General features: G+C 37.7%; 1 pseudogene; it reads right to left on the minus strand.

Annotated features, from left to right (window-relative positions):
* Positions 1-24,018: 24,018 nt before the first annotated feature.
* LOC103348852 (inositol polyphosphate 5-phosphatase OCRL pseudogene) lies at positions 24,019-26,041 on the minus strand (annotated as a pseudogene).
* Between the last annotated feature and the right edge of the window lie 46,048 nt (positions 26,042-72,089).

Below are 72,089 nucleotides of genomic sequence, written 5' to 3' on the forward strand. Positions count from 1 at the left end.
GTGACATTTTTATTTCATTCCTTGTTATTGAAAATGTCTATAATTGGTGGTATAGTCAGAAATACACAACTCAGCGTGGTAGATAATAATTACCTAGTCTATCAACTAATTATTTTGGGAAGTACATGTAATGTTTTGAGAAGAAAATAATGTGTCAATTTATAGTATCAATAAAGGTGCAGAATATTGCTTTTTAAAAGCTCCCCAAACACACAAATGTCTTTTAACAGTAAAATGCAATTAAGAAAAAATTTTATCATTATATCGGAACACTAAAATTTTATAGATGAAAATTGTCACAGCACTCTTTAGGATACCTTGGAAGAATTAATGCCAGAATGATCAATTTACCTTACTGTATAATTACTAAGAGGAAATCAAAACCAGAAAATGCACATGTTTTTTATATTAAGATGATGTTTTTGTTCATTCAATTAAAGTAGCAGCGATTTAACTGACTTACCATAAAACTTACATCTTATTTAAATTATGATTTGTATGTAAATTATAAAAACTTTCTGCAAATACATAAGTCTATATAACTATGACATATAATTAGCATTAGACTTTTTAATGTTTCACAAAATAGTAAATAGGATCCTATCAGTTAACCAAGCATATTCACTTTGCAGCTTGTATTAAGATATCCAGTGCTTAATACCAAAAACTGGAGAGGGGTATTCATACTTCCCTAGTCATTTTTACTTTGTGCCTTAATATTCGTTCCCAGTGAAATGAAGTGATTCTTTATGAATCTCTTCTCCCACTGCCTCTGATCATGAAGTGTTCCCAAAAAGTGCCTTTCGAGTGGGATGGGCCTAGAATATCCTGAATGGGAATACACATGCAATTTCTGTCTTATAAAACTGCACTACATAGTTAAATGAAAGAAAATTATTCTTCGGACTTGAGAAAAAAAGATATTTATTTGGTTTTGTTACCATCAGCAATGTGTTGATTATAATTTAAAAATTTTAAAAAATTGACTAAAAGTTAGTTGATGTCTCCCTAAAGTTGTGAAAGATGAATTCTGATATAATGTTTAAATACTCATTAGAGTCAAAAATATAAAATCATCTTCTATTTAACTAAAGTTAGTAGATAGATTTTGTTTAATATATGATCCAATCTTTTGTCACTGACAAGGGTAAGGATGCAATCATACAAGGGTGTTTCTAAAATTTCATGCACATGGAGTTAAAAGGTAAGTTTATTTTAGTGAATAAAAGTGTTTCATATCCATGCATAATTTTACAATAATACACATGTTCCATGAACTTTTTGAAGATGCTTCATGTTTGTTATTTTTCCAATAGTCTTCACAAGATACCTCATTCTGCAAACAACATAGCTAATACAAAAATACTTGAAAATAAAAAATCTTAGGTTATGATACTTCAATTAAATATAAAATCAATGCCCCAAAGGTGTGACAAGAAGTGTTAGCTTTCAAAATTGTTACTCTTATGAAAAACATGTCTCGTTTCTATTGCTTTCACCAACATAAGTTATTTACATTCTACAAATCCTGATATAATTTTGAATGGACCTGAAAGACCCTTAATGTTTCTGCTTATGACTTCGTTTATGTATACAGCAAAGAAGAAAGTCAGGATTATTGAATTCATTCCTTTTGGGTTTTTGCATTTGATCTTGAACATATTGGCCAAAAGTTATTTCCTAAATTACTGCACTTTTAGTCTTTCAAAGATTTCTGATATTCTTTTAGAATAGTATGCATCCAGTTACATCAGAGTGAATACATACTTAACTTTTTCCATATCAGTTAAGATTTTTCATGCTGTTTCTTTTCCATTTTATTTATCCTTAATCTCTGACTTAGGACTATTTATTTGAAAAATTAGTAATATGTCGTGGTACAGGCCTTTTTTAATGGCATTTGTTTGTAACTAACATGATTAAAGCTGTGATACATGCCTTCCCAGGGTCAGAAGAAGAAAAAGGAAAGAAACTGTCCTGGGAATGAAATGTAGTTGTTACCTGCTTGCCTGTGAAATGACTATCTGCTTGGTCTGCTGCTTGCTAGCACCAAAGGATGGTGTTAACCTTTGCTAGAAAGAGTACAGCTTAGTATGTGTGTGGAAAGCAAAGCAAAACAAAACAAAACAAAAAAACACCAGCAGTAGCTAGTAACTGTGTAAGCGTGCACAGTATTATATTAATTCTTCTGGCTGCCATGTAGCATTAGAATAGCCAATCAAATGTGTACATGTAGTCATACAGGGAGACAAAGAAGCAAAAACCATATATAAGGAAATAAACCTCATTGTTCTGGGCTCAGGCTTTTGGATAAAATCCACCTGAGCCTTATGCCAGCATAAGTAATAAAATACTACTTTCTGTTAAAGACTTGGTGTCTTTGTACACATATCCCACTACAATGGTTAAAAGCAAGATCATGCTTTGGTAAAATCTTGAATTCTTTTTATAAGGAGCCAGGAGCTTCATCCTGCTCTCCCTCATGGCTGCAGGGCCCTAGGGACTTAAACTATCTTCTGCTGCTTTCCCACACACATTAACAGGGAGCTGTATTGGAAGTGGAGCAGCCATGACTTGAACCAGTGCCCATATGGGATGCTGGCACTGCCAGCTGAGGTTTAACCTTATATGACATAGCCCCAGCCCCTTTATAACAGTTTTATATCTAAAAAGGCCACTTTTCAATTTTGTTACTTTACTGGGAAATCTAAACATTCTTACCTTCCATGTTCAAATTCAAATTAACCAAAGCCACAGACCTACATTCATTATTATTTTATTCATGTCTATTAATTAAAATGTATCTATGTAAATTATTTTAATAGATAATTTTAAAAGACAACTGAGAGTCTAATGTGGAGTTTGCATAATCATCTAGAATTTTTTTTTTTTGAAATCACAACATGGTTCTGTTGTTAAACTAAGCACACTGCTTCTAGCTTATTAAAGTCCTTCCTCTGTGAGGTTTCATTTCACCTAATTTTTTCCTTTATTTTTCTGCCTGTATAGAAATGCATTATCTGTCCCTGTGAAAACTCATGTTTAAAATACAGATAAGGTTCCCTGAATTTTCAGCAAGCACACTCAGGACTGTGAAATCAATTTGAACTTAAATATTTAAAGTACTCAAGCTTAAAAATGTCTAAATAAAATAAGGAATCCCAATCAGTATTAATTTAAAAGGACTTTTTCCTATGGAATTTCATGGAGCTGTCATACCTTACCATGTCAAATATGCTTTACTAGTAATTTTCATTTACTTACAGCGGCAGAGTGTCATGGTAAATATATAAACAACAATGGTTTTCAGGGTTCTGATGTTGTTTGCTCTAAAAGCAGTTACAGACAATAATAAAAGACCCACTGCAGTGCATTAGTGTTGTCTAATGTGTTTTGGAAAATGACATCCAAAGTACAGACCCCATCAGTTTACTGCAAAGTGGTACTCCCTAATCTTTGTGGTTACCCACAGGTAGAACCCCAAGAAAGTATAGAGCTTGCTTTCTACCCATACCAAATTTATTGCAATATTCTGCCTTCTGGGGCTGATTTGTGGGAGTTTTTATCTAGTCACAGCCTTAGTAGGTAGGTGTTTTGGGGCATATGATATTTTGGCTATAATTAATCAGTGAATCTGATATTTTAAAAGTAGCAGCTAGCTAATTTCATCTTTACTGTTCCTGGATTTTAAATTTCTTAATGCTAATAATTCTCTTACTTTTCTTGTCTAAAGAAATTTGTACTACCTTTTTATTCTTCCACAGAAAAATTTATACTAATGCTAAATTATGAAACACATGGAAATCTCATGCCAATTATTTATTATTTCAAAAGAAAAAAAATTTGTTTTTTTCTGTAGTTCTTTAGCCATTTCACCATAAGCATTATTTTTAAAAATTCAAGGAATTTGATATAAATTATATTACATTAGAGAAACAGATAAACCAAAGTGTGTGTGTGTGTATTGAAAAGCCTCTGTACACTGCTTCTAAATAAAAGATAGACTGGATGGAAGTTAAAAAAAAAAAAAAAAGTGTTCTGAGCTGGAAACAAGATCTAACCTGAGAACACAGTGATCTGTTTCAGAAAGGTGGAGAAGCTGCCTGAATTTAGAAAAAAAAAATCTGAAAATTCAGACAGGAACATGACCATTATGTGCCTTTATTTTCAAAAGTCCACATGTTCTGTGTACAACCAAAGCTTGGTTGACAGTAAACTGTGGCAACCCATCATACTCCTTAAGTTGATTAAGCTCACCTATTTGTGAAGGTAATAGAAAATATAAAGAAAATTGTAGGTTAGCTGACAACTAGAGGGTCATTCTAGGCTGACCCATATGCCTTCATGCTGGCATCATGGTTCCAAGAGAATAAGCAGAAATTCTTAATGAGATCAGGCTTGTGAAGTGCATACAACTGCTGCAGCAGCATTCTGTTGGCTCACGTCAGAATATTAGCAGATACTTGAATAAAGCTGCAAAGTCACATTAAAAAGAGGATTGCAAAAATCAAAGAAGAAACCGATGAGTGTTCCCACAAATGCAAAATTACAAATGCACCAATTCAAAAAATAAGAACAAGGAAGGCAACATGACAGCCCCCAAAGAATACAATACCTCAATACTATCTTGTGAATATGATGAGATTGAAAAAATACCAGAAATCGAAAAATGGCAGAAACACTAGATTACTTTCATAGGCTCTCCAATTAGACTCACAGTGGGCTTCTCATCAGAAACCCTACAGGCTAGGAGAGAATGATGAAATATAGTCCAAATCTTAAGAGAGAAAAAAAACTGTCAACCCAGAATACTATACCCTGCAAAACTCTCATTTATGAATCAACGTGAAATAAAGAATCCATGATGAACACCACCCATCCAGCCCTGCAAAATATGCTTAAGGATGTGCTGTAAACAGAAACATAGAATCATGGTCATCACTATGGAAGAAGGTAAAGGAAGAAAAGCTCCAAATAAAAGTACAAAGAAAATCCAAAGTAAAAATTTGGAATAATAATGGAAAATGGGAGGGCAAAGGCTTTACTTATCAAATCACCTTGTATGTAAATGGCCTTAACTCTTCAGTTAAATGACACAGACTGGCTGAATGGACTAAAAAACAAAACCCATCTATTTGCTGCCAATAAGAAACACATCTCACCAACAAAGAAGCACACAGACTGAAAGTGAAAGTATTGAAAAAGATATTCCATGCTAACAGAAACCAAAAAAGAGCTGAGGTGGCCATCCTAATTCAGATTAAAATAGACATTAACACAAAAACTGTTAAAAGAGAAAGATCATTATTGTATGTAATGATTAAGCAATCAATTCAACAAGAAGATATTACTATTATAAACATATATACACATATTTCAGGGTACTTGGCTATTTAAAAGAAATGTTAAGGCATTTAAAGGGAGACTTAGACTCCAATACAATAGTAATGAGGGACTTCAACACTCCATTTTCAGTAATGAACAGATCAACCAGACAGTAAATCAACAAGGAAACAGTTATTTGATATTATAGACCAAATGGATCCTACAGTTGCAGAATACACATTCTTCTCACCTGTGCATGGAATATTCTCCAGGATTGACCACATGCTAGGCCATAACACAAGTCTCAGCAAATTAAAAAAACTTGAAATCATATCATGAATTTTTTCGGACCATAATGCAATGAAGCTGGAATCACTAGAAAATTTGCAAACACATGGAGCCTAAACAACATGCTTCTGAATTGATGGTGGATCATAGAAGAAATAAAAAGAGAAATCAAAAAATTTCTGGAAACGAATGATGACAACAGCACAACATACTAAAACTTATGAAATGAAACAAAAGCAGTGTTAAGAGGAAAGTTTATAGCAATTGGTGCCTACATCAGGAAAATGGAAAGGCACCAAATAAATGAGCATCTCAAGGATCTAGATAAACAACAGCAAACCAAACCCCAAACTAGTATGATAAAATAAATAATTAAAATTAGAGGAAAAAATAAACAAAATTGAAATAAAAATATAAAAGATAAGCAAAAAGAAAAGCTGTTTCTTTGAAAAAAAATAAACAAGATTGACACATCATTGGCCCAACTAACTAAAAAAAGGATAGAGAAGACCCAAATCAATAAAATTAAAAATGAAAAAGGAAATGTAACAATAGACACCACAGAAATAAAAAGAATCATCAGAAATTACAGCAAGGAGCTGTATGCCAACAAACTGGGAAACCTAGAAGAAATGGGTAGATTCCTGGACACATACAACCTAACTAAATTGAGCCGTGAAGACATAGAAAACCAAAGCAGACCCATTACCAAGAAGGAAATTGAATCAGTAATAAAGGCCCCCCAAACAAAGAAAAGCCCAGGACCAGATGGCTTCACTGCTGAATTCTACCAGACATTTAAGAAGAATTAACTCCAATTCTTCTCAAGGTATTCAAAAAAATTGAAAGGGAGGGAATATTCCCAAGTTCTTTTCATGAAGCCAGCATCACCTTTATTCTTAAACCTGAAAAAGATACAACAGAAAAAGAGAACTACAGACCAATTTCCCTGATGAACACAGTGCAGAAATCCTCAAAAAAATTCTCTCCAATCTAATCCAATAACACATCAGAAAGATCATTCACCTGTACCAAGTGGGATTTATCCCTGGTATGCAAGGCTGGTTCAACATTTGTAATCAATCGATGTGATATGCTGCATTAATAAACTGAAGAACAAAAGCAGTGTGATTATCTCAACAGATGCAGAGAAAGAATTTGATAAAATACAACACCCTTTCATGATGAAAACTGGATATAGATGTGAAATTCCTCCACATAATCAAAGTAGTTTATGACAAACCCACGTCCAGTATCCTACTGAATGGGGAAAAGTTGGAAGCATTCTCACTGAGATCCAGAACCTGACAAGGATGCCCACTCTCACCGTTTCTATTCAATATTGTCCTAGAAGTTTTAGCCAGAGCTATTAGACAAGAAAGAAATCAAATGGATTCAAATTAGGAATGAGGAAATCAAACTACCCCTATTTGCAGATGACATGATTCTATATATAGGGGATCCAAAAAGACTTCACCAAGAGACTATTGGAACTCATAGAAGAGTTTCATAAAAGTAGTGGGATATAAAATCAATACACAAAAATCAACAACCTTTGTATATACAATGCCACTGCTGAAATAGAATTGCTAAGATTAACTTCATTCACAATAGCTATAAAAACATTCAAATACCTTGGAATAAATTTAACCAAGGTTGTTAAAGATCTCTATGATGAGAAATACAAAACTTTAAAGAAAGAAATAGGCCGGCACCACTGTTCTCTAGGCTAATTCTCTGCCTGCGGCGCCGGCACCCCAGGTTCTAGTCCCGGTTGGGGTGCTGGATTCTGTCCCAGTTGCTCCTCTTCCAATCCAGCTCTTTACTGTGGCCTGGGAAGGCAGTGGAGGATGGCGCAGATCCTTGGGCCCTGCATCCACATGGGAGACCAAGAGGAGGCACCTGGCTCTTGGCTTCCAATCGACACAGTGAGCCGGCCACAACACACCAGCCGTAGTGGCGACTTGGGGGGTGAACCAATGGAAAAAGAAAGACCTTTCTCTCTGTCTCTCTCACTGTCTAAGTCTGCCTGTCAAAAATTTTTTAAAAAAGAAAAAAAGAAATAGAAGATACAAAAAACTAGAAAGATCTTCCATGTTCATGGTTTGGAAGAATCAATATCATCAAAATGCCTATTCTCTCAAAAGCAATCTATAGATTCAATGTGATATCAATCAAAATACAAAGACATTCTTCTCAGATTAAGAAATGATGATGCTGAAATTCATATGGAAACACAGGTGACATTGAATAGCTAAAGCAATCTTATACAACAAAAACAAAGCCAGAGGCACCACAATACCAGATTTCAAGATATACTACAATGTAGTTAAAACAGCCTGCTACTGGTACAAAAACAGATGGATAGACCAATGGAACAGAATAGAAATGCCAGAAATCAATCTGCAACCAACTTATATTTGACCAAGAAGCTAAATCCAATCCCTGGAGCAATGACAGTCTCTTTAACAAATGGTGCTGGGAAAACTGGATTTTCACACACGGGAGTATGAAGCAGGACCCCTACCTTACACCTTACACAAAAATCCATTCAAAATTGATTAAAGACCTAAATCTATGACCTGATACCATCAAATTACTAGAGAACATTGGGGAAACCCTGCAAGACATTGTCACAGGCAGAGTTCTTGGAGAAACACCAGAGGTACAGACAATCAAAGTGAAAATCAATACATGGGATTACATCAAACTGATAAGCTTCTGTACTGTGAAATAAACACTCAGGAGAGTAAAGAGGCAACTGACATAATGGGAGAAATTATTTGCAAACCAGGTAGCTGATAAAAAATTAATACCCAGAATATATAAAGAGATCAAGAAACTCTACAACAACAAAACAAACAACCCAGTTAAGAAATGGGCCAAGGACTTAAACATTTTTCAAAAGAGAAAATCCAAATGGCCGAGAGACACATGAAAAAATGCTCAGGATTATTAGCCATCAGGGAAATACAAGTCAAAACCACAATGAGGTTTCACCTCACCTCAGTTAGAATGGCTTTCATATAGAAATAAAGAAACTACAAATGCTGGGGAGGATTTGGGGAAAAAAAAAAGGTACCTTAATCCACTTTTGGTGGGAATGTACACTGGTAAAACCACTATGGAATCAGATTGGTGATACCTCAGAAATATGAATATAGGGGCCCGCTCTGTGGTGTAGTGGATAAAGCCGCCACCTGCAGTGCTGGTGGATAAGTGCTTTCTGGATAAAGAAATTATGGAATATGTATTCTACGGAATGCTACAAAGTGGTAAAGAAAAAAAAAATGAAATCCTTTCATTTGCAACAAAATGGATGAATCCAGAAAACATCATGATTAGTTAAATAAGCCATTCCCAAAAGGACAAATATCATATTCTCCCTGATCTGTGATAACTAGTAGGGCACCTAAATCAAAATCTGTAGAAGTAAAATGACACTTTGAGAAGCAATGACTTGAACAGCCCTTGTCTTGACTGTCAAGGAACAACTTTTTTTCCTCTTCTTCTTAATGGTGAATGGAACTGGGAATAGGAGAGGGAGGAGGGGGTGGGATGAGAGTCAGGGTGGCAGGGTAGGTATGATGGGAAGAACCACTATATTTCTAAAGTTGTACTTATGAGGGGCCAGTGCCGTGGCTCACTAGGTTAATCCTCCACCTGCGGCACCGGCATCCTGTATGGGTGCCAGGTTCTAGTCCCGGTTGCTCCTCTTCCAGTCCAGCTCTTTGCTGTGGCCCAGCCCCTGAACCCGCATGGGAGACCAGGAAGAAGTAACTGGCTCCTGGCTTCGGATCAATGCAGCGCTGGTCATGGCTGCCATTTAGGGAGTGAACCAACAGAAGGAAGACCTTTCTCTCTGTCTCTCTCTCTCACTGTCTATAACTCTGTCAAAAAAAAAAAAAAAAAACAACTTGTACTTATGAAATTTGTATTCATTAAATAAATGGCTTCTCTGGGAAAAAAAATTTAAAAAGAATTTCTACAAGAAGGGATAAAGAAGAAAAGAATACAAAGGAATTTCAATTAAATCAATTTAGAGCATATACTTTAGAGTTTACCCATTTATTTTTTTATATTTTACTCATTTATTCAGGTTTTAATTCTTGGCAGTTTTTTTTTAAAGTATTTTTGCACTAAATTTTAAAGGGTTTTATACCAGGGCAGGTGCTGTGGCATATTGGGTCAAGCCTCCACTAGTGTTGCCGTTATCACATATGGGTGCCAGTTTGAGTCCCAGCTGCTCCATTTTTGATCCAGCTCCCTGATAATGGCCTGGGAAAGCAGCAGAAGTGGCTCAAATGTTTGGGCCCCTTTCATCCATGTGGTAGACCTGGATAAAGCTCCTGGTTCCCAGCTTCAGCATGGCCCAGCCCTGCTGTAACAGCCATTTGGGGGGTGAATCAGCAAATAGAAAATCTCTCTATGTCTCTCCCTCTTTCTCTTCATAACTCTGAGTTTCAAATAAATAAATAAAATATTTAAAAGTAAACTAATAAAAAGTTTCACATCCCATATAATATTTACCCTCGTTCAAAGTATTTTTTAAATTATTTTAAGAATTTAGGTCAACTGTTTTCTTTTATGAAGCATTTGTCATTAATTTAAAATGTGCTGTGTCTGACGGGCTTTTCTCTTGTACATTCAACGCTTGTTTCTAATATTCTTAGATTTCTGTATACTTACAAATCTTGTGCCTTTGTTTTTATAATTTTTCATTTGATTATCTCTTCTCATCTTTCTGCAACTCATCCATATGATAGTTAATTCTAAATGACATCCGGGCACTTATTTATTCCAAAATTCTCCTTTATGTATTCAATTCCATATGAAACTCATATGTAGTTATTGAACACTACATTTATCCACCATAGCTCTTACATTTAAAACTTTCTCATATTGTTATCAATTTTTATGGATTTTTAAATACATTTGTTGGTATTCTAATTTTTAATTCATTGTATTTTGCTATTCTGTTTTCCAAGAGATACATACATTCTTTATTTCAACTTTAATATCTTTCATATCTAATGCTTTCAAATGCTTTAATTATTATGATCTCTGTGCTTTAGTTACCAATATTGCTTTTCTTCTCCCTATGAGGATATTTATCATGCACATTTTGAGTCCTTGTTCTGAGTGATTTATTTTTTTGCAACTCCTCTGTTTTGTTTAGTTTACAGTGAGTTTCCTTTTTTATTTCTAAGATTTTTATATGTATATATTTTAAAATATATATTAAAGATATATATATTTAATATTTATTTACTTATTTGAAAGTCAGAGGTAGGCCGGCACCGCGGCTCAATAGGCTAATACTCCACCTAGCGGCGCCGGCACAACGGGTTCTAGTCCCGGTCAGGGTGCCGGATTCTGTTCTGGTTGCCCCTCTTCCCAGGCCAGCTCTCTGCTGTGGCCCAGGAGTGCAGTGGAAGATGGCCCAAGTGCTTGGGCCCTGCACCCCATGGGAGACCAAGAGAAGCACCTGGTTTCTGCCTTTGTATTAGCGCGGTGCGCCGGCCGCAGCACGCCAGCCGTGGCTGCCATTGGAGGGTGAACCAATGGCAAAAAGGAAGACTTTTCTCTCTGTCTCTCTCTCTCACTATCCACTCTGCAAAAGAAAGTCAGAGGTACAGAGAGAAAGAGAGAGCAAGAGGGAGAGGTCTTCTGTCTGCTGGTTCACTCCGCAAATGGCCACAACAGTCAGGGCTGGGCCAGGCCACAGCTTAGAGCCAGGAGTTTCAAGATCCCCATATGGGTGACAGGGACCCAAATACTCGGCCCATCTTGTGCTATTTTTTCCAGACCATTTGTAGAGAGCTGAATCAGAAGTACAGCAACCAGATCACAGCTGGTGCTCCTGTGGGGTGATGTGTCACAAGTGGTAACTTTACCGGATAGGCCACAGTGCCAGCCCAGAGTTTCTTTTTTAATAAAGCTTACATTCCTCAGAGGTTTCATAATCTTACCTGTTAGCTCATACTACAAGATAATTATTAGACAACATGCTGAGTATGAGGTTTTTGACCCACCCAGTGAACTAAGTAGAGTGAAGCCCTTAGGGTCAGATAAACTTTCACATTGTAATGTGAATTTTCCCCCTTTGACTTCAGGAAACCTCACATGACTTCATCCAAGCACTGCCCTTTTCCATGGATTATCTCCTCCTGTTGAGCTACTGTGTCCTACTGGGAAATTCCAGCTTCTGCGAAGCTGAACTTCGCTTGTTAAAATGCTTCTCAAAGCAATAGCATCCTACTTCTCCATATGCTGCTGTGAGTTCAGTCAGAAGCTCATGCCTCTGTTATACTGGTGGCGGTGGGCGAGGTAGCAATGCCCCAAACACTCGGGTGATGACAGGACCACAGCTGTAGCTGTCTGTCCAGTGTGTAAGGTGCCTGGCCTTCACGTTGCTTGGCTCTCCCGTATTCCCTCTCCCCTCCCCTGCCCAGAAGATCTTGCCAGAGCTTGTCTTCCTGACGGTTGTCAAAGGTGTTGTTACTGCTCTTGGCTGCTCCAGTGTTTTCCAGCTGTTACTTGGTTTTGAAGTCTATCCTCCCGCTAACTTCTGTGGCATCTCCCAGGCATAGATTTGAAAGGAGTCAGTAGCTCTTTTTTGCCATTCTGTCTTGGGACAACTTTTTTTTTTTAAGCTTTATTTATTTTATTTGAAAGTCAGAGTTACACAGCGAGAGAAGGAGAAGCAAAGAGAGAGAGAGAGATCTTCCATCTGCTGGTTCACTCCCCAGTTGTCCTCAGTGGCTGAAGCTGCACCAATCTGAAGCCAGGAGCCAGGAGCTTCCTCCAGGTCTCCTGCTTTCCCAGGCCATAGCAGAGAGCTGGATGGGAAGTGGAGTAGCCAGGACTCCATGCCGGCACTGCAAGCAGTGGCTTTACCAGTATGTCACAGTGCCAGCCCCAAGGCAATTTGAAATCATAACTGCCCCAGGAAACTCTAACCACAGCTTAAATTCTCTTCTTCAATATTAGCACTTCACTGTTTATAAATATCTGTAGTTTGTGATGAAAATAACATTTATTGGCTCTTCCTAAGCTTGTTGAAGTGTTGCCACAGATCATGGCCCAACTTCTCAACCTTCCATGTACAAATATCATTAAGAATTTATATCCCCCAGACTTGAGTAGGGCACATGAATTCTATTTTATAAACCGTCTTGTAAGACTGTCATTTATGAAATCTATAGCCCATTTTCTGAAACAATTGCTAAGGGCAATCTCTACTCAGCAAGTAAAGCCCAATAGAAGCCCAAGTGTATCTTTTAGGAACATCCTATCTCCCTTCAATGAAATAACTTCACTTAAGAAACTGCATGCCCCTTATACAAGCATACCCCCCAACTTGCCAATTTATATAGGAATTGCTTAGACATATTTATTACATTCATCTTACGTATTACCTGCTATCTATATTAAATATACTACAGAAGAAAGTACTATCATTATAATAATTTCATAATTTGTTTTTACAAATTTCACCTGAATTTGATATTATAGACCCAGGAAAAACAGGATCTATCTCAGGTTAATCTTTATTTCCTGGCTGCAAAAAGGTTTATTTCTCTCATAGTGTGAGTAATCTGGTTTAGCTCTAGGGTGAATAGTTGATCAGAAGTATAGTGTAAGACTAAAATCTAATAGGTAAGTTTCAAAATGCTATCTCCATGTCTGGTTGTGTCTCCATTTTTGCCTAGGTTTTCTTCTTACACTCTCCAACTTCTCTGGTTCTTGCATGATTTGCAAGAAATGATGCCATCACTTTATTGTTATCATTATTATGATCACTAGAGACTAAAGATTTTTGTAGGTATCGAAGATGTGTTTGTAATAAATGCCTCAGATACAAAAAAATTTATAAACCCCATCCAATGTTTCACATCCTGTAATGAATAGCAGAACACAAAAGAGCTAAATTTTGCAGTCTACTGTAAGCAATTCCAAATCAGAATTGAAAGCTTAATCTAGATTTAACTGACCCACTATTTAAATGGATCTATGTTTTTTATAAAAATCCAATAACATGTAGTATTAAAAGATTTTTTTCTTAAATTATTATTGAAATTGATGGAGCAAGATGAAAGGTCTATTTCAAACAACACACACACACCACACACACACATTCACATGAGCGCACCACCCAAGAATTTTTATTCTCAAGTTTGTTAGTCACAATTGTTTTCTCCATATTCTTCCGTTTGCTAGCCCTACCTATCAGCTTCACGAACCCCTGTCAGGAAGGTTCATGTTTCTTGAGAGTAAATATATCCTCTCTGTAGACTTATGATGAGAAGAGCAATTTGCTTTCTTCCAGCTTTGTGCAACAGGTGTTGGAGTCTCAATTTCCTATGCTACTCAACATAGAGAGAGCTGCTTCTCCACGTCTGTTATCTTATCAGAAACAGGAAAATATTCTCCTCTTTCCAAGCCTTCTGTCAAACCAATGAAGTTTTCTCCTTTTAAGTACTTGTGTTTCTATTTTTCTAATTATAGAACTACAATTGACTGTAGATTAGCCTTTCCAATTCTATATGCCATAATTACAATTGCTTAATCTTTATGATTCATGGTATAAAATTTTTCAAATGTTTAAATCTACCTCTTAGATCATTATTTCTTTTTAGATAGTTCATATTCACCACTTAATTTACGTCTTTGAACTTTTAACTTATTTAAAAATTTGAATATAAGGCCGGAGCTGCAGCTCAATAGGCTAATCCTCCACCTTGCGGTGCTGGCACACCGGGTTCTAGTCCCAATTGAGGCGCTGGATTCTGTCCCGGTTGCCCCTCTTCCAGGCCAGCTCTCTGCTGTGGCCCGGGAGTGCGGTGGAGGATGGCCCAGGTCCTTGGGCCCTGCACCCGCATGGGAGACCAGGAGAAGCACCTGGCTCCTGCCATCGGATCACTGCGGTGCGCCGGCCGCAGCACACTGGCCATGGCAGCCATTGGAGGGTGAACCAACGGCACAAAGGAAGACCTTTCTCTCTGTCTCTCTCTCTCTCTATCTATCTATCCACTCTGCCTGTAATAAAAAAATAAAAAATAAATAAAAAAATAAAATTTGAATATAATACGTGTACATTTTTATGGTATGCAATGTAACTTCAACATATGTTTATAGCATAAACTGATCAAATCAGATAATTAGCTTTTCCATTTGCTTATATATCATATATTTTTGAGGTCTATTAGCTCCTCTCTTACAGTTCTTTTTGTAGTATGTAATACATAATTTGTGCAACACCGTAACTTTTTGCTTCTATCTGATTGTGTTTTGGTGGAGCTTTTCCTGCTCAATTACTAATATGTTTTTTAAAGATTTATATATTTATTTGAAAGGCAGAGAGGCAGAGCCAAAGAGCCAGAGACAGAGAGAGGCCTTGCATCTGCTGGTTCACTCCCCATATGGCCATAAAGGTTGGAACTGTGCTGATCCGAAGCCACACAACATGCATAGCTTAGCCTAACATCACATGCATAGCTTAGCCTAAAACAACATGCATAGCTTAGCTTAACTCTTCCAGGCAACTCACCTTTTATTTTCCTCATCTTTTCTTTGAAAATTGTTAAATCTTTGATTGCATTGCATTTTTTTTTTCAAAAGCAGAGTTTAGTTTATTTCTGAATGTCATTCTAGATTCTATCAACATGTGAGCATCTAAATCAAAACCTGGCCCTGAGTCAAAAGTTGAGTAAATAGGTTTCCACAATTTTCCCTGGCCTTTTTTTTTTTCCTTTGGTTGAATTTATTGATAGCTCTTTCCACTAGTATTAGTTTTTGAGGCACATGGATTCATGTATTTATCTCTCTGATTGTCTCCCTGGTATATTCCCAATCCTTTGCTTCTAATACCCAAAAAGACATTATACAATTAGAGTCTACATTACATGAATTTTCAGAACATTCAATACAGCATGCCTATCATGATTCTTATTTTTTTTGTATTGGATTTTTTTTTTTAATTTTATTTGACAGGCAGAGTTAGTGAGAGAGAGAGATAGTTAGAAAGGTCTTAATTCCGTTGGTTCACCCCACACATGGCAGCTAAGGCCGGCGCTGCACCGATCCAAAGCCAGGAGACAGGTGCTTCCTCCTGGTCTCCCATGTGGCTACAGGTGCCCAAGCACCTAGGCCACCCTCCACTGCCTTCCGGGGCCACAGCAGAGAGTTGAACTGGAAGAGGAGCAACTGGGACTAGAACCCGGCACCCATATGGGATGCTGGCACCACAGGCAGAGGATTAACCAAGTGAGCCACGGTGCCGACTTGTATTAGATTTTTAATTATTTCCATTGCTTCTTATACAAAATGATGAGAATACTTCACTGAGTTTGTACAAATTTGTATATATGAAATGCATGAAGTTAGTATATCTGAAATAAAATTTTTCTAGTTAAAAAATTTAAAAACAACCAGTGCCGCAGCTCAATAGGCTAATCCTCAGCCTGCGGTGCTGGCACACCAGGTTCTAGTCCCGGTCGGGGCGCCAGATTCTGTCCCGGTTGCCCCTCTTCCAGTCCAGCTTTCTGCTGTGGCCCAGGAGTGCAGTGGAGGATGGCCCAAGTGCTTGGGCTCTGCACCTGCATGGGAGACCAGGAGAAGCACCTGGCTCCTGCCATCGGATCAGCGCGGTGCGCCGGCAGCAGCGCGCCGACTGCAGTGGCCATTGGGAGGTGAACCAATGGAAAAGGAAGACCTTTCTCTCTCTCTCTCTCTCTCACTGTCCACTCTGCCTGTCAAAAAAATTAATTAATTAATTAAAAACTATAAGCATTCATAATGTACATTTCCATAAAATTTTGGAATATTCTATTGTATACATATATTTCTAGGCTTACATAAGTACAGTCCATGATTTTACATGTGTAAATTGCCTACCAGTGCATTTTACAGACTGTATCTCTGTTATTAAGCAACACATGATTGTATAACTATGTTCATGCATATATGTACATATATAAAAGAATATCTATATACATCTATGTATATGTATGCCCATACGTGCATGTATAATAAAGGTAAGAACTAACTTCTTATTTATGTACAGAATGTAATATAGCATTATGTATATGAAGATGATTCAACAGCTAGAATATCATTCAATATATTAAGTTCCATAGTTTAGAACACAATTAGTTTATTCAATAATGTTTACAATGATATAATATTTTACATAGTTTTGAAAAATATCTTCTCTAGATGAGAAAAACATAAATAGATAAGCAAACCAAATTTCTGTTGTTGAATTTTCTAATGCAATAATTGCTGAATTTTAAATGCCTCACACACAATGTTTCATTTTTAAAAATACACTAGAAGAAAAGAACACTGTTCCTAACAGTAGAGACAATATCTGAAAACAATCATCAAATCTCAAAATGTGAATATCATTTGTACATATTACATTTTTGGTATTCTGTTAGTTATCACAGATCAGGGAAAATATATGATATTTATCTTTTTATGGGACTGGCTTGTTTCACTTAGTATAATGGCTTCCAGTTACTTCCATTTTGTCATGAAAGGACTTCATTTTTTACGGCTGGATAGTATTCCATTATATATGTATATGTTCATAGGTGATATAGATATGTGATGTATACATATATCACAAAATTTCTTTAGTTATCAGTTGGTGAACATCTGGGTTGATTTCATATCCAAGCTGTTGTGAATTGAGCTGCAATAAATATAAAAGTAGAGATAACTTTCATATTCTGATTTTTTCTTACTATTTGTTGAACTCTTTACTTAATATACTGATAAAATTAACCCTATATTAAGTCATGCCTAATATGGCCAGTACTGGGCTCAAACGGAACCAAGAGCCAGAAACTAAATCCAGATAGCCTATATCAGTTGCAGGGACCTATATAATTGAGTCATCACATACTCATTCAGTTATGTATTAGATGAATTTATACTGCCATCAAACACTTTGATTTGGGAAGCAAACATCTTAAGCATGGTCTTCACAGCTACTCCAACAATTTTAGTAAAAATTGATAATATGTCTGCTTCTGTACTCATTTCCAATTTTGAAGATAATAATTAGTCTAAATCTACTTTCCTTTATCCACAATGGATCATTCACCCTAAAATGATACCATATTCATCTTTGAAATTTTACATTTTACTTGTATCATATATGCAACTTATATCTGTATGGGTTTACAGTATTTCCCAGCAGTATCTGCTCTCTCTTCCTGATTGGATATTACTTAATATTTTTGTCTCTCTCCTTAGAGAGTAGGTGAAAGGGAAACAGCAATAAGCCAACTAGGAGCATACTTGTGAGTGGGTAAAACATTTAAGTTCATTTATTTTTGTATTGGCCTTACAATTCCTGCAGAGTGTGACTCTCAGCAGTAGCAAATAGAATATTGGCTCAAAGCAATTTATCAAGGAATAAAGAGCTGCTGTAACACAGTCCTTAACTCCACAGAATAAAACTGTGAACAACAAAATGAGAGCTGGAATTCCAGTGCTATAACCTGCTCTGTCTGTTCACCCTTCTCCTTTCAACAGGAGCTTATTATAGTAAATTCTATATTCAAGACAGGAAACATGATAATGATACTATTTAATTATACACAATAAAAACTATTTCTAGCCATTAGTTATAAGCAACAGATTGTAAATATACACACACAATTATTTGAGGAATCTTTCCTTATCTTCTCTCTAGTGTTCCCCTTTACTCATGGATTTATTCTGGCATCATCTTTATATCACCATTCTAAATATTTTATGCATTTTAATTTTGCTGGTATTAAAGACTACTCCCTTTTCTTTCCTCTCTTTCTAAAGAGGAAATTTCTCTAGGTTTCCTGAGTTTAAAGACATATCATTGGCTACATTTAGTGTACAGGTCATTTACTTTAAAAAATGTATTTATTTGAAAGAGCTACAGGGAGAGAGGGAGAGAGCAAGGTCTTCTATCCCTGTGTGGCTGCAATGGTCAGGACTGGGCCAGGCTGAAGCCAGGACTCAGAAGCTTCATCCCAGCCACCCATATGGATGACAGGGGCCCAAGCACTTGGGCCCTCTTCTGATGCTTTTCTCAGGACATTAACAGGGATGTGAGATCAGAAATGGAACAGCCAGGACACAAACCATCTCCCATGTGAGATGCCAGGCAGTGGCTTTACCCACTATGCCCCAATTCTGGTTCTGGATAAACAGTGGTGGTCTTTGTAACTATTCTCCCTTTTTCTCACTTTTATCTCATCTTCTTCTCTCAGCTCCACCTGGTTTTTAAGAGATTGTTTGCTTTGATGCCAACATCCCATCTAAAACTGATGTTGAAATTTAAATGGCAATGTGATGATATTAAGACATGAGACCTTAACAGGTGATTTGGTCCATGAGGGGTCACTCTGTAGTCAGTGGGTTAGTTACCACAAGAATAGGCTTGTTAGAAAAGCAAGGTCTGCTTTCTCTTGCTGTCTTGCTCTGTTTGCAGGATGTCCTCATCATGTTACGATGTAGCACGAATACCCACCCAAGAGGCTGGAGCCGTGTGCTTGGACATCTTAGCCTCCAGAGCCGTGAGCAAAATAAACTCCTATTGCTTATTATTAACTGAATCTGGGGTATTCTGTGACAGCAGTGCAAAACATATTAAGAACAGATATGGTTCTTGTTTTAGGGCAGAAGGAAGCAAGGGTTGCACATCTCCTCAAAGGAAAGGGTTTTTGAACCACCGTTTCTGAAAGCCATCATCAGCTCTGTGATATTGTTATATATTTCCTAAAAGTCTTTTTGTTTCTTGAGTTGAGGCATGTTCCCATCCCTTCGGTTTCTTCTCTCTCTTCCCTACTGCACGTTCGTGACTAAGCTTTCTTTGTCCTTCCTAGCCAGATAGATTTACATAGTTTAGAAAAATAGTCTTTCTTGATGTTTTCTCTTGTTTCTTTTCATTTCTTCTAATTTTCTTCTCATTTTTATAATGGAATAAGAAAATTAAATGTTTGACTTTGTGCCTTGTGAGGTGTAGGGGACAAGTCTTTGACTTTCTTGTTTCAAAGATTTTAGGGAATCACTAGCATAGGCAACTAATGATAGCTTGCAACAATCTATGCATAGACTTGAATAAGAAATACTTTATTAGTATTTTATGTTTGATTTTCTGGTTATAAGTCTGGAGCAGAAAAGTGTACTTCAAAAAGTTTGTGCAAAGGGACTGGTGTTGTAGCACAGCAGGTTACATTACCATTTGTGATGCTGAAGTACTGTTCTGCTTCCTGCTTATATGCCTAGAAAGAGCAAACAATGACCCAAGTACTTGGGCCCTCATGTCCACACAAGAGATCAGGATGGTGTTCCTGGCTCTTGGCTTTGACCTGACATAGGCCTGGTTGCTGTGTCAATTTAGAGAGTGAAACAGCAGATGGAAGATCTCTTAATCACATTCTACTTTTCAAATAAATAAATAAACCTTTTTAAAATTTGAAAATGATGGAATTAAAATGTTTACTTTGGAAATACATGTATCTGAGGAATTATTAAAATTTTGATGGAAATGAGTATTATGAAAACTACTTTTGAATTTCAAGTTTTTGCACACAAAAATCCATTTTTAATGCTACTTTTAATGAACTTCCTTAAGTATTCTGATATGTTGTCTCTCATGAATTTTGACATATTGATGTGAAAATGGAATCTTACTAATAAAAATATTAATATGATTTTTTTTATTTTTTGACAGGCAGAGTAGACAATGAGAAAGGTCTTCCTTTGCCGTTGGTTCACCCTCCAATGGTGACCGCGGCCGGCGCGCTGCGGCCGGCGCACCACGCTGATCCGATGGCAGAAGCCAGGTACTTATCCTGGTCTCCCATGGGGTGCAGGGCCCAAGGACTTGGTCCATCCTCCACTGCACTCCCGGGCCACAGCAGAGAGCTGGCCTGGAAGAGGGGCAACCGGGACAGAATCCGGCGCCCCAACTGGGACTAGAACCCGGTGTGCCGGCGCCGCAAGGCCTAGTGAGCTGCGGTGCCGGCCAATATGATTTATTTTATTAGCACTTATTATAAGATTTGAACATTTAACTAGAGAAACTACAATGGGCTCACCAAATTGCATATGATGGCAATGGAATGATAGAATGTGAAGTAGAACTGGAGCTTCCAAAGTAGGCCAGGACATTTAAGTACTCTAACTCTCCTCTGTCAATTCCTATCAAAAAGACTATGAATTCCTTATGATACAGTGTGCAGAAATTATTTTTATAAAATTATTCTTTTTATTAATTTTAAACTTATAAAACAAATATTGTTAGATAATAATTTAAATTTCTATATATCCTTCACTGTTTTTCTATGAACATTTCATTCTAGTATATTGCATTCTCTTTTTATTATCTCAGTCTTATGGCAACTAGTGTCTAATACCTGTGAAATAAATGAGAGAATGGGTGGTATCAATATACATCTTTTTTTTTCCACACAACATATGTTTATCAAGAAAAAACTGCAATAAAAAGATGCCAAGAAATACAGAACCCCACTAGCAGCATTGCTTAGTCACCGAGATGTTTTTAGAAAACTTAATAATTACAGAATAAGAATCATAAAGAAGTGAAAGAGGCACTAATGAAATGTCATCCCATGGATTTGAACCATTTCTTCCCTAAAACAATAGGAGCACAGTCTTTTGCTACCAATTGGATCTGAAATCCTTTTTAAGAGGAACTATGAAACATTACCTTAGGGGACTTAGAAATCAGAAGGTGGGGTGCTGGAAGAGCCATGGTAGTGAAGCAGACTTTTCATGTCTAGTCTATGTCTTGTCTTTCCTACCTTGAGATTGTCTAAAACTCTCAACACTATATACATCCAAAAGAGGTCTAGGTAGTAAAAGCCACTTAGTGTTCTGACCTAATAAAGAGAGTCAGGATGCAGCACACAGGTTGCAAACACCCCCACTGAAAACACTCTTGGTCACCCAAAGTCCCCAGGTTGTCAAAATACTGCAAAATGAGCTCAGAAGGGCATTTCTTGCTGCTACTACCTTGCCCCGGTTCCTAACATGTGCCTCTTTCTGTGATCATCTTCTGGCACTGTAGAGATGACAAGATGAATCTATTCTTAGTCTTACATGAATGAAATTCACCACCCACCCTTGACCTTTCAGATCTTTAGCTATTTCACATTGGTAACTTAACTCCTATTTCCCTAACTCCCAATCAGAAAAAGGTTTAACTTGGGTATCACAGGATACATGATTACGTCTTTTCTTCCCAGAGAATTCAATTCTCAAGAGAAAGTGGAACTGAAGAACCATTTACTGGTGGACTTGCCCTTGGCAATCTCCTCAGAATGTACTAGAAGAATCATGGAGCTGGTGTCTGAGATTGTACACCAAGCCTCCATGTGTTATACTCCTCACATATAATGGTAATAGGCAAGAATGCATCCACTTGGGGTTGTTTTAAGGAAAACAAATCTGGAGGAAGCCAATTGGCCAAGGCAGTTTTTCAGTCAGTGGCTTATGGCTTGCTTGTTAAACAACAGAGATTAATTTAAACAAACAAATAAAAAAGGCTGTCCCACAAAACTTGAATAAATGAAAAGCTCAGAGTGTCATCTTGGGTGAGAGAGGCACCATGCATTGTTGGTCCCCCTAGACAGTCTTTTACATAGCACTGGATATAGTGACTGGATATAGGAGCCAGGGGAGTCTCCAATTCCTTCACTTGAAAGAGCTGGTTATAGGCCGGTGCCGCGGCTCACTAGGCTAATCTTCCACCTGTGGTGCCGGTACTCCGGGTTCTAGTCCCAGTTGGGGTGCCGTAGTCTGTCCCGGTTGCCCCTCTTCCAGTCCAGCTCTCTGCTGTGGCCCGGGAGGGTGGTGGAGGATGGCCCAAGTGCTTGGGCCCTGCACCCGCATGCGAGACCAGGAAGAAGCTCCTGGCTCCTGGCTCCGGATCGGCGCAGGGCCAGCCATAGCGGCCATTGTGGGGTGAACCAACAGAGGGAAGACCTTTCTCTCTGTCTTTCTCTCTAACTCTGCCTGTCAAAAAGAAAACAAAAGAAAGAGCTGGTTATAAACTTCATAATGAGCACCTCTGAGGGAGGGGTGACATCCGCCCTTCTGAAGACTGAAGAAGCAGCTCTGAGGGTTGGTCTCAGTGCCCTCGCTGTGGGAGGGAGCAATAGCTTGAGGTGCACGCTCTCCCTTTTCTTCCTTGCGGTGCAAATGGTGCTCTGCAGGCTGATTCCAAAGGGTGCATGAGTCCCGTAAACAGTCAGGATAAGTCCTGATGTAAAATGTGAATGGTAACAGGAAAAGGACAGTAGGAAGCAGGACCTGTCAAGCACGAATCCTCTCACTCTTGAAATTCTCCAAGTGCTCCCCTCTGCCTGTGATTCCCTCACAACAATAGTATGTCGTCTCTAATAGTTCCTAAAGTTATGCCACTAAGTGTGATTTGAGACAGAGCATCTGGTTCCATCCAGGGCAGATTCATTGAGAGACCAATGTTACAGTGAAATACAGACACCATCTTAGTAGTAGAAATGCACAAATGCATGTAACAACCACACATGGACCATGAATTCACTGTTGAGGGCACCCAGGGATTCACTAGCTTCACCCAGGCTCCCGTCAAAGTGATAGAACAAGTGGAGAGGCGTGCAAAGAAGTGAGACAGGGTTTGGGTGACTTGAAAGTGCTTCATACAAACAGCTACAGATGAGTCTGAACAAGGGCAAGTAGTGCTTGCAGGCCTAGAATGGGAATGTTGGAGAATCCAGCCCCAGGGTACTAAGGACAGTCATGACAGTCTGGTAGAGGCAACAAACACAACTCTAGATAAAGGACTGTTCATACAGATCTCCTTGCCTTATAAAGAGGAAAGCACAAAAACACTAAAATAGAGTAACTCTGACTAGGCAATGTAAGTCTAAAAGTAATTTGCTGTTTAGGATATAAAGGAGGGATTAGGAAACACTCTTCCTTTTGTACTATAAACAGAACTTGAACTTCTCAATAGACCCTTCCTACAGCGTGACTTTATTTAAAAAAAAAAACTTTATTTTATTTATTTGAAAGAGTTACAGAGAAAGGTAGAGACAGAGAGAAAGAGATCTTCCATCTGCTGGTTCACTCCCCAGATGGCCACAACTGTGCCGATCCGAAGCCAGGAACTTCTTCCGGGTCACCCATGTGGGTGCCGGAGCCCAAGGACTTGGGCTATCTTCCACTGCTATCCCAGGCCATAGTAGAAAGCTGGATTGGAAGAGGAGCAGCCGGGACTAGAACTGACACCCATATGGGATGCGGGAACTTAAGGCCTTTTAAAAAAATCATTCTTGAAATAACTTAGAGCCAGCCAATCTTCTACCTTTAGGATCTTTAAAAGTAACAAGAGAAAGAGCCTTAGTCATCCTCACTCGAGTCATCTTCACTCACAAGCAGAAAGCCCTGAATGACCTGGATAGCATGCTGGTGGTCGCTTGGAGTCTCCCTTGCCACAATGTTGTGTGGAGGCCTTGGGAGAAGCCTGGTGAACAGAGTAGTGATCATGCTGCCGCTGATGTTGTATTCAGAGAATTTTAAGAGTTCTCAAAGAAATGCCATCAAGTAGCAGAAGGCATTCCTGTGGCATCTTGGAAGCTGGAAAATCACCTGTTGGCAGATCTGGGGATCATGAGTAGAGGCAAGGCATCACTGATAGAACTTGTAACAGATGACCGGCTCTGGCAGGGGTCCAGGAAAATGAGCAACACCTCAGCAACAGAGTGATGATTGCCAGGGACTGTCTCAGGAATGCTGGTGTCCAGACAGTCAATGATTGCTCTAACTCTTCCTGCATCCCAGCAGTCTGGGACGGGTTCTCCTGGAGACAGGTCCATCTGAATAAGTGATCCGCTAGAAGCCAGATTTCCTTGGGGACCTGAAGGGGTCTCTCACTTGCATCTGCATCCAAGGGAACCATCTGCAGAGGGGATTTCTCCAAGTCTGAGTTTGGCAATAAGAACTTCGCGGGTTGGTCTTTTCATTCAGCACAAAGCCTCTAAGGATGTATCAAAATGACTTGGGAGGTAATTTCCACCGTTGATCAAGAAGTGATCTTTGCCTTGATCCAGGTGAAGGACAAGAATATCTTCAAGCTTATCCTGAGTTTAAAGTGGTCATAGAGTCTTTGCTGACAAATACAAGAGAAATGTCCACGGTTTCATTTGGCTCCAAGTAGCCCTCAAAAGGTTTAGCCCAAAGACGGCTTACAGTACTGGCTGCCATGAAGTTTAGAGATGGAAGAAAAGAAAGGCAGGGAACCTGTCCATTGTTGCTGATCTGGAACTTCTTTTGTAGTTGCGAAAGTTCATATTCTCAAACACAAACTCCTGCCTGCTGAGTTCTAAGGAGAGAAGTCATTTTCCATCCTGTCCATGATGTGTATGATATCTTCAAAGACTTTCCAATACTTCTGTTCATCCACAGTCCTCACCCCAAATTCGGAAGAATGAGCTCACAAGCTAGAGGTTACTGGTTTGGAGTTCCAAGTGACTCTGCTGATGAAGTTGAGTAACATTTGTTCCTCTCCAAAGTATGCAGTCATGCCAGGTTGGAATCTGACATTTCCCACTGGAATCCCATCAGTCTGTTGTTGAGTCGCAATTTTAAGTGGAGATAAATGTGACTTCCCTTCCGTTGAAGTCCAGGAAAGCTTTTCCTGTGTGCACTGAATATTTAGTTGGTCAAATTTCAAGAGTTTCTGAAGGCCATTCTTTTTAATAAGACTTTTCACCGCAATGGCATCAGGCATGCAAAGTCTGTAGTTCAAGAGATTCTGAATGTTGCTAGCTACTTTGGGATGTTCCTTGTAAACAGTGTCTTGTTCAGATGGAAGCACTCTATTTATTGAAGAGCGTGGGGGTTCCTGATGAGTCTGCATACGCTGATTTTGTGAATTCATTTTCTTGTCCAAATTCATAGTTGAAAAATTATCCTCAAATCGAAGAAGCCCTGAAAAAATGGATTTCTCCTTAGTGTGTAATTTCTGGTACCAGCTGGATGAGTTTCCGCGACGGAACAGGAAGTTGTTCTTGACTGAGCTTCCTGAGCGGCAAGCACTTCTGAGAGGAACTTCAGACAGTGCTACTAGTCAGGAATTTCAAAGCTGCGCTCTCTGGCCCAGTCTCCCTGATTCCGAATTTTTCAGCCACTGTTTGAAGCTATGTCAATCAAAAGAGTTTATTCTGCTTCTTGAACACATCTGAAGTGGCTATTTATAGGAATGGTATCTTGAACATGCTTTTCCTTTTCATGCAACTGGATTATTAACTCACTTGCCTATTCCGCTGGGCTAGAGTCAGGGCCCAGGGCTCAAGGACAAGACTCTTCATCTCCAAACACTCGAGGCAAGGGGCTGGGCTCTGACCAGGAGCAGTGGCTCCATTTGGGTGGTCTCTGGGCTCTTTGGGGTTGCTGAATACAAGCGGATCCAATGACACTGCCTCTTGCATCCTAACAACCACCTACCTGGGCTACCTGTTATTTCAGAAACTGCTTAGTGCCAGGCTCCAGGAGGAAGAAGCTGGGAGCTGGAATTATATATCTAATATAAGCATTTCTGTGTAAGTCTGTGGCATTTTAAAACAGGTTTAAAGAGACAACTTCTTACCTTTCTGTTCTCAATTCTCAGTTTCTATCAGTGTTACCATTATTCCCAGAATTTTAGCCATATCACTCCTCCAGGAAAAAAAATCATACTTCCTGCTAAATTTTTTGTACGTACTATTTCTTATGTTTGAAAGCTATTGTCTATAAACGTTCACACCCGGTCACTTTCTTTTTTTTTTTTTTTTTTTTATTTATTTGACAGGTAGAGTTAGACAGTGAGAGAGAGAGAGAGACAGAGAGAAAGGTCTTCCTTCCGTTGGTTCACCCCCGCAATGGCCGCTAAGTCCTGAACTGTTCCGATCAGAAGCCAGGAGCCAGGTGCTTCCTCCATCCAGTCACTTTCTTAACACTTTGGTCTCAGAAAAAATTTCGTTTCATTCATGAGACCATCTGATTGTACCTGCTGTAAAGTAACAATCGCACAATGACACCAGATCACTCTCGTTCATTCATTATTGATTCATATTTTTCCCATCTGTTTTCATTAATACTTGTCATTATTTGTCTATGACATCAGCAGGGTATGGATATTTTTTCTACAGTTTGACCTCTGGTTAGTGCCTTATGCACAAGATGCACAGTACACAGTTTTTGAGCTCTTTAGTAGATGAATTAGTATTGTGTAACTGTGTGTATCTATTACAGTATACTGGTAAAGATTTAACAATTAGCAATCTGGTAAATAAACCACCATAATTTATAACACTTGTTAATTCCCATGGAACTCATAGGAACTAACATGTCAATTTCATGCTAACCCATCAGTCTCCAGCTTCTAAAGTCAATGAACTTGGAGTTGGAAAGATGTGCACATAACTATTTCTATTAATCTAGTGTGTGTCAAATAGAACTTGCTCCAACACACTAACTTTCTTTCATCAAGCAGATGTTTATTATTAGACATTAAGATATATAACCTTTACTTATTTCCTAAATCTAGTTCCAACCTACACTTCTCAACCTATTTGCTACAAGTTACTATAGTACTTGTTCATACTTGCTAATTTGTTTGCCTTTTGATGCCCCTTTCTCCAATTTCTAGTAAATAGCATTTTACAGTTTTTGTCAAATTAATTTTTTCTATAAATATACTCAAATATTTGATTTAGCTGTATTAACACATTCATTATTCAATTTTAAGTCATATGTATTTAAGTTATATTATAGATTTTTCATAAGTTATATATGTCATATGTACATATTTCCCTGGTTGAACTATCATTTATTATAGACAGAATATATATTATTCTCATCTCTACTTTGCTAGCCAGAAGCAGAATGCCTGACATGTAATTTTAGTAAATTTAAACTTAAGTGAAAATTTAACTCTGAACAAAGGATAATATCAATTCAAGGTTGCTTTTCAACAACAAAGCAAAACATTAGAAAATATTTTTGATGATTTTAAAATTGTTTTTGGTGAGTAATAAATTTTGATACATAGCTCCATAGCACATTGGAGAGACAGATTTTTGTTCTATTGATTGTTACAGGTGCTAAATTGTCAGCAAAATACAAAAGAAAACTCAGTGAAAGAGTTATGCACACACCTACTCTTGTGGTAACTCCATTAAACCACTCATCAAAGCATCTGCTAAAATAATTTCAAACCCCAGCCTTTGAATGTTAAGGAGTCAGTTATGAAATATGATTTAAATATTCCTTTAAAAATGAAACTCAATCCTTAAAATACTCCCTATTCATTCATTGGGTTTCTCCTTATATGGTTCTGCAACCAAAATTGAATTTAGCAATAAAGTATTTTTTTCACTTAAACTTGGTAGATAATGATGCATGTATTCAGTCCATAGCAGGATTTCATTATTCTTAGGTCAACTGGAAAGATATAATATTGCCGCCTAATGAACATATAATCATTATTTCAAAAAAGAAAAAAAAATAATGCTTCAACTAACCTTAAACAGAAGTGAAAATCAACAATTTTGAAATGGTCACCCCAAGAACCATTTTTAGGAAAACAAGTAACAGATTTTTATTAATCAATGCTAAAAGGAAGACATAATGATTTCATTGTGACACAAAACCTCCAGCATTGAAACTGATTACCTACCAGACTACATTAGTTTTCTTATGTCCTCTGAATTTATGAATTAGTTTTCTATTGCTACAAACAGATTGCCACAAAATCAGCTGCTTGGCATACCACATTAGCTATTCTACAATTTATGTGGTAGAAATTCCAATCAGGGTTTAGGTAAGTCTGTGTATGTATGTGTGTGTGTTAAGAACATTAACAGATCTACCCCTTAACTGCTTGTTATCTATGCATGCTATGTTGCACAGTAGATCCCTAAAGCTTATTTATCTTGTATAATTTAAAATTTATACTCATCTTCAAGAATTTTTTATTTTCCATACCCTCCAGCCCTCGATAATCACCATTCTATTCTTTTCTTACATGCATTTGACTATTTTGAGGTAAGTTCTCTGCTTAGGATCTCACAAGGAAATCACATCATTGGTAAGACTGTCTTCTCCTTTGAACTATGAAAAAAATCCCCATTTTAATTAATTCCATCAACAGAGTTCATTTCCTTGCAGTTGTATATCAGGGGCTCTGCCTTCCTACTGGTTGCAGGCCAATATCCACCATGAGGCACTAGATATTGCCTATAGTTAATTCCTTGCCATGTGTCTTTCTGGGAAGTTTACCAGATTGCATCTTGCTGTTTCAAGGTCATCAAAAAGCTATCTTTAATGTGTTCAATAGATACCAAGATAGACAGATAGATGATAGGCCTACCACCAATACAATGAAATCAAGTCAGTGTAATCCTATTACTCTTGTCATATTTTATTGTCTAGAAACAAGTTACAAGAATAATTTGCACTCAAGAAAAATTACACAAGGATATTACACACTCAGGGCCATTTTGTGGTTCAAATGATACCCTCAATTTATTATAGTATCCTGTTTCATTCTAGATCAGTAGAAGGAAAACACATTTTCTATAATAAAAATATCTTCACAGTGCATTATCTCTAAGCTAGCTCATCTCCCATGTTTGACAAAATGCCCAAGGTATAATGTTTTTAAAATTTTAATTAAGATGTTTTATTTAGTTCTATGGAGGATAAAAAACTGGAGATACGCCCTGATGCTTTATTTATTGGAAAAAAAATAAAAATTTTCATTTACCAATTAGAATATTGAGAAAAATGAGTATCTAATTTTCCCTAGATTTAAATAGTATTCCTTCCTATTTGTGCAGAAAATTTGGTCATCAGTGAAATACACAGGGCTGTGTGTGACAATGGAAAACACCAGGAATTGTGATTTATATAGATGGCTAATGGTCTGCTTTCTCACTGATATAGTTTCCCACATATTCTCAGTTTCTAACTGCCATTACTTCATTTCACCATGCTAATTTAACAAAATCAGACACTACACTCATCTGCTCTAGTCTTCTTTTCTTATCTCATTTTGTTTCTGAATTCTACCCTTTCACTCCAGTGCTTTGTGTTCCCTGTGCCTGTGACTCTCACTGTCTCAGTATTACAATGTCATGCATTACTAATTTTCTTGACTAAGACAGGGCACACCATGGGTTTCAGAATATATATTAACTGCTCTCTTTTGTTGGTGTTTATTTCAATCTCAATACTCATGTGAGGTTCAGAGGTGAGAAAAAGTACAAAAAAATTATAGCACTTTCTTTCAACTAACAGCACATAGTAGAGATTCAAGATAATTGAAACAGACAGACACAATAAAGCAATTAAAGTTTTATTTCTTTTTTAAATTTAGCTTCTGGCAGTCAACTAATACAAAATCACACATTGATGAGGTAGCATAGGGCCTGGGATAAAGAAGACAGGGAAAGCTCAACAACAATAAAAAAATCTAATTTTATTTTTATTTGACTTTCAACCAAGAGACCAAGTGTTGAAATCAAAACGCAGCCTAAGGCTTGAAAATGCCAGTATCCAACATACTCTACCAAGGAACAGTGTGCAGTATTATATTCTGTAAACAGCTTCTTGCCCAGTGGAAAAAATAAACACTTACAACAAATTCTGTTCAAATCTGGATTAAAAGTTTTGATAGCAGATAGAGAAAAAACAATACACTATAAACACAGACTAAATTAGTAAATAGAAAAATATTAAAACTAAGATATTTCTTTTTGTGAGGGTGAGTTCTGGATATATCAAGACATACATGTGAATTTTGTTTTACTAATAATTATATGAACTGGAAGAAATACTGGTAAATAACATAGCTGTGCTAACACATAATCACAGGAAATCATTTTCAGATTATTTTTCTTGGTAAAATTATCATTATTCTATTATTTATCATATTTTTGGCAAACAAGCATGTTCCTTTTTTTCATTAATGTTCTCACATTATAATCGAAAATCTTGAGACTTATCACCACTTTATATAAATCCAAAATTGTTATCACCACAAGCATCATTTAGAATTTTGTAATGATGTATGTAAATTGTTTTTTCAAACTTCCCTTTTTGTATACTTATTTTTGTATTTGATAGCAGGAATGAGAGAGAGACAGACAGTGACTGAGACAGAGGAAAAACCTGGCTTTGCTGTTTCACTCCCCAAATGCCAACATTTAAGAACAAGGCCAGCCAAGCAGAAACTGAGTGCTGAGAACTCAATCTAACTCTCTTATATGGGGAGAAGAGACCTTCATACTTGAACAATCACCTGCTACCTCTCAGTGTGTACATTAGCAGGAAGCCTAACTCAGGAGCAGAGCCAAGAATCTAACACAGACAAGCCAAAGTGGATTTGATGCTCTCAAGGGGCACCTTGATCACTAGGCCAAGTGCCAGCCTCAAGGCAGTATCGGTTTGCATATATTTTGATATGCAAAATTAAGAGAAAGTTGATATAGTTTGTGGCAATGCACATTGGATAAAGTTAACTTCTCAAAGTTTAAAATATTACATTAATGAAAAAATTGCAAAAAGAATGAAATAATCACCTGTTAAATGCAAAGCCATGTAGTTCAGAAAACATGGGCAACAATAACTGACAAGATCCAATTAACATCTCTAATGTAGTCAAAGCTGAACTTACGATCTTCACCTCTAAAGGTGATCCCCTCCAATTCCCAATCATAGGAGGTGACATTTCCATTTTTCATATGGCTCTGACTTGAAATCTGTTATCACTACTTAACACCTCCCATTCACACACTGACTACCTCCGATTTTTCAATGAGTCCTGCTATTCTCTTTTATTCTGCTTGTGACTCAAGTATTCCTCTTTTCTCATTGTCACAGCTATAACATTGTCACCACTTGCCATAGTTTCCTATCTCTTCTACCTCACAAGCCTGACAATACCTCTTTCAATTTCTTGTCTTATCTTTCTCAGACTTCCCTTATTTCAGTACCTAGGAAATTTCAAAACATACAAATTGGATCAAATTGGTTTCAAAAATTCTTCATGTGGCATTGTAATAAACTAAGGAATGTATTCAGAAAATTTAATGTGATTGACATATTTCTGTATGTTCTCACTCTAAAATATTCCTCAACCATTTAAAACCTGGTCCTTTTAGTTCAGTCTCCTTCTGTCACATCATCATTAACACATGTGTTTTATAAGTCCAGTAACTTCTCTGTCTGACCTTTTCTCTCAGCATATTCTCGTCCATCTTATGACTGATAAAATGAGTTTATTCTTGATCCTATTAAAGGTTGTTTACTGTTATGTCCATGTTTATTACATTGTTCTAATTAATTTTCATCACATAATTTTCATATTAGTGTTTTTGTGTGATGGCTTACTGTAATTTTCCTCCAACCAGATTTTAAGTAATCAAACACCGAAATTTTCCTTTCCTTAGTGTCTGTCATTGCAGTTTCTCATAATAAACAAAGAAAATTATTATTCAATAACATAAGAAGGTCTAAATATCAGCATGTGTTAAGAAGATTTAATAATTGAATAAATACTGCCATTCCTTAGTGTGGTACATTTTGAAGAAATAGTGGAGGATCCTCGAGAATTTAAATTTGGGATTGATTTTAAAATAGTTGACGTCATTATTCTTTTATTGCTAGTGAAGTCTAAGAGACATCAAGAGTTTTATTAGATGTTATATTACTAAAGAGAAGACCAAAACATGAGGTCTTCTGCCTCCAGCTCCAGTGTGCTACTGCAGTTTTGGTCTTACTACTATGACTGAATTAATTTCTTTGACCCATTTTTCAATAGTGTATGTATCACTTGTGAATCCACAGGTCTTTTTTTTTGAAGGTTTTTATTTAATGATTAAAATTTTCATATGTACAGCTTTTAGGGATATATTGTTTCATTCCAGCCCTCCCACACCCACTCCCATCCCACCTCTGATTCCCTCTCCGATTCCATTTTCCATTAAGATTCGCTTTTAATTGACTTTATATACAGAAGACCAACTCTATACTAAGTAGAGATTTCCACTATTTGCACCCACACAAATACACAAAGTATAAAGTACAGTTTGAGTACTAGTTTTACCGTTAATTCTCATTATACAGTTCATTAAGGACAGAGATCCATTATGGGGAGCAAGTGCACAGTGAATCCTGTTGTTGATTTAACAATTGACACTATTACTTATGATGTCAGTGATCTCTTGAGGCTCTTGACAGGAGCTGCCAAGGCTATGGAAGCCTTTTGAGTTCACAAACTCCGTCAGTTTTTAGACAAAGACATATGCAAAGTGGAAGTTCTTTCCTCCCTTCAGAGAAAAGTACATCCTTCTTTGATGGCCCCTTCTTTCCACTGAGGTCTCACTCACAGAGATCCTTCATGCAGAACCACTTTTGGCACTATGTCTTGGCTTTCCATCCCTGAAAGGCTCTCATGGTATTTTCAGTCAGGCCTTAGGGGCTGATTCTGAGGTCAGTGTGCTGTTTAGGGTGTTTGTCATTCTATGAGTCTGCTGTGTGAATCCACAGATATTTATAGTTAGTCATTTCTTCCCCTAGCAAGCTACTCTTTCCTTTGCCAAAAATCCTCTGTGACTCATTGTCTACATCTCTGTCTGTTAGGATGTTTAGGCTGTTGAGGCACAATAGTTAATCCCAACCCAAGGAATCTGGGAGCAGATAGATAAAGTCACAGCTACTGGAATGTTTACTACATGTCATTTGGCTGCCCTGGCACCAGCTTTTACAAACTGCTAAGACAGTATGTTGTACATAAGTGACTTTACCAATGGACCTTTATGCACATTCGCCACCCACCTTAGCAGGGTTGATGTGGCACTCTACATGTCTACATGACCTCTCCCAACAAGTAGATTAAAAGGGGACTACCACCCACTGCCTGCTGCCTAGTGAGCTGAAAATTATTTCAGACTCCTTATGCTGTCTCTCCTAAATAAAGCCATTTCTGTCTTGACAGGTGGTCTCTGTCTAAAAAAAACCTACATTGGTGGCAAGAAAACACAGAAGTCTATTTTGAAGTGACTGCTCTGTGGAGAACCTCCATCTCTCTATTGCTCCTTCAACATGCCACTCAAGTCATGATCCTGGGAAACAAAGTGAGTCATTCTGAATTTCCTCCAGAGGGCTTGGCTGTACTTTTCACTCTTACCCAAGAAGCCTGGCACCAGGCCAATCTCCCTCCTCCCATTCTGGCCCTACCTCTCTAACCTCAGGGACACCTGGAAATAAGAGGTGTTTTCACTGTTTTTAAGGTGGAGTAAGAGATCTGAGGGTGATTGCCTCTCTCTTTCCTCCTCATTCCTTTTTGACTTTCTAGGACTCACCCCCATTACCTCTACATATAAAAAATTCACTCTCATGGCATCTATGGATTTACCCTTAACTGTCTCCTCCATAATCTTTAGACTCTGTATCTAGAAGGAGAAATTAAGACAAAGAGACTCATCTTTATCTGAAATTTAGTATGGCCACAATATAAACTAGATAGTAATAGGCAGTGTATCTCAAATGGGATCTTTGACTCCAAATTCTCTGATACCTACACAACTTTATCAATCACTTTGAAAAATGGTCTGAGATTTCCTCTGTACAGGCATTCTTCTATCAAATTCTTCTATCAATTTTTCATTCTGAAAATCTTGCACCACTTACCAAATTCTCCTACTTAGGGAAAAAGATCTCTAACTACAGAGCTTCTGAAGTGTGAGCCTGATTTTCCTTATGCCCCTCCACATCTCCACATCCCCCTCTGTTACCTCCTTACATCTTCTCAGCACCTCCCAAGCAGGCCACCTCACCTGCTGATGCATTGCCTCAGTCTCCTTCTCCATCTCCTGTTTCCTCCTCATTCTCCACCCTTCTTTTCTTCTATAACCCCTTCATACTCCTGGAAACCACTCTCAGAGGAATCATTCCCTGCCTCTAAACCTTACACTTAGTCAGCTTCTCCAACTCTTCCTTTTCATTCCCCTCACCACCTGTTCATGGACACAATATGAGGGTATGATTAATGCCCTTATCCTATTTTCTATTTCTTATATGGCCCAAATGAAAGGTGCCTGGGTTCTTACACCATGGATCATATCCAGTACAACAAGGGATTCCTATACCTTATTCTCTCTCTCTCTCTTTTTTAAAGATGTATTTATTTATTTGACAGTCAGTCATATTTACACAGAGAGAGGAGAGGCAGAGACAGAGAGAGAGAGAGAGAGAGGTCTTTCATTGGCTGGTTCACTCTCCAACTGGCTGCAATGGCCAGAGCTGCACCAATCCGAAGCCAGGAACCAGGAGTTTCTTATGGGTCTCCCACATGGGTGTAAGGGACCAAGGACTTGGAACATCTTCTACTGCTTTCTCAGGCCAAAACAGAGAGCTAGAAGTGGAGCAACCGGGACTCAAACCAGTGCCCACATAAGATGCCAGCATTGCAGGCAGCAGCTTTACCTGCTATGCCACAGCACTAGCCCCCTTATTCACTCTTATAACCTCAACCTATCAAGATAAAAAAGAAAAAGACCTGTATCTGGGCTGCTGCAATGGTTATGACCTCTTTTGCTATCTTGCAATCCTGTCTTATTTAGCAAAAGACCTCTCACCACAGCCATCTCACATCCTGATCCTGTCTTTCCCCACACACCAAGCCAGAAGGAAACACCCAGACAGGATTGGCAAATAGATTTCACGTATATCAGTTTCAGCTCATAATGGATCATAATGATAGGATTAAGTGTCAAAGGGATCACACAAACAAGACTAGTGTCTGCTAATACTAACTGATAGAATTAAAAAGGAGAGAATGATCAAACATGGAAAGTGGGATATATAGCAGACTAATAGAATGGCAGATGCCCTAAACAGCACTCTGGCCTCAGAATCAGCCCTTAAGCATTCTGATCCAGCTAAAAAGCCCATGAGAGTTTCTCAGGCATGGAAAGCCAAGACACTCTGGCAAAAAAAAAAAAAAAAAAAAAAAAAAAAAAAAAAAAAAACCCTAAATGAAAGATCTCTGCAAGTGAGATCCCAGCGGAAAGAACAGGCAATCAAAGAAGGAGGTACGTTTCTCTGAAGGGAGGAGAGAACTTCCACTTTGACTATGGCCTTGTCTAAATAAGGTCAGAGGTTGTGAACTCAAGAGGCTTCCATAGCCTTGGAAGCTCATGACAAGAACCTCAGGTGATTACTGACATCATAAATAAGAGTGTCAATTATTCTTTTTTTTTTTTTTTTTTGGCAGGCAGAGTGGACAGTGAGAGAGAGAGAGACAGAGAGAAAGGTCTTCCTTTTCCTTTGGTTCACCCCCCAATGGCCGCTGCGGCTGATGTGCTGCGGCCAGCGCACGGCGCTGATCTGAAGCCAGGAGCCAGGTGCTTCTCCTGGTCTCCCATGTGGGTCAGGGCCCAAGGGCTTGGGCCATCCTCTACTGCACTCCCGGGCCAGAGCAGAGATCTAGACAGGAAGGGGAGCGACCAGGACAGAATCAGGTGCCCCTACCAGGACTAGAACCAGGTGTGCCGGTGCCACAGGCAGAGGATTAGCCTATTGAGCCGCAGCGCCGGCCAAGAGTGTCAATTATTAAATCAACACTGTACACTTGTTCCTCATGTAGGATCTCTGTCTTTAATGTATTATACTATGCGAATTAATGACAAAACTAGTACTCAAACAGTAGTTTATACTTTGTGTATCTGTGTGGGTGCGAACTGTTGAAATCTTTACTTAGTATATACCAAGTTGATCTTCTGTATATAAAGATAATTAAAAATGAATCTTGATGAAGAATGGGATGGGAGAGGGAGTAGGAGATGGGATGGTTACAGGTATGAGGGAGGATATGAGGGGAAAAGCCACTATAATCCAAGAGTTGTACTTTGGAAATTTATATTTATTAAATAAATTTTTAAAAATATTAAAAATCTATTTGTCTGATCAGTGGATACTTACCCTTACCCATCAGAAAAAGCAGACATAGTGCTAACATTCTTGCAAAAAAAAAATCATTCCCTGATGCAGCCTCTTTACCTCCATTCAGTCAGGTAATGGGCCGGCTTTTATATCTCATATTACTCAGGAGATAACCACTGCCCTAAATATAAGTTGTAAGCTCCATGTCTCCTGTCACTGACAATCCTCAAGCAAGCTGGAGACAGTGAGCAACCTCATTAAGAATCATCTCACAAAATATATGCTTCAAACCCAAGTTGCTTGACCCTCTGTCCTTCCATTGTGCTTATGTGACTTCACACTACACTACACTCCAAACCAGCTTAACCCTTTCAAACTCATGTATGGCCACTGTTTCTCATTCATTCTCCCCTCCCCACCCCCTGACAATTTTCCCTCTTCATCTTCTTCCCTTGGAGACTATATCCTGGTGTTTTCAGTCATTCCTTCCTCCCAAATTCCTACCCTGACCCTTTTTAATTCCAAGTTAGCTCAGGAGAGTAGGACTATGTAAGGCTCCCGAACCCAAAGCCACTCCAACCCACTTGGCCAGTGGGCCTTGCTTGGTCCTTTAACTACCCGCACAGCTACCACACGCAGGAATTCCTTGCTAGATTATTTTTTCCAGGTTAAAACTTTCCCCATTCATGAATATGTGAGCAAAGGGTGAAGCCCTGAAGAGGTGGTGATCACAAGCCCTGATATCCACCTCTCTTTATCTTATCACTGTTCCTTGGTGTGTTAAGATGGTCGTTCACAGCTGGCAACGGGCTGCACACATGACTGGCTGCAGTAATGTTTCTGTCTTCTCTCCTCTTGTCCCATGGGGGTCTTCATTTTTGTTTGCTTTTTTGTTTGTTTTTCATTTCTTTGCTGAATATTTCTGTCAGTCTGACCACTGGAAATGTGGTCCTTCCTTTCTTCTTTTCATATCCCAGAGCTACTTCAGTAAGTATGTGTATACCTTATTCAGCAAGCAGAATTTACACTCTTATCTTTCTGTCTCCTAGGTTAACACAGCCTCTAATAAGCAAGCTCTGCCAATTTAGCTAATCATAAATAGTCACCATAAAAGAGCTGTCACTCTGATCCCCACCCTAGCAAGCTTAGGAAATGCTGCAGTGGTGTTCATGGAAGAACAAAACTTGCCACATTTTTTTTTTTTTGACAGGCAGAGTGGAGAGTGAGAGAGAGAGACAGAGAGAAAGTGAAATCAGAATAGACCCCCTAAATTTTACCCTGAAATGTGGCCCGTTGAAGTTCCCTAGAAATGCTATCCCGTGTGCCATATGCGCTACCGGAATTTGGGGTGCCTTATGATTTCAACACGGGCTTATTACTAAATCCCCAATATTAATAAGCCGAAGAGGGTTCTTGCCTAATATTTAGAGAAAAATTCTAAATACAAGCACTGATAAACGAGGCAGCATGGTACGTTTTAAGCTTTTATTTAGTGAGAAAGAGGCATAGGAGAGTGAGAGCTTATTTAGGGGAGAGAGGTGAATGGGGGTTCATACCGAGCACCAGGAACCAGCCACGTGGAAGAGCATCTAGGCCAGGAAGCCTAGAGCACATGACCCAAAGGCCATGCTCCCTGGAGCTACAGCAAGCCCCCTTCCTAGCAAGAGGCCAGGGAAAAATAGCAGGCCCGGGCACACTGTGTCCTAGGCTTTTAACCCACTTCCAAAGGAGAGTGGTTAATTAACCTGATTGGCTGGTAGGCACCCAGGTGTGGCCAGGTAGGGGGATGAGGACACACAGGGGCATGGCGAAGGCGTGGTCTTCCAGTTCACAAACCTAATCGATTTTAACCTATATGCCTGCCCACTTCAAAAGGACTTCCTTTTCCATTGGTTCACGACCCAGTGGCCACTGTGGCCGGCGCGCTGTGACAGGCACACCGCGCTGATCCGAAGCCAGGAGCCAGGGGCTTCTCCTGGTCTCCCATGCAGGTGCAGGAGCCAAGCACTTGGGCCATCCTCCACTGCACTCCTGGGCCACAGCAGAGAGCTGGACTGGAAGAGGAGCAACCAGGACAGAATCCGACACCCCAGCCGGGACTAGAACCCAGGGTGCTGGCGCTGCAGGCGGAGGATTAGCCAAGTGAGCTGCAGCGCCGGCCCTAAAACTTGCCACATTCTTCACCTATTCTGAACCCTTTCTAAGGATATTCAAGGCAGTTTATAAGAACAATCTCAAGGTCTTTTTAAGTTTCAAGACCAAGCCAACTCCTTAGCAGCAGTAACCTTACAAAAACCTTACAGGCTTGGACCTGCTTGTTTATTCTTGGAGGAAGAGTGCTGTTTCTGTGTCAGTCAATGCGGTCTCATCTGGGATGCTGCTCACAAGCTGGTGGACAGAGCATCCAAAATTCAACAGTGGACATCTGACTCTTGGAACAAGTGGTATCACAAACTTCCTTGCTACTTTGGATTGTGACCCTTCTCACTTCCCTCAGAGCAATTTTTCTTTTTTCTCTAAGTCCATGCATCTTTCAGCTACTAAAATGATTCATTCATTCACTGGTTCAAAACCTCGCTCAAACCCATATTGACAACATTTTCTTGCTAAGAGGCATCCAGAATCAGCCACTGGTTCTCAGTCCCAGCACTGCGGGAGAGAGTAATAATTTCCCTTCACAATTCCCCCTCTTGGCAAGAAGCAGTCATGTGGAGACTGTCAGCATCTCCGTTCCCTGGTTCCCTTCTTACCAGTATCCTTTTCTTGATAACACCAAAACTTTTTCCTCTCCCCCTATATGTTAAAATGCTGAATTTGTTAGGACATATTAGGCCACTGAGGTGTGAATAGTTAATCCCAAACCTGATGAAACTGAGTGCAGAGGGAGAATCTGAAAACTAGTGGAACTGTTATTGCCCAGAATTTGGCTGCCCTACTAGCTGCTCACAGGGGACGTTTCAAACAGCTAAGACTTTATCAGCAGGCCTTCAGGCACATTCTGCACCTTCCTTATTAGGGTTGATAGAGCACTCTGGAGTTCCACATGACCTCACCCAACAATTGGATTAAAAGAGGACCACCACCTGCTGCCTGGTGAGTTGGAAAACCTCACTTTCAGACCCCTCTAATAAAGCCTTTTCCATTTTGGCTGGTCATCTCTGCACCTTCTTCAGACTTGAGAAATCCTGGAAAACCTAACACTATCATTGTGGTTCTTTGTGCTTTTACCTTTTTTTTTTTTCTAACCACTGTATTGAGTTATCACTCACATGTAAAAAGCTGTATGTATTTAATGTATACAATCCAACATGCTTGAAGATAAGAATACACCCACTAAACCATCAGAACCATTAATCACATCGATATTTCCATTACCTCCCAAAATTTCTTCTCACCCAGTATTAATTAATAATGGTGGTAATGATATTTAACATAAGATCTACTCTCTCAGCAAATTTTAAATAAATAACACAATATTGTTAGTTTTTCTTCCTATGCTGATCTCCAACACTTATAGATTTTATAAATAAAAATTTATACCCTGTGGCTATCATCTTCCCATTCTCCCTTGCAGTCCCTGGCAGTGAGCATTCTACCCTCTGCTTCTAAATGTCTACTTTTCCTCACCATATATGTGAGATCACATAGTATTTGTTTCCTGAGCCTGGCTTATTTGACTTTACAAACTGGACAAACCTGGAAGACACTTATGTTTCTTTCTAAATATAATTGTTACTCAAGGCTCTGTTTTTGTTCTCTTACATTTCATATACTGTAACACTTCATGATGATTTTATATACTTTAAATCCACTCACTATCATATATAATTGGTTCAAAAGTTAATTCCCAACCAAGGTGATCTCTTTCCCTTGCTTTCTCAAGACAAATAACAATTTATTAAACATTTCACCTTGAAAATCTCATAATATTCTAAACCAAATAAAAATTAGCACCTACTCTCCAAAATAATCCTTGTCACCAAGCTGAGTTGTAATATACAATGCAGTCATTTTTCTGGAAGCTAAAGCCCAAAATGCATGAAGTAGTTCATTATCTTCTGTCATTTCACTCTCTGCCTCCCTAAAGTAAATTTGTCACCAACTTCTGTGGACTCTCACTTAAATAATTCCAGATATATCACCTTCTATCTGTTCCCACAGCCACTGTCCTTTTTTGTTGTTGCATTGGCTCTCTTACTAGATTATTGTGTCAAATTTTAAATAGTTGTTGCTCATTATGTCCATTTCAAATCATAAAATGTTATGTCCAGATTCCTTTCAAGATAAAAATTTATCATGGGCCAATTTTCTTTTTTAGCAACAATTTGATAGTGGAAAACATTAAGGATATTATGTTAAAGCAAATAAGTGGTGGGTCCAGTGCTGTGATGTAGCAGGTGGGTAAGGTGCTGGTATCCATATGGCCCTGGTTCAAGTCCCAACTGCTTCTCTTCTGACCCAGCTTCCTACTAATTTGCCTGGAAAGGCAGCAGAGGATGGCCCAAGTGCAGAGGCCTCTGCACATACACTGGGGAACCAGAAGAAGCTCCTCGCTCCTGGCTTCAGACCCACCCAGTTCCAGCCCTTGTGGCCATTTGGGGAGGGAACTAGCAGATAGAAGATCTTTTTCTCCCTGTCTCTTCCTCTCTGTAACTCTGCCTTTCAAATAATTTTTTAAAAAGAAGAAATAAGTCAGACACAGAAAGATAAATCCTATATGATTCCACTTATGAGAAGTACCCATAGAAGCAAATAGAATTGTGATTGTTAGGGACTTAGGAAAAGGTAAGCAAGTAAACATGTATAAAATTTTAGTCATGCTAGTGTAGGGTAAATAGGCTGGTAGTGTAGAATTACTGAGTTGGAAGGCCAAGTTCCCACATGTAATTCTGTTCTCCTACTTTTCAATCAAAATGACTCTTTTCCAGGAAACATCTACTCATTAGAAACCTGGGGGAAAGGCACCATGAAAATATGGATATTGAGCTCAATGTGGAGAGATATCTCCCTGACCTCATAAACATGACCAAAAACTGATGGAGGAGTGGGTCTCTTTTATGCCATAGACTGGGCTGGAAGACTTGTCAGGTGTCCTCACTGTTTCACTTCCCTCACTCCCTCTTTCAAGCAAATCTTCTGGTCCTTAGACCACTCATGCCAGGTATTTTTTTCTGTGTGGGGCAACCCATGCTCACATGTCCTAGTGTTCATTTTCTCATTTTTCACATAAACTATATCCTTTGTGCACCTTACTTGTGTTAGCACTTAGAATGCTTATCTCTGTGCACGAGGAGATCCTGGAGTAAACAAATTAATACACCTGCTCACCTACACAAATGCCAGATACCTTCTGGAGAGCTGATATGTAACATAGAGCCTAGAGATAGCCATACTATATTGTACAATTTAAAATCAAGTAGGAGTATGGATCTTATGTTAAGTGATCTTATTGTAATAACAAGTTTATCATGGTATTTTCCTGTAAATATTTTAATGATATTTAACAGAGAATGCAGTCATTTGGCCTATTCTTTAAGATTTCTTCCAGGAGAGGCATAAGTGAAAAAATATGATTCAAATTAATTTGAGAACAAAATAGAAATGTTTTGGCTCATAGGCCCTAAAGAAGGAATAAATTGTGAAACCAAAGGAGGGGCAAAGACAAGTGTGACCATCTGGTACAAAGGAACAGAGGAACTCAAACAACCTCAAATACTTCCTTATTTGTTTCCTAAGTTTACCTAAACATTAGCACAACTTGCTCTTACTTTGTACTCACTCTTTCAAAATAAAAAAACATTAGCTACTGTTAGGACTTCTGGTTACATTAAACAACACCTTTTCTTCAAATTGAGGCTACTAAACACATTTTAGTAACTAAATATGGGCTTTCCAAAATATGTTTTTATTTAAATAATGATAGCAAGGAGGGCGACTAGGATCAAAGCAAATAATAATAATAAAATAAATACAAAATTACTAAACTTCAGTATAAATCCAAAGACCTTAAGTAAAAACCTTAGCAATTTATCTATCTACCTACCTACCTACCTACCTACCTACCTGTCTATACTTAAAACTGTCCTACTTCAATCATACTGCAAAGTTCAAACTTTATATTCTCTCTCTCTGTGGGTGTGTGTGTGTGTGTGTGTATGTCTCATGGAATAAATTGTTCTACAAGAAAAGCTGCAAGTATCTTTCTGGGAAACAAAATGAATTGTGGTTTCAGAAAATATTTACAGTACAATGTTGTTCCTGCAGTTTTGCTCAATAAAGGACTACAGTGTTACTAATTCTCAAAGATGTAAAAGCAAGTCTTTCCTACTGTAGCTTTGTTAGCAGAGTAATGCAATTGACAATGGCATCCTAAAGGAAGTGGCATTTCTCAAACTCCTTAATTTCAATATGTAGCCACAGAATTGAACACAGTATGCCTTTGAATCTAATTTGCTTCCTTTCTTATTCATACATAAAATATATGGTTTCTAAATTGGTTTAATGGAAGCAATTATGAGAACAATATTCACTGGAAGTGCTGTGTGTGAAGAAAATCCATAAGAAATACAAAACATATTTTCTGGATAGAGTTGTATAATCATTTTAGCTTAAGTAGTAAGCAGATCAGCACTATGAATGAATACCATCATATTAATCTCTTTTGAACTCAGTGCATTTTACTAGACTCTAAGCTCTTTGAGAATCGCTGGGACGTTTGTTCATATAAAATTCCTATTACCGCAAAGAAATAAAATCTTACCTATTATTTGGTAAATATGTGCTTACTGATGTGCATGCTTCTAATCTTACTGTCTTTTACTTTGAAGTCATTGTACCAAGGTTTAGAGAGTTATAAATCAGCAACATTTATAGTTAATATCTCCTCTGCAGATAGCAAATACCAAGATGGTAAACATTATGCTATATCAAGGTGACTTTCTTTTCCATAAATCAAATAACAATTTGTAAAACTACCATTAGAATTTATTATTGACTGAGCAATTTAAAGTCATGAAGAGCAAATAGTCCACAGCAAGGAAAGGTTTATTGTCGGGTAGGGGGAACCCAAGAGGCTGGATGTAGAGAACAAATAAAGGGAAGCTATGCGGGAAAGCAGGTCTTCTTAGAACTTTTCAGAGGTAAGGAAGTCGGAGCAGAGAATCCCGTTAGGGTAGGGTAGAGCTGACCTTTGTGGTTAGGTCATTTAATCACCTGACTTCTACTATGCTAGGCTGAACTTAGGACCAAAGCTTATTGCACAAGATGGCAACTGTGCTAGAGCCTACAATGGCACCTGGGGTTTAAGATGGTGCCTCAGGGCCTCAGATGAGATGGCACCATTTTACTAACAGCACCCCCTCTTTTTAATTAAACAAGTGTTGTATGGGATTACATTGGCACCCAAAGCTCAGGAGGGGCGGAGGGATGATGATCTGTCTTCTAGAGCTGCTTCCTGCTTACATGGGTGATGAATCACTTTCCACTGGTATGGGGCAATATCTCAAGTCATGATCTGCTGGATGGGAAGCTGAGTATATTTTTATAGCAGCATTTGGTTGACTGCCTGGTTGGTGAAGGCTTTGGTTTGTTCCATTATCACATCACCCCCTGTGAGCACTTAAACAGACAAGGTAGTACAAAAACCAGGGTGAGAATAGCAGCCAATGATCCTAGGAGTGGCATTAACCAAGTAATTTTAACATTTTGTTCTACCTGGCCTGATTGATTAATATAGTAGCAAAATTGTTCTCCAAGAAAGATACAAATTTCCCTTTTCTAGCTGTTATAAGGACAAGTCCCTCTGTTCTGCAGTACCATGCCTGTTAATGAGGTGATTTGGCTTTTCAGACCTAGTGATCTCCTCTTGTAATTTTTGGAATTGTTTTGGGGTTGGTTGGTTGAGATAATATTGTGGCCCAAAGTTGTTACTGAAATCACTACTAAGGAGAAGGAGGCTGTGAAGCTGATCCCAATCAAAACTGGGAGAAAGGCCACTCGTCTTTTGTGGGTGAAGGAGGTTGTCTGTTGACAAAAATCTAAATAATCATACAAAGTACAGTGAGGGGAGAGGACCACCAATATACATGGGCTTGAAGTAGAGCCATCAACATAAGAGTAGAGGGTATAATTACAAATAAGCGAGGCCCTAAGTGGGCTAGACAGGGTGTAAAGCAAAGGACAGAGTCATTATTACAGGACCTACAAAAGGTACTTTCTAAACCATGAGCAAGTTTTCCCATTGAGAGGAAAATAGAAACGGACAGAAGAGACTAGATAATAATCAGGTGGGCTTTAAGGCCTTGCCAGTTATGAGGCCCAGACCTATGCAAGATAGAACAATAAAGCAGTTTCAGGAACAGTTTCTTAAAATGTTTTTTAATTACCATTAATCAAAAAATAGAATTTCTTTCTGCTCTTACTAATCTGAATTAACCTATTTTTTCAAAGTTGGAAACTGTAGTACATTATTGGCTTTCTGTGCTTACAAAAACTATCCTAAGGTATTGGATAAAATGGAGGTCAAGGAAAAGAAGTCCTTTGGAACCTATGAGGACACATTAAAACACAGAAAAAAATTTTTCTAACTTCTATGACCAGTAAATCTGATATACAAAACTGAGGATGACAAAGACTTTAAATATCCATGTTTATAATTATAAATCCATGAACCAACAAGAGGCACTTGCTTATTCTACAGGTTATTTTTGAAAGCACCTGTAGGGTTTTACAAAACATTTATCCCTTTTAGACCTCTGGCCTTTCTCATTAAGATAACCATCATGTTTGGTAACAAAAAATTGTTACACTTTTTAACATTTAGACATTTGTATCAGTAGAATTTTATATTATCACATAAAGTGATTACTAAAATGCTTTAGAATAAGCATAAACTGAAAAATAAACTTAACTCTTAGTAGAAAAACTCAGCTATTTTAAACAATCAGAACAGAGACATTAACAGAATACAATAGATTACTTTAACAGAACACATATCTATCTCTTTGATCATTTTAAGAATCACAAATAAAAACTTAAATTAGTTAGCACATGGAATCACCCTATAACTTGGAACAATTTTAACAGAGTTAGAACTATGGAAGAGAAAATATCTTACTAGAGTAGACTAGAAAACTGACAGAGAATCACCAATTAAACAAAAACTATCAAAACTTTCTATCTTTTTCATTCCAGTCTAGAATAAACCACCCATCAAGATAAAGTAATTCTTACAGATCATGTCTTTCCTTTATTCAAAAAAAAAAAAAAAAAAACTCTTTCCTTATTACCCTTCCTTACCGAGAATACATTTCTATACTGTGACCTTTAACCATCTACTGATTTCCTTGATTTACATTTTGAAATAATATTTTAAAAATTACCAAATTAAGACAGCATTTTCTAAATAAGATCACATATCAAATTTCAGCTTTACTTTCAAGCAGTGTTGAACTATTTCTATACAGTTTATGAAAACATATTTGTTAACAAACCTAAATATGTTTTCTATAGAATATAAGGTGCTGCGAGTATCAATGTTTACATTTAGACACATTTATCATTTGTCTTTACCCAATTTACATTTAACAATTACAGCTAGATGATTGAAGATGCTGATATTATAGCATACCTCCATCTGAATTAAAGTCAAAATCATATTTATATGAAATTTTACTCCTTTTAGCTGTAAATCAGTGACATTAAACCAGAGATACCCATTGGTATCTAAAACCTGTTAAACCAAATTACAAAACAAGTTTGGCAAGTTATCACTCACTCTTATGTTAGGTTTAATAGAAGAGCACATCCTGGGACTGGCGCTGTAGCGCAGTGGGTTAACGCCCTGGCCTGAAGCACCGGCATCCCAAATGGACCTGGTTCTAGTCCCGGGTGCTCCACTTCCGATCCAGCTCTCTGTTGTGGCCTGGGTTAGCAGTAGAAGATGGCCCAAGTCCTTGGGCCCCTGCACCCACGTGGGAGACCCTGAAGAAGCTCCTGGCTCCTGGCTTCAGATCGGTGCGGCTCCAGCTGTTGTGGCCATCTGGGGAGTGAACCAGCAGATGAAAGACCTTTCTCTCTGTCCGTATCTCTTTCTGTAACTCTGTCTTCCAAATAAATAAAATAAATATTAAAAAAAATAGGAGATCACATCCATCAGAGCAGATGGGAACCCCTCTAGAGATTCCTAAGGAGAATCTGAGAGGTGATAGAATGAGGGGCCTGTTAGGAAAATGTTACAGTCTTATCTATGGCACAATCTACACCCTGACACCATCTTAGGCTCTAGCCCCCGCCGCCATTGCTGGAAGCCAGGTGGCCACATGGCCCAATCACCGTCATCAAGCTCCACCCCCATCCTAATGGGATTTGCAGCTCCTACTTCCCTGCCCGCCCCCTGGCAAGGTTTTAAAAGGACCAGTTCCTGAACACGGGGCTCTCTCGGCTCTCTCTTTCTCTCTCCTCTCTCACTTGCTCCTTTCTCTTTCCGCTTCTCTCACTCTCTCTTCTCTCTCTTCCTCTCCATCTCCTGACCTCTGTCTCTATCTCTCTTATGCTCTCCTTCTCCCTCTTTTCCTTCTTCACTCCTTCCCTCCAGTCTGTCAGGTTTCCCCCAATAATCTCTTTCCCTTACTCCGGTGTCTGGTGTGTTTTGTGGCAGCCTTACAGGGCCATTATGGAAAAAGAGATGTGTGGAAATAGTAATTAACCCAGTGAGCCTGCTTATTTGAAGGGCCAGTAGTCTTGATCATTATTTTACATAGATTGGCATAGACTGGGAGAGAAATGTGGGTGTAGAATTTCTGAAATTTCTCTCAGGGCTTTATGGCCCTCTTGATGCAGGGTGGGAGAGATGCCAAAGGTAGCTAGATTAAAGAAGAGAGTGGCAGAATGGAGGAGAATGTTTTAGGAAGAGAGAGGCAGTTTTGGCTGCTACAGAAAACATTTAGAGGAACAGAGAGGCAGAAATCTTGTCAAGATCTGGGGTAAAGAAAAAACTATTGAGGCATGGAGCCTAGAGCCCATAGCCCATAGCCTTGCTCTAAGCTATGCCCATTCTCACATTCTCACAGACAAATTAATCTCTGAGGAAGGAAGAACAGAATGCAGTTTTTGGCTGACAGCCTAAAGGTTCAGGTCAAAAACCCATCAGAAGACCTGATTCGCAATCCTTCATCCTGTCTGGCCTGCTCAGGATAAAACAAAGAACCATCAGAAGGGTGAGATAGATGATTTGTTTACAGTAAACTATGGGCTCAGAAGGATGGATTTGCCACTCCCTTGCTATCTTTATTGTAAAACTAGGACAGGATGGGGAGGTGTGAAGGCAAGCTGAAGGATAGACCAATGGCCAGACGGTGAAACTACCTGAGTATCAAACCGATAGAATACGATTCTTCCCAGAAGGGAGTAGGACATTGAGGTAGAACGAGGAAAAAGTGAGAAAAGTGCATCTTATCAATCATGCTGAGTAGATTGAGAGTCTGTAGAGGCAAGGTTTTTTCCTGTACCCCAACTATGGAGGTTGAGGCAGTAGAGGTGGGCCCCCAACAGCGGGTAAGGACTGAAAAAGTTGCTCCTGTGTTAATGAGGAAAGAAATTAGCCTACCTACTACAGTCCCGGTTACCCTGGGCTCCCATAGAGTGATGGTCATGGTCAGGTGGGGAGAGTCTGGGCTCCTGGAGTCCTCAGTTACCAGTCCTAGAAGGTCAACTCGAGGAAGAGGAGGAGTGCCTGGCCTCCTGACCCTATGGACAAGAGGACAGTCCACCCCCAATGGCCCTCCTGGTGACATTTAGGGCAAAGACCTGGTGGGTGAGACACGTTTTGGCCCAGTGGCCCATTTGGCCACCTTTAAAGCACAGACTGATAGGATCCATGTGGTCAGCAGGGCTACTGGATGCAGCAGGTTGTTGAAAAGCCTTGGCCAGTATTTGGAATTTTTCCCTTTGGGCTATCTCATTCCTCACATTATATACTTTAAAGGCCACCTCTAGAATTTTTGCCTGTGGAGTTGATGGGCCCCTCTCAAGCCACTTTAACTTTTTCTTTTTGGTGGATTTTTTTGAGGTCCTCTAATAATCAGGTAACGAAGTGATTTCTGACCATTATGTCAGTCAATGAGAGAGTTATAATTTCAGCTGGGGTCCTGTTTGGGGACCACATCTGCTCCTATGTGATGGGCAGGGTCAGTACAATGGGTCTCATCGGCTTGGAGTTGGCTTGTTCCTAAGCTCACTTTTGCTTCTCTGAGAGGAGTGTGTCAGAATCATAGATAAGGCAGGGGGAGTAAAAATGGACAATGTCTGGTCCTGAGATAAGGACAAGCAGGAGACAGGTGGAGTGAAAACAGATGTCTGCAGGATCGAAAGTAGAAGAAAGGGTTTTGGTTTTTTAGTAGCAGCTTTGGAAGTTAAGAGAACATGAGCCTGAGAACACAAGGTATAAAGAGGTATAGAATAGAGATGGGAGAAGGCTTAGACATAGGGAGTCTCCTTCTACTTTCCCAAATGCTCACAGAAGTGATAGAGATCCTGAATAATGTCGGCTCAAAGGTGCTATTAAGTAGCCATTTGGATTGGTTATCAAGGTCTGGGGCCAATTTGAGATGGACCATGAGATGAGGCTGTTACCAGGCATCCCTGGTATCATAGGAGTCTGACGGGGAGAGTAAAGGGCAGGTCAGAGGGTGAGGTTGTCACCTGCACCCACTGTTCCTGGGGTGCAGAGCCCATAGAGGGGCATGAGGTCTGTAGGAGTTGTGGCACCTGGTACCAGGATTTCAAGACAAAGTAGAGCGAAATCACAACCTGAGGTAGAGGTCACAGTGGGAGAATTTCCCATTCCCCATCTTACCTTGGGATTTGGAGGGCTGGTGTGTGGATGGGGTCACAGAGTGTTTGGTGGTGAAGAAGGAGGCCCAGGGGTATGATTTGTGGTTGGCAAGAAGCTAGGATCCTGAAGCAGCTCAGATCCCTTAGGGGAGAATAAGATCAATGAGAGAGCCTGGATCCAAGTCATCGCACCAATGAAAGGCCACTGCAAAACACATCAAACTGTGGAGTCAAAGGAAAGGTTTATTGTTAGGTTGGGGGAAACCCAACAGGTTGGAGAGAGAGAGTGAAAAAGGGAAGATGTGGTGGAAAGCAGGTCTTATTATAAGTTTTCAGAGGTAAGGAAGTGGGAGCAGTGAATCCCATTAGGTGGGGGTGGAGCTAACATTTGTGGTTAGACCATTTGGTCACCTAACTTCTAGTAAGCCAGGCTGGGCTTAGGATGGAAGCTTATTGTACAAGATGGAAACTGGGCCAGGGTCTAAAATGGCCCCCGGGGCTTAAGATGGTGCCTCTGATAAGATGGCACCATTTCATTAACATTGATAAAGGAAACATCACCAAAAAGCAGCTGAGGAATTAATGTAGTCAAAAAAGTCCTACATGTTGATCTCTCATTTATGCAATTACGGGAATGTATTCCCAAGCAAAACTTCTGAGAGGTGTAGCCATCACTGAATTCTCCATGACGTCTCACGTGAACTCAAAATTCAAGTTCCTTCTCATAAGGATAAATTGACTAAACCTAAAGGAGAAGAGGAAATAAGCAATTTCTCTAATGTATTATCTAGGCAAAATGTGGAAAACCTCCGAAGATTAAAAGAAATTACATATATTTCAGAAAAAAAAGTCAATTAAAATGGAAAAATGTAGAGGTAGTTCTGAAATGTATTTGCAAACATCAAAATTGCATTGTTAAAGTAATCTAGCGTAAAATGGAGTGAGGCTTCATATAAAGTTAAATTAGTCACTGAAGAAATGAACAATGCCAGAAAGACAGCTCAAAATAATTGTATTCAGGATGCAATTTGTGAAAAATAAATCTGGAAGCAAGTTACGTTACTTATGCATAATTTAATTTGCATTATGTGATAAAAGATATTGCACAAAATAACGTTCTTCACCTGCCTTGACTTATCATGATTAGTAAGTCAGAAATTCATCGGTAATGCAACTTTTGAGGAAAAGGAAAATAAATTATTTCTTGTGAAAATACAGGGCAATATGGGTAAGCAGCTTTTCTTAATTTCTTATTCAACAGTTTTTATATGCTCACCATCATCACCATGTCAAAATATCAAATTTATAATAGACTTAGTTTGTAATGTCCTTTACAGGATTAAAGACATGCCTATTGATTTCTAGCTTGCTAACTTTTGTTTTCATTCATGGAAATAAGTTGAATTTGGTGCCATGGTCATTGTGATATAGAGAGGTTCTTATAACTTTTTCAATTCTATTGATGTTGAAAATCAAACTGATAGAAATTTTTAGGAAATATGTATCTTTCAAATAATAAATTTATGCCTAGTATTTGGGCATTTTGATTTTTAAATATTTCTTATAATACTACATTTGAGCAATAGTTTTCCATCTAATAAGCTGTAATTTTTCATTCCACATTTTTTAAGATATATTTGTCATTTAATTCATCTTGTATACTAATTTCATTGTATTTTTTCTTTAACCTATATGTCATTTAAGAATGTATTTCAAAATTCAATATAGAGTGCTTTCATGTTGCCTGATTTTTACTTTTCTCTTAGCTTATCTTACAAGATGCATATCTTGGAAACATGTTGAGACATGTTCATGGCAGAATATTTGAATTTCTTGAAGATTATCTGATGTTCTTTAAAATAGTGTTACATAAGTGATGCGAGTTTGTCATGTTACAGATATTAAATCAAATGTATAAATCTTGTTTACCAATTCTTGTACAGACTTACATTATTTTTTTCTGTTTCAATGAAGTTGCTGAGGAATACATACTTAATGGTCTAGTAAAATTTTGTATCGATCCATTATTTTCTAGTACATCTTTCAATGTCCACTTCTTATTTTTGAAGAGTGCATTAGTAAATATGCCTAGTAAAAGAATAAATTTTTTATCATGATAAAATTGTTATCAGAGATGGCTGCTTAGACTTTCTTATTATTTGCATGAGAAAGAATTCAAATGTGAGACAGAAAGTAGCAGTAAACATGCTGGCTAAATTTAATGAAGAGAGTACACCTGACAGACCAGGTGGGCATATCAGGAAAGCAGATTTACAGATTTGGGTGTGGACACTCTGTTTCTCTTCCACCCTCCCTGTCCTGGGAGTGGAATTTCTGAAAATTCCTCCCAGAATTTCATAATGGACCAAACAGCCCCCTTCATGTAGGGCCAGAAGAATTCCCATAAGCTGTTCCCAACAGAGGCTATCCAACAGGGTTATTGGACAAGGGCAAGCCTTATGATATGTAATGCTGGTCTGCTTCTACATTTCTTCCCTTATTCAACCACAGAAAAAATTCTACTAAACGATTTCCAGATTTCCAGTTTCTTCATCTCCCTCATATACACATAGGTTAATGCTTACCTAGCCAACTTAACAAAATGGCCCTCTTTGTCTCCAAGGATACTATCTGTCTTGATGTTAATTTTGTATTAAAATAGCTATAAAATGTTTCTTTTGGTAAGTGAATTGTGGAATTGCACTCTTTCTAATTTTTATATTTTGATATTCAGTGTTAATGTTACAATTGGAACACTTAATGTTGATATATTTGATGTAAAGAAAACTCATTTTAAAATATGCCATATTACTCTGTGCTTTTATCCATAATTGAGCTATATTTTCCCTCTCATTTTTGCTATCCTTTGCATTGGCTGCATATTTATTATACCATATTTACTCCTTGTTACTTTGGAATCCTTGTGTGAATTTATGATTCTTTTACTATCATTCTAGACTAGAATATGCACCATTGACTTGTAATATCTAATATTAATGGCACATTTAAATCTCTAAGGCAATAAAAGGATTTTAGGACTCCCTAAATTCACTTATTGAAAATTTTGGCAAGCACAAGAGTACTTCAAGAAGTTTATGGAAAAATGGAATTAAAGGATAACTTTCTCCTGGTGCAAAAGAATTGAAATTCATTCATATTTTTTCATAATATGAATTTAACATGAAACTTGTGAAGACCCGACCGTATGCATGGATTTCTAAAATTTCATCACAAAAATATACATATATTTTACTCCATTTCCATAAACTTTTTGAAATACAATAATTTATCATTATATTGCATTTTAAAAGTCTCTGTATGTCTCAAACTTGATAACCTCATTTTTTTTTCTTTTTTTTTTCTTTTATTTAATGAATATAAATTTCCAAAGTACGTCTCATGGGTTACAATGGCTTTCCCCCCCATACCGTCCCTCCCACCCACCACCCTCCCCTTTCCCACTCCCTCTCCCCTTCCATTCACATCAAGATTCATTTTCGATTATCTTAGTATACAGAAGATCAGCTTAGTATACCTTAAGTAAGGATTTCAACAGTTTGTTCCCACACAGAAACATAAAGTGAAAAATAATAGATGATTTTTTTTTAAATGATGATGAAATCAGATCAGACCTATTGTCATGTTTAATCCCAGTGAGAGTCAAGTTGGGAATTGATAGTTTCTTTTTTTTTTTTTTTTTAACAGAAGATCAGTTTAGTGTACATTAAGTAAAGATTTCAACAGTTTGCACCCCCATAGAAACACAAAGTGAAATATACTGTTTGAGTACTCGTTATAGCATTAAGCCTCAGTGTACAGCACATTAAGGACAGAGATCCTACATGAGGAGTAAGTGCACAGTGACTCCTGTTGTTGACTTTACAAATTGACACTCCTGTTTATGGCATCAGTAATCTCCCTATGCACCAGTCATGAGTTTCCAAGGCTATGGAAGCCCCTTGAGTTCTCCGACTCTTATCTTGTTTAGACAAGGTCATAGTCAAAGTGGAGGTTCTCTCCTCCCTTCAGAGAAAGGCACCTCCCTCTTTGAAGACCTGTTCTTTCCACTGGGATCTCACTCACAGAGATCTTTTTGCCAGAGTGTCTTGGCTTTCCATGCCTGAAATACTCTCATGGGCTTTTCAGCCAGATCCGAGTGCCTTTAGGGCTGATTCTGAGGCCAGAGTGCTATTTAGGACATCCGCCATTCTATGAGTCTGCTGAGTATCTCACTTCCCATGTTGGATCACTCTCCCCTTTATTTATTCTATCGGTTAGTGTTAGCAGATACTAGACTTGTTTATGTGCTCCCTTTGACTCTTAGTCCTTTCATTATGATCAATTGTGAACTGAAATTGATCACTTGGAATAGTGAGATGGCATTGGCACATGCCACCTTGATGGGATTGAATTGGAATCCCCTAGTATGTTTCCAACTCTACCAATTGGGGCAAGTCAGCCCGAGCATGCCCCAAATTATACATCTCTTCCCTCTCTTATTCCCACTTTTATGTTTAACAGGGATCACATTTCAGTTAATTTTCAACACTTAAGAATAACTGTGTGATAATTACAGAATTAAACCAGTCATATTAAGTAGAACAGACAAAAAAAAAAATACTATGAGGGATAATGTATTAAGTTGTCCATTAGCAGTCAGGGCTATGCTGATCAAGTCACCATTTCTCATAGTGTCCATTTCACTTCAGGAGGTTTCCTTTTTGGTGTTCAGTCAGTTGTCACCGATCAGGGAGAACATATGGTATTTGTCCCTTTGGGACTGGCTTACTTCACTCAGCATGATGTGTTCCAGATTCCTCCATTTTGTTGCAAATGACTGGATTTCGTTGTTTCTTACTGCGGTATAGTATTCTAAAGAATACATATCCCATAATTTCTTTATCCAGTCTACCATTGATGGACATTTAGGTTGGTTCCAGGTCTTGGCTATTGTGAATTGTGCTGCAATAAACATTAGGGTGCAGACCGCTTTTTTCTTTATAATTTAAACTCCTTTGGGTAAATTCCAAGGAGTGGGATGGCTGGGTCGAACGGTAGGGTTATATTCAGGTTTCTGAGGAATCTCCAGACTGATTTCCATAGTGGCTTGACCAGTTTGCATTCCCACCAACAGTGGGTTAGTGTCCCTTTTTCCCCACATCCTCGCCAGCATCTGTTGTTGGTAGATTTCTGTATGTGAGCCATTCTAACCGGGGTGAGGTGAAACCTCATTGTGCTTTTGATTTGCATTTCCCTGATTGCTAGTGACCTTGAACATTTTTTCATGTGCCTGTTGGCCATTTGGATTTCCTCTTTTGAAAAATGTCTATTGAAGTCCTTGGCCCATCTCTTAAGTGGGTTGTTGGTTTTGTTTTTGTGGAGTTTCTTGATCTCTTTGTAGATTCTGGTTATTAACCCTTTATCTGTTGCATAGTTTGCAAATATTTTTTCCCATTCTGTCGGTTGTCTCTTCACTCTCCTGACTGTTTCTTTTGCAGTACAGAAACTTCTCAATTTGATGCAATCCCAATAGTTGATTTTGGCTTTGACTGCCTGTGCCTCCCGGGTCTTTTCCAGAAATTCTTTGCCTGTGCCAATATCTTGAAGGGTTTCTCCAATGTTCTCTAATAACTTAATGGTGTCAGGACGTAGATTTAGGTCTTTAATCCACGTTGAGTGGATTTTTGTGTAAGGTGTAAGGTAGGGGTCTTGCTTCATGCTTCTGCACGTGGAAATCCAGTTTTCCCAGCACCATTTATTGAATAGACTGTCCTTGCTCCAGGAATTGGTTTTAGATCCTTGATCAAATATAAGTTGGCTGTAGATGTTTGGATTGATTTCTGGTGTTTCAATTCTGTTCCATTGGTCTATCCATCTGTTTCTGTATCAGTACCATGCTGTTTTGATTACAACTGCCCTGTAGTATGTCCTGAAATCTGGTATTGTGATGCCTCCGGCTTTGTTTTTGTTGTACAAGATTGCTTTAGCTATTCGAGGTCTCTTGTGCCTCCATATGAATTTCAGCATCATTTTTTCTAGATCTGCGAAGAATGTCTTTGGTATCTTGATTGGGATTGCATTGAATCTATAAATTGCTTTTGGGAGAATGGACATTTTGATGATGTTGATTCTTCCAATCCATGAGCATGGAAGATTTTTCCATTTTTTGGTATCCTCTTCTATTTCTTTCTTTAAGGTTTTGTAATTTTCATCGTAGAGATCTTTAACGTCCTTGGTTAAGTTTATTCCAAGGTATTTGATTGTTTTTGTAGCTATTGTGAATGGGATTGATCTTAGCAGTTCTTTCTCAGTCATGGCATTACTTGTGTATACAAAGGCTGTTGATTTTTGTGCATTGATTTTATATCCTGCCACTTTGCCAAACTCCTCTATGAGTTCCAATAGTCTCTTAGTAGAGTTCTTTGGATCCTCTAAGTACAGAATCATATCGTCTGCAAAGAGGGATAGTTTGACTTCTTCCTTCTTGATTTGTATTCCTTTGATTTCTTTTTCTTGTCTGATGGCTCTGGCTAAAACTTCCAGAACTATGTTAAATAGCAGTGGTGAGAGTGGGCATCCCTGCCTGGTGCCAGATTTCAGTGGAAATGCTTCCAACTTTTCCCCATTCAATAGGATGCTGGCTGTGGGTTTTTTATAAATTGCTTTGATTATATTGAGGAATGTTCCTTCTATACCCAATTTGCTTAGAGTTTTCATCATGAAAGGGTGTTGAATTTTATCAAATGCTTTCTCTGCATCAATTGAGATAATCATATGGTTTTTCTTCTGCAGTCTGTTAATGTGGTGAATCACATTGATTGATTTGCGAATGTTGAACCATCCCTGCATACCAGGGATGAATCCCACTTGGTCTGGGTGGATGATTTTCCTGATGTGTTGTTGTATTCTATTGGCCAGAATTTTATTGAGGATTTTTGCATCTATGTTCATCAGGGATATTGGTCTGTAATTTTCTTTCAGTGCTGCATCTTTCTCTGGCTTAGGGATTAAGGTGATGCTGGCTTCATAGAAAGAATTTGGGAGGATTCCCTCTTCTTCGATTGTTCTGAATAGTTTGAGAAGAAATGGGATTAGTTCTTCTTTAAATGTCTGGTAGAATTCAGCAGTGAATCCATCTGGTCCTGGGCTTTTCTTTGTTGGGAGGGCCTTTATTACTGTTTCAATTTCTGTTTCAGTTATGGGTCTATTTAGGTTTTCGATGTCTTCATGGTTCAATTTTGGTAGATTGCATGTGTCCAGGAATCTATCCATTTCTGATAGGTTTTCCTGTTTGCTGGCATACAGGTCCTTGTAGTAATTTCTGATGATTCTTTTTATTTCTGTGGTGTCTGTTGTTACGTTTCCTTTTTCATCTCTGATTTTATTGATTTGGGTCTTTTCTCTTCTTTTTTTAGTTAGTTGGGCCAATGGGGTGTCAATTTTGTTTATTTTTTCAAAAAACCAGCTTCTTGCTTGGCTGATTTTTTGTAATGTTTTTTTGGATTCAATCCTGTTAATTTCTTCTCTGGTTTTAATTATTTCTCTTCTCCTACTAGATTTGGGTTTGGTTTGCTGCAGTTTTTCTAGGTCCTTGAGGTGCGCTGAAAGCTCATTTATTTGGTACCTTTCCAATTTCTTGATATAGGCACCTATTGCTATAAATTTGCCTCTCAATACTGCTTTTGCTGTATCCCATAAGTTTTGATATGTTGTGTTGTTGTCTTCATTTACTTCCAGAAAGTTTTTGATTTCTCTTTTGATTTCTTGAATGACCCAGTGTTCATTCAGGAGCATGTTGTTCAGTCTCCATGTGTTTGCATACTTTCTGGGGTTTCCTGAGTTGCTAATTTCCAGCTTCATCCCGCTGTGGTCTGAGAAGCTGCATGGTATGATTCTAATTCTTTTAAATTTGCTGAGACTTGCTTTATGGCCTAGTATGTGATCAATCCTAGAGAAGGTTCCATGCGCTGCTGAGAAGAATGTGAAGTCTGTAGATGTAGGGTTGAAAGTTCTGTAGATATCTGTTAGATCCATTTGGGCAATAGTGTCAATTAAATCTGCTGTTTCCTTGTTGATCTTCTGTCCGGATGATCTGTCTATTTTTGAGAGTGGAGTATTGAAGTCCCCCAGTACTATTGTATTGGAATCTAAATCTCCCTTTAAGTCCCTTAACATATCTTTTAAATAGACCGGTGCCCTGTAATTAGGTGCATATACATTTATAATAGTTACATCTTCCTGTTGAATTGAACCCTTAATCATTATATAGTGTCCCTCTTTGTCTCTCTTAACAGTTTTTGTATTAAAGTTTATTTTGTCTGATATTAATATGGCTACACCTGCTTTTTTTTGGTTTCTGTTGGCATGGAATATCTTTTTCCAACCTTTCACTTTCAGTCTGCATGCCTCTTTGTTAGAGAGATGTGTTTCTTGTAGGCAACAAATAGTTGGGTTGTGTTCTGTGAGCCAGTCAGCTAAACGGTGTCTTTTAACTGAAGAATTCAGACCATTAATGTTCAATGTGACAATTGATACGTAGTGACTTTGCCCTGCCATTTTCCCGGAGATATTTTCTAGTATATGCTTTGAGCTTCCCATGCTCTTTTACTGGTAGGTGTTCTTCCTTTCCCTTCTTTCATATTGATGGCCGTGTTTCTGTGTTTCTGAGTGTAGCACATCTTTAAGTATCTTTTGCAGGGCCGGACGAGTGGCCACAAAGTCTTTCAATTTCTGTTTGCTATGAAAGGTCTTTATTTCACCTTCATTCACAAATGAGAGCTTGGCAGGATATAATATTCTGGGCTGGCAATTTTTCTCTCTTAGCACCTGTGCTATGTCTCGCCATTCCCTCCTAGCTTGTAGGGTTTCTGATGAGAAGTCAGCTGTGAGTCTGATTGGAGATCCTCTGAGAGTAATCTGACGTTTCTCTCTTGCACATTTTAGGATCTTTTCTTTATGTTTCACTGTGGTAAGTTTAATTACCACGTGTCGTGGTGAGGATCTCTTTTGGTCATGTTTATTGGGGGTTCTATGAGCTTCCTGTACTAGGATATCTCTGTCCTTCTCCAAACCTGGAAAGTTCTCTGCTAGTATCTCACTAAAAAGGCCTTCCAATCCTTTCTCTCTCTCCATGCCTTCAGGAACTCCTAGAACTCGAATGTTGGTTTTTTTAATAGTATCCTGTAGATTCCCAACAATATTTTTCAGGTTTCTAATTTCCTCTTCTTTTCTTTGGTTTGACTGTATGTTTTCCTGTGCTCTATCTTCTAAGTCCGATTTTCTCTCTTCTGCTTCACCCATTCTGTTTTTAAGGCTTTCTAATGTGTTTGTCATTTGATCTATTGAGCTCTTCATTTCATTTTGATTTCTCTTGACTATTACACTTTCCTGTTCTACTAGTTTCTGAGTTTCATTTTGACTCTTCCTTAAAATTTCATTTTCACGAGAGAGATTTTCAATCTTGTCCATTAAGGATTTCTGTAGTTCAAGGAGTTGCTTTTGAAAACTTCTAAATGTTCTTATCATAAATTTTTTGAAATCCGTATCTTGCATTTCTTCTATCTCATCATCTTCATACTCTTGGCTTGGGGTGTTTTGCTTATTTGGAGGCATCATAGTGTCATCGTTGATCTTGCTCCCTCTATTTCTGTGTTTGTTACTTGGCATAGTTAATTCTTCTTGCGTCACTGTGCGCTTTTTTTTTTTCTTTTTTTTTTTTTTTTTTATACTGTGTCCTTGTTAAGTGGACTGCCTGCTGTTGGAGGAGCCTTGGAGGCTTGAGATGGGTGCGGCCTGAGAGCTCTGCCTGGTTCTTCCTGGTTAAGGGTGTGCAAAGGTGACACCCTCAGGTTATGCGTGGTAAATCTCTCTCTTTTTATTTATTTATTTATTTTATTTATTCAGGGGGTAAGTAACACTGCAGGGCAGGGCTGTGCAGAATTGATGGTATTTAGCTTCCAGTCCTCTGGACTCCCACTGGGTTGCCTAGGCTACTGAATTGTAGTGACTCAGTTCCTTAACTCTCCCCCACTGATATGTAAATCCAAAGAGGAGGCCTGCTCTTTGTCTCTTGGGAATTCTTCAAGTCTTGCAGCCTTGTAACCTTTGCAAGGTTAGGGGGAAGAGAAACCCGAAGCTTTTTTTTTTCCTTCTTTCAGGTAGTGAGTTTGCTGCACTTTCCGGCCCCCCTCTAGATTCTGACCCCCGTTTCCCCACCAATGTCTCGGGTTATTGAGCTCACCTCCCCTTCCAGCGCCGATGTGTGGACTCGGAGCCCTGAGCGTCTCAAGTCTCCCCGCTGTTTTCTGTGTGGCGTGCACTCTCCTTGGAGCACTGTCGCGCAGACCCTGGGGCTTCTGCGGCTGGGTCCCGCGACTTGGCTTCCGCGCGGTGGGCGACCTTGTTCTCCCAGTAGGTCCTCCGATTCACGCCTGCTCCATTCAGAAGGGTTTCCCCTGCAATTTTTGTTTGGTTCTATTTTCTGCGGCTACCGTAACTCCCCTTTTATTAAACTAAATTTTCCCGGACTATCGGTGCGCGCCCTCACTATTCCGCCATCTTGGCTCCGCCTAAATAAATCTTTAAAAATAACTCGATAACCTCATTTTTATTTCAATATGCTCTTTTTTTTTTTCAGATTGACCTACAGTTTATTGCTCTTCATTTTACTTTAAATCTTTTTTGTTAAAATTATATTTCTGGTAAGTTATTATAAAAGGGAGTAAGTCAAGTTACATTTGAAAACAGCTAACAGATGAACAAAAATATGGCACAATATTTAATTTATATGGGTTATCAGTCAATGAAAGATAATGATCTTTGAAAATTGTAAGTTCATGAGATGAATCCTGAATCCTATAATCACTGCAGTTTATGATCATGAATGAGTTTCCAGAACATGGAGGGAAACTGAAGAACCCAATGAGAAACTTCTGGGATGAGTATTAAAGAGGGAGCATTACACTAGCAGAGCATTCTAGAGATCTATATGGAGTATACTTGGGAAATTCTATATAGTAGTTATACGAGCAAATGTGTGAAAATGTTTCAGGCTTTGGAAAGAATCACTTAAAGGCTTAAAAGGGCAGTATATAAGACTCAAATCCAGTCATAATGTTCCCATGATTCTGATTGGAAAAACTCTTATTTTGCAAGATATTACAATACTCAGTAACATTTAGCCAGTAATTAATATTAATAAGCCCTAAACAAATGCCACTTTAGTCCCGTCTAAAAAATCTTGAAAGCAATGATGTCACTGCTTTCAGTTAATTGAAATGCATCTCCCCAAATTCTCAAAAAATATGTAACAATAATAAATATCTAGGACTCAACAAAATAAAATTCACAGTGCCTTGCATAAATTCAAATATTATCAAACATGCTGTAGTAGGAAGCTACCACAAAGAATGAGGAGAAAATGAATCAATCAAAATGAACTTAGAATAGATGGAGAGGTTGGGGTGATCAGGAAGGATATCAAAACATGGAAGATAGGATTATTAAAACAAAAAGTTAGATGAAATATTAAACATATTTTAAAATTGTATAGAAGGCAAAAAAGACACAAATCTAATTCCTAGAGGTGAAACCTACAGTAGCTATGCTAAAAATTTCACCAGATGGGGGTGTGATTACATATTGGGAATTACAGAGAAAAATCTTAGAAAACTTGAAGACAAGCCAATAGAAACTATCCAAAGAAACTAAAAGAGAATAATGACTCCAAATCAAACATAAAATTAGTAAGCTTCAGTACAATTTTGAAGGCACTAATATATGTATAATTGAACTCAATGAAGGAATTAGGAATGGGAACAGTAAAAATATATTTAAAAGAATTGTAGCCTGCTGCGTCCAATATAGAATCATCATAATATTTTTATAACTTTGTATTTGATATTTCAGAAAATATTAATAAAGACACTTCAAAATTACAACTTAAGTGCTCTCACACTTGTTTATTTTTTATATTTGTACATTAATTTTTAAAAATTTTTAAATTTAAAATTGGTTAAGCCACTATGGATGTCAGTTTGGAGATTCCTCAGAAACCTGAATATAACCCTACCATTCAACCCAGCCATCCCACTCCTTGGAATTTACCCAAAGGAAATTAAATTAGCAAACAAACAAGCTGTCTGCACATTAATGTTTATTGCAGCTCAATTCACAATAGCTAAGACCTGGAACCAACCCAAATGCCCATCAACAGTACACTGGATAAAGAAATTATGGGACATGTACTCTATAGAATATTATACAGCAGTCAAAAACAACAAAACCCGGTCATTTGCAACAAGATGGAGGAATTTGCAAAACATCATGCTGAGTGAATTAAGCCAGTCCCAAAGGGACAAATATCATATGTTCTCCCTGATTGGCGAAAACTAACTGAGCACCAAAGGGGAAACTTGTTGAAATGAAATGGGCACTATGAGAAACAGTGACTTGATCAGCTCTTGTCCTGACGGTTAATGTACAATGTAATACTTTATCCATTTTAGTATTTTTTTTTTTGTTATATTACCATTGGGTGAACTCTGTAATTAACACACAATTGTTCTTAGGTGTTTAAATTTTAACTGAAAAGTGATCCCTGTTAGGAATTTGGAAAACATTATGCCAATCCCAAAGGGACAAATACCACTTGTTCTCCTTGATAGGTGACAACTAACTGAGCACCAAAAAGGAAACCTGTTAAAGTGAAATGAACACTATGAGAAACGGTGACTTGATCAGCCCTCACCCTGACTGTTGATGAGCAACTTGATATGTTATCCCCCTTGGTATTTTTTTTGTTTGTTCTACTTAATACTTTTGGTTGAATACTGTAATCAATACACAATTCTTCTTAAGTGCCGAAACTTAACTAAAAGTGATCACTGTTAAATATAAGAGTGGGAATAAGAGAGGTAAGAGACGTGCAATTCGGGACATGCTCAAGCTGACTTACCTCAAACGGTAGAGTTAGAAACATACCAGGGGATTCCAATTCAATCCCATCAAGGTGGCATGTACCAATGCCATCTCACTAGTCCCAGTGATCAATTTCTGTTCACAATTGATTGTAATGATAGGACTAAGAACCAAAGGGATCACAGAAACAAGAATAGTGTCTGCAAATACTAGCTGATAGAACAAAAAAAGGGAGAGAATGATCCAACATGGGAAGTGAGATACACAGCAGACCCATAGAATGGCAGATGTCCTAAACAGCACTCTGGCCATAGAATCAGCCCTTAAGGCATGCAGATCTGGCTGAAAAGCTCATGAGAGTATTTCAGGCATGGAAAGCCAAGACACTCTGGGGGGGGGAACTAAATGAAAGAACAGGTCATCAAAGAAGGAGGTACCTTTCTCCGAAGGGAGGAGAGAACTTCCACTTTGACTAGGAGCTTGTCTAAATATGATCAGAGTCGGTGAACTCAAAAGGCTCCCATAGCCTTGGCAACTCATGACAAGAGCCTAGGGTGATTACTGGTGCCATAAACAAGAGTGTCAATTTGTTAAGTCAACAACAGGAGTCACTGTGCACTTACTCCTCATGTAGGATCTCTGTCCTTAATGTGCTGTACATTGTGATTTAATGCTATAACTAGTACTCAAACAGTATTTTTCACTTTATGTTTCTGTGTGGGAGCAAACTGTTGAAATCTTTACTTAATGTATGTTAAACTGGTCTTCTGTATATAAAGAGAATTGAAAATGAATCATGAGGTGATTGGAAGGGGAGAGGGAGCAGGAAAGGAGAGGGTTGCAGGTCGCAGGTAAGTTATGGGTGGGGGAAAGCCATTGTAATCCATAAGCTGTACTTTGGAAATTTATATTCATTAAATAAAAGTTAAAAAAATTAAAAAACATAAAATTTTTAAATTTTTGAACATCTTAAGAGACATATACAAATTGTACATATATAGGGCTTTATCCAATGTTTCATTATTCATTAATTATGTAATATCTAATCAGAGTAATATTTTATCCTTTCAAGGCTTCAACATATCTTTATAGAGAAAACAACTGAAATTCCATCTTTTAGTATTTTTAAACAGGGAAATATACAGTAAATTAGCATTATCTGCATTCGTCCTAATAGGGCAGAAAAAAATCTCATAATTTCTCACTCCTATCTAAGTGTAATTTAGCACCTGTCAATCAACATTTCCCCATTTCCCCCTCCTCATTTTCCTCCCTATCCTCTGCAATTCACCATTATTTTTAACTTCCATAAGATCATCTACTTTTAGGCTCCAAATTTGAGTGAGAACATGTAATATTTATCTTTCTATGTCTGGATAATTTTATTTAACATAATGACCACTAGTTCCATTCATGTTGTTGCAAATGTCAGAATTTCATCAATTCCAATGACATATGCATTATGTATATGTACAACATATTCTTTATCCAGTCTTCCGTGGATGGAAATTTAGGTTGTTTTTTGCACTGCAATAAACATGGCAATATAAATGCTTCTTCAACAGACTGATTGTATTTCCCTTGAATACATACCTAATAGTGGGACTGCAGGATCATGTGGTAATTCACATTTTATATATTTGAGGAATTTCTCTACTATCTTTTATAATGGCTGTACTAATTTATATTCGCATCAACAGTGTGCGAGTATCCCCATTACTAATCCTCATTGACACTTGTCATCTTTTGTCATTTTTGCAATAACCAATCTCACTAGAGTGAAGAGATCTCTAACTGTGGTTTTGATTTGCATTTCCATAGGAAGTCATTCAAGATACTGGAATAAGCAAGGATTTTCTGGATCAGATCTTGAAAAGCACATAAAAAAATAAATAAAACAGACAAGTCGAATTTCATCAAATTAGAGATTTGCAAAAAAAAAAAAAAAAAAGGAGTAATCAACAGATTAAAGAAGCAACCTACATAATGAGAGAACATATTTGCAAGCTATACATCTGATAAGATTTAAATATCTAGAATCCATAAGGAAAATAAACACTTCAATAGCAAAGTAAATAATACAACTAAAAATGAGCAATAGATCTAAACAGATTTTTCTCAATAGAAGATATACAAAAGCGAACGAGTACATGAAAAAAATGCTCAACATCATGAAATTGCCCTTATAATTTGTAATGGCTAATATTAATTTTAAACTGCATAGTTAAGAATGCCATAATAATTTTTGTGTTTCATGTCTTGAAAAGTCTTTACTAGGTTCTGCTGTTGAAAGCTCAGATTGCTTTAATTTATGGATGTCAGAGGATTATAAGTATTTCTACTTAGAGTGAGTTTTTTAATTCATTCCAACTTTAAAATGTATTCAGATGCATTCACACCTAGTTCTGGGAAAGAGAACAGCAGCAGGCCTCATCAGTCCTTTTTTCTTTCATGAAATTCAGAATGCCACTTGACACACATGTATTTGTATAAAACTCCTTAAGTTTGCAGTTCACAAATGAAGCTGACTGGTAAACATCATTCAGATTTCTGGTAACTTGAATTCTTACCCTCACTCCAGATACATTAAATAAATCAAAATTATGAGGCAAAGTGACCAGAAATCTTCAATTTAATAGATTCTAATTTAAATCTTATGATCTCTCAATTATGGACACTAAGGTTCTAAGCTACAAAACCATAATTCATTTTGAGAGAATCAACCATCATATTTCAAGAGTGAATATTAGAGGCTAATTTCCAACTGCAGCCTTGACCACTGAAATAACCAAGCAATTGACTAGACAATTTTTCAGAAAAGCCATCTAGAAATAATATTTTAGCACTGTCATGTAACAAGTACTAAATCCTAGTAAAATTTAAAAATTAGTTTGCCATATATCATGTCAGATAGAATTCATTATTAAATTATAAATCAAATAATTCCATCCTAAAATTAAATGGATGAGTATTATTTTAAATGTTTATAAAGAAATAATTCATGAATAGAATCTTGATATGAATTATATGAATTATAAATATTTTTATTATGCATGGCATTTGGTCTTATTCATTTGTCAACATGAAGAAAATCTTTGAAATGTAGCATTTAGGATTACTTTTCTGAATAGTATTTTACTACTCCAGCTAACTCAACTATCTAAAAAACTAGAAATAAGTACACATTTATGTATACTGAGGCAATAAATATATTTTTTAAAGATTTACTTGAAACTCAGAATTACACAGTGAGTGAAAGGCAGAGAGAGAGAGAGAGAGGTCTTCCATCTACTGGTTCACTTCCCGATTGGCCACAACAGCCGGAGTTGTGCAGATCTAAAGCCAGGAGCCAGATGCCTTCTCCAGGTCTTCCACATGGGTGCAGGGGCCCAGGGATTTGGGCCATCCTCTACTGCTTTCACAGACCACAGCAGAGAGCTGAATTAGAAGTGGAACATCCAGGAATCAAACCAGTGCCCACATGGGATGCCAGCACTGCGGGCAGCAACTCCACCCACTACGCTACAGAGCTGGCCCCAATAAACATATTTTTATCAAAGCATTCTAACGTTGTTTGACTTGTTTAAAGGTGCCATATAAAATATCACCTTAACAAATTTATTCAAGAATTTTAAAAATTATGATTCTATCAATTCTGATATATTTAAAATCCTAGTCTTAACATCTCTTGTGGTTACTATTGCACAATATTAGTAATAATGGATTAAGGGACTCATTTACTATCATGAAATTAGAAATCAGTTTTAACACCAAGAATTTTGACTCTCACCTAAATAGGTTCATAAAACAATAATAATTTCATTTATATAGAAACCTCAAAATCCAAGTTTCAATACATAAATTATAAAATAAGTAAAAAATGTTTGTACAAAGATTTGCATAACCTGAAATTTCTAATTTTCAATGATGAAAAGGTAAAATGAACCATTATGTTGGCTTTATAACTAGTATTAACAGTGTTACAGTGCTTCTCGGCCTTTTGGCTAAGATCAAGTGTACGGTGTTACATAATTTGTGACCAAAGTGATTCCCAAAGATCCTGGTCTCAAACTAATTTTATCTATTTAACATCCATCTATCATTTATCTATCTATCCAATCAATTATATATCTACTTAATAAATCAGCAAATATATCTTAATCATTCTTCTAGGATAAAACACATTTGTTCAGTTTATCAATCACATTGTTCTAGAAGTATCACCTTTTGACACATTGGTAGATGAAGCATGGATAGGTTTAAACCCACTTAAAGACAAGGCACTAAACTTTCTGAATAACTTTGATCTAGGAACAAACAATGGATGTATACAATGATTCAGACAAAAAGATGTTCACTGAGGTACTATTGATAATAAATAACAAAGCATAATTTATAAAAACAGAAACTCTTGTTAGGTTGGTTTATCAACAGTGATATATGAAACAGAATCTCTTGGTAACTAAATTGAAAGAATATTTTTCTTAACATTTTCCCATGATAACAGAGATGCCCTGTTATTCTAAGACTTGTGATTGTGTTTTATCTTTAGTGAGCATCTGTTGGCTTGTTCGAGACTGTTTCTGGGTTCTTCATGTGTCAATTAATTCCATTTACTTTCTTCTAATCTTATGCTGACATAATGGTTAGTTTCTCTTTGGTTTTACTTTATATGCTTTTTCAAAATTCTTTAGTTTGAAAGGCAGTGACATAGAGTGGGAGAGAGGGCAACACACAGAAATGTTCTACTCACTGATTTATTCTGCATAAGGTTACAACAGCCAGGCCAAAGCCAGGATTCAGGAATCCATCCGGGTCTTCCATATTGGTGCCAGGTGTTCAAGCACTTGAGCAATCATGTCTTGCTCCCAGACACATTAGCAGGAAGCTGGGTTGAAAGCTGAGAATCTAGAACTTGTACTGGTACTCTGCAGATGTCTCAGGCAGTGGCCTATCCTACTGCTCCACAAGATCTGTCTCTACACTTTACGTTTCTAAAGAGATACATAGCAATCAAGCTTATCATAAATATTTTACTAGGTGTCTTACATATTTTATATTCAGATTCAGGAAGATTCAGAATGAAGCTTCTATCACTACTACCATGTTCTAAGAATTCCTTTATCTTCCTATATGAGAAAATGAGGTTTTCTTCTTAAATGACAGATGAGACAATTACAACATTTTGTAAAATGAATCTCTAACTGAAACAATGAAAAAAAAACAGAAAAAAAACTTTCCATATATATCTGTATTATTGTAATAAAGAAGACAAATTCCTTCATTAACTGTCATAATAATTAACATCTGGGTATTTACCATAGATAATTTTTCAAAAATTTATTTTGTTTTATTTGTGTCTGATTACTATAGCTCAGGCAGTTTTCTATTGAAATTCACTACTCCCCACCTGAAGTATGTGTAATGTAGAAACAATAAAAAATTGTCTGTGTAATACACTGCCAAATGTTTCATAAGAACTATGTAAATACTGTGGAAAAACATAAAATAGCTACCTGTAATGAGTGCATAAGTTTGTGTGAATGACAACACAAATTTGCATTTATGACTTTGAGCCATACACATCACTCAAAGATTTTTTTAAACACTAAGAATAATGCTTATAAATTACAATTTATTGTTTAATTTTCTTTGTTTTACTTTTACTGTCAATCTTTCTGACTGATTGTATAGCAGTTTCAGCAAATAGAGGATGATATGACTGAATTAAATTTGTGGTATATTGTCAATTACTTGCATTAGATATCACAAAGACAAGAAGATCCAAGATGGTTGAATAGGGAAAAAGACATGCTGATTTGGACGACATGAAGGAAAACAGAAGAAAAGTGGAATGACTGTATTCCTAGGGCAGAATTGGACACAGGCTTATTGTGGAAAGTCTACAGAAAGAAGAGAGATGCTGTGGAGTAGTGTGGATACTACAAACACAAGCAAGGGCACCACCACTGACTCCCACAGCTAAAGAGGTCATGTTAGAGTAATGTAAGAGGAGTCTGCAGCAGCCCTTGTCACTGGTGATACTGCCTGAGGCAGAAACTTGTAGACAAAACTGATTTGAGTCCAGCCTGGAAAGTAGAAGGGGCAGGAAGGAAGTGCCATCTTAATAAGTAGAGACTGTACTCGTAGATACGTGCATGACTAGGAGATTTTATTCGAGGGAAAAAGCCATGGCCCCACTGACTTTGAGTGTGGCTTTGTATAGGGTAGGGTGTCCACTTAGGCCTGTGAGGTGCTTTCCTCCCCTCACTCTATCATGGGCTCCCAGACTCAAATTACCAAGGCAGAGCACAGAGCACATACAAGCAGTTGTCTCTGAAAACATCTCAACCTATTCCATGGATGGGCAGGCTCATGGGACTGAGTGGATCCCCTGCTCACTATAACTGTGTGAGCCCTGCACACTATGACTCTAGGAATTCTGTGAATGCACAATAGGTCATGATGTATAGGTGGGTCTCTGGGCAGTCACTGTGGATTCAGAGGCTTAGAATTCTCTCAGTGCCAGGGTGGATTATTGCAAATGATTCTATGCTCAAACTAAGGACGATACAGATTCTTTGTGTGGTTCATGTTCCATGCATTGATTGGCCACTATGGGCTACTGTGGATTCACTTCAGGTACTGATCACCTTGGCAGAGAGGGGGTAAGACTGTGATCACACCAACTAACATGATAAAACCTCTCCCTCTGCTGACAATAGAGGAAATCTACCAAATCCAATGTGGGTGTCACCCTGGAATCTTGTCCCAGTGCTGGTCACTGCCTGGAGTCCCCTGGCCCCACGCAGCATATGCCTCTGGATAGGCACTGAAGGAGCGAAACTCCACTAAGCCACAGAGATCTAGTTCAAAGATAAAAGCCATCAGAGGAGAAAACCAACAAGTGTTTCCACAAATTCCCAAAGCTAAACATTGAAACATGAGAAACATGAACAATGTGACTCCCTAAAGAAACACAACACTTAAATATTAGAGTGTGAGGATCAAGATATTGATGAAATACCTGAAAAAAAATTCAAAAGAGTGATCATAAGATTACTTGGAAACAGAGATGCAAATATATGAGTTAAAGAAATGCATATGCAAGATTGATAAAATGTCTTCCAGTGAGAAAAAAATATATTGGAAAAAAATCACAATGAAATATTAGAAATTCAGAATTCAATGTCAAATAAAAAATTCATTGGAAAGCCTTAACAACAGATCTGGTAAGGCAGAAGAAACAATACCCAAACTAGAAGACAAATCCTTGGCAATAGACAAAAAAAATGAACAAGAAAAAAATCAGAAAATTTGAAAATAATATTCAAGATTTATGGGATACTATCAAATGTCCTAATATATGTGTCTTAGGAGTTCCTGAAGATGTGGAAAGAGAGAATGGATTAGAAGGTTTATTCAGAGAAATAATAGGAAAAAAACTTCCCTAATTTGGAGAAAGATAGGGACATGCTAGTACAGGAAGCACATAGAATGCTATATGACCAGAAATGATCTTAAGCTTGACACATTGCAGTCAAACTTTCAATAGTGAAAATAAAGAAAAAATTCTAAAATGTGCACAGAAGATTACCTCAGAGGATCTCCAATAAGAGACAGTTGATTTCTTATTAGGAATCTTACAAGCTGGGAAAGAAAGAAGACACATAGTCCAAGTTCTAAAAGGAACCATTAAGGTACGTGAAATAAAGCAGTCCCAAAAGACAAATATCATATATTTTCTCGGATATGTGGCAGTTAATATAGAATACAAAGAATGGTATAGGAATGAAATGGACATCTTGTGATATGATATGATATGATATGATATGATATGTGGTGAATTAAACCTGTGATTGTGGAGTGTATGGAAGGCATGACTTTGCAAAAATAAACAAAAAAAAAAGGAAGGAAGGAGGAAGATGGTAGGTGGGGAGGGCAGGAAACATGGTTATCATCTTGGAAGTATATATACGAAATATATAAAATCTGTTTTCTTCATTTTAGTAAAATATTAAAGCAAATTATAAAAAGCATGACTAAAATTATAAAAATAATAATTAACAGTGGAATAGCAAGTCCATAATAGTAAATTATTAAGAAGTTAAAGATATTAGAACTGCAAACCAGTAATAATAGGATTAGGTAAAAACCTATTTAATTCAGATTCAGTAATTTTAAAGAAAACTTTTTGTTATTGCCTTGTAACAACAATTGCATATATATTCCATTAAATGTTTATAATTATGTCTCATAACTCTCATTATATAATGAAGTTGGCAGCCTTGTATTCTTGAATTTAACCTAGTCTCTGTAACACTTAACAGAGCACTATGCACAGAACATTATACAAGGTAAGAACTCAATAAATGCTAACTACTGTATTTCTAGCTTGAATACAATGAATCACATCCTTTGATATTGAAAATTTCCAAATGCTTCCCTTGTACCCTTTGTGGGTACATAGAAAAGAATGCTACTTGAATGCACTAGGATGTTTCTTTATGTCTTCACAGACAAGAGAGGAAAGGGAAAGAAAAGTTCAAAGGACAGATCTGAAAGTCAAGCCTTCAGAAAGTATATTCATTGGATTACATCAGGTAGAAAGACTATGTCATTTCATATTCCTCTACAGAATATCAAGCTCTGTAAGGATTTACATAAAGTTCTTCATATACTTTCCTATTAATAGAGCATTCTTTTTATGCTACTGATTAAATTCTTTTTTTTTCTTTTTTCTCCAACTACCTCTCATGATTTTATTTCATTTGTTAGAATAAAATAGCAATAACCTCCATTGAATAGCTCACATTTCAAAATGTATCACACAGTGTAAAAGAATTTGGGCAACCATATGCATTCAGCAAATGAAAGATAATACAATGACAATACTTTTCAACCATAAAATACTGAATTTTTTTTCAGTTTTTAGATATTCAGTTGTATAAAATATTCATTCTATAAAAAGCTATTTTACAAAGGTGGAAAATACAACCTTTCAGGGGAAACCATTGAACAAATCTCATAAATAATTAATAGCATGTGCCATTGTAAACATTGTCATTTTGAGATGGAGGTCACAATTAATGAATGGCTTAAATGACAAGACAAATAATGGATATTGGTTCTTCGAAATTTAATGGGATTTTCTCTTGGTAATTAGTTAAATGCATTAAAATAAAAGCTATCATTTATATAATAATACTTGAGATTCAAGTAAACTATTTTTCTATTCAGAACCTTTGAGATGTATCCCTGAATCTATTTGGGCATGTAAAGAGTTGACTGCACTAGTTGCTATTTGTATCTTTAATGCATTATTATGGACATTTAAATGAATACTCAGCATGCAAAACCATTCCAAGAATAAATTGTTCTCCCTATTTTTAGCAGTTAGTAAAGCTCATTTGAAAGTTAATGTTGGTGACTGTCATAGGTGAGGTGCTAATGAATTAGCCTCAGGAAGGGACATGATTTTCTTGGATGTTTTACCTGAAGACTTTGTAAATGTGTTATATGCCTTATGATTATGAATGCCATTTGAAAGTGCCAATATGAAACATCCTTGCTTATATCAATTGGTTACAAATAAAATCATAATAATTCTTTAATTTAAACCTATAGATTTTTGTTAGATATTTTATTGATGTTAAGTAATATTAGTAAATTAGTAGATTAATCAGCATTCAATTATAGATAGAGATCAAATGGTAAGGGTCAAACTAAAATGT

The sequence above is a fragment of the Oryctolagus cuniculus genome, chromosome 3 (genome assembly GCF_051225735.1).
Source record: "Oryctolagus cuniculus isolate XC-2025 breed Fujian yellow rabbit chromosome 3, ASM5122573v1, whole genome shotgun sequence".
Taxonomy (NCBI): domain Eukaryota; kingdom Metazoa; phylum Chordata; class Mammalia; order Lagomorpha; family Leporidae; genus Oryctolagus; species Oryctolagus cuniculus.